Raw genomic sequence first — 70288 nt, 5'->3', positions numbered from 1 at the left:
GTACCCGAAGTACAGTAATGGCTTCAGTACAAAGCTCAAATACCAGATTAAGCTCAAGGCCAGTGTTTTAATAACAAACCTCCCAGGCAAAACATCACTAATCACTGCAGAGCACAGCAAACTGCAAAAACACACCAATCTCTAACATGTACAGCAGAAAAAAGAGCAGGATGCAGATCAGATAAACTAATATCGAGAACAGATGAATAAATATTGTGACCCGCAACTGTTAACAGATACAAATTCCTTAATGTGCTCTGGTTAATGTGTTATTATCTCAAACCCTTCGGGCCCCATGTTGGGTGCCAAAAAGGACTGTTGTGGTTTAACCTCAGGCGGCAACTGAGCACCACACAGCCCCTCGCTCACTCCCCCTCCCCCCGGTGGGATGGGGGAGAGAATTGGAAGAGTGGAAGTGAGAAAAACTGGGGGGTTTTTCAGGGGTTGAGATGAGAACAGTTTAATACTTGGGAAAAAAAAAAAAAAGAATATACAAAGCAAATGATGCACAATGCAATTGCTCACCACCCACCGACCAATGCCCAGCCAGTCCCCAAGCAGCGGTCACCCCGGCCAGCTTTCCCCCAGTTTCTATAGTGAGCATGACATCACATGGTATGGAATGTCCCTTTGGCCAGTTTGGGTCAGCTGTCCTGGCTGTGCCCCCTCCCAGCTTCTTGTGCACCTCCAGCCTGCTCAGTCGGTAGAGCACGGGAAGCTGAAAAGTCCTTGACTAGTGTAAGCACTGCTCAGCAACAGTGTGTTATGAACATTATTCTCATCCTAAATCCAAAACACAGCACTGTACCAGCTACTGGGAAGAAAATTAACTCTATCCTAGCCGAAACCAGGACAGCATGATTTTTTTAATAGGTGTTGTATTCCTTAACCAATACTTTTTATAACATCTGTAGCTCCAGCCTAACCCTTTTCCTGACCTCCTCTCCTTTCCTTCCACTTCTTTCTTTTATGTCTAATGCTGAAATCTTTTCTGCTATATTCAGTTCTCTTTAAGCTTGCCTCAAATTCAGCTTTCACCAGATATGGGCTTTGATAAATCATTGACTGTGCTCATTATACACTTAACCTGTAGATTCATGCCCCGTTACCTGCCCCAAGGTGTACTCAAATCGTGGTTTGTGTATTAATGCTGCCAGAACTTTATTGAGCCAAACTGTATTGCAAAACACTTGCCATCGGGACCAGACCTTTTATGGGTACAGGAGAAAACTCTGAAGAGGTGGTAGAGGAAAGAAAGGTAAGTTCACCTTATTTTGCCTATCATAAGAGAAAATGAAGGAAAAGCCATCACCAAATCAATTTATTGGGTAAAAAGAAGACAGGTACAATGCAGAAATTTAAGATGATGATTTAAGAAAAGGAAAATTGAGGGTGTTTCTTTAAAAATCTTTGCGAGCAATGAAAGATTGGAATCAGGAATGGAAAGCAAGAAATGGAATTTTACATCAATCTTAGAAAATTTACTATCTTTTCCAGGCCTTTTTTTCCAGATTGGAATGTTGACGCCCCACTACAAAGAGTTAAGAATACTATTCCATGGAATCCCTCTTGCAGATGGCACCAGGTCACTTTTATACCATGATCCTCTAATCGTTTCTTGTACAGCAGTCCATCATCTCTAAGGACATCAAATTCACAGGTCAAAATGAAAGCCTCAGGAAGTTGAGCAATAACACTGTCTTCAGCTAGCAGTGGTGAAAAAACAGGGTCAAACACAAGCTTGAACAGTGTATAGAGCTCTTCTGAGAATGGATTTATTGCAATTGGTTTGTAGCCTCTTGTTTTAAACTCATGAGGGATGTAGTCAGGACTCACCCATTTCTGATATTTCAGTTGCAAATCTTCTGGAATATGAGAACCTTTAAATATTGCTTCCATGACTGACAAGTCTTTATTAAGATACTTCAAACCAAGAGCAAGGGTTCGTTTCTTTAACAAAATGGGGACTCCCTCATTCTGCTGATAAGAAGGCAAATTAAAGTCCACACACTGGAGAAAAGGATATATGAGGATCTGTGCTCTCAGCTTTTGGAGATCTCTTCTGTTCACCAGTGCTTGGGCAACAGCAGCAGTGAGTGTACCTCCACTACTGTCTCCACAGATGATAATGCGAGAAGGGTCTACTCCATAATCTTGTGCAGTCCTCATAAAGTGTATGGTGGCAGTGAGACAATCCTCAAACTGGGTTGGAAATGGATGCTCAGGAGCTAAGCGATACCTAAATAGGAGTGGAAGTGTTTTAACATAGCCATATCTAGTGAATGATCCCGTTGTCATCTTTTCATTCATGTATTCCATTCTGAAGATAGGAAAATACTCTGAGTTTATAATTACAGCAATAGAATTGATCGTAATTATTGCTTTTGATGTATTATTTGCTACTATTGTTAATGTTTGGGGGAGTCAGTACACTATTCTACCTTTGTGAAATACTTCTTTACCTGTCTTTTAGGTGACTGAAGGCACGTGCTGAGTTATTGTAGAATTAGGTGGCAAGGCAGGTATGTACGAATCAGTTATCAGCAATTCTAGTTAGAAATTGAAGTGAACATTTCCCAACAAATTGTTAGAGAATATGAGTATAGAAAATTGATAGTGAAAATATGAAAAGTTTTCAGTGGTTTTCTATAAGCTGAATTCTTTATAAACGGAATCAATACAAGTTAGTGGTTCTTCAAGTATTTTAGGATGTAAATAGTAATGAGTGCAATTTTAATCAATTTCCAAGATGTCAACTCTTTTCCTGAACTTTTAAAAATCGATTCTTTTAAAAATGCATTACAGCTCATCAGAAAAATATTTTAAATGTTCATCTCAAGTTGATTGCAATTTAAATGTGGATATCCCCCCAATTTTTCAGAACTACTGCTAAAATGAGTATTTAGTAGTCTGGGCAGCTGTGCTTTTAACAGAAACAGTTACACTTCAAACACAGTGTTGGCTTTCAACTTAAGGTGGTTTGGATATGGCTTTAGGGAAAAAAAACATCCTCACCTCTTAGTGGTGACTACAAATTATAAATTATTATAATGGATTTTACTTGGAAATAAACAAGTGGGAATTAGTTGACTAATTCTTCCTAAGAGTGATTAGTGCTGGTGAAACGCATGTGATCATTAAATATAAGTACTGTATGCACTTTACAAGGAACTTGGCTTGCAGTGACTATGCATTAAAGACTTACAAACCTAGAAGGAGGCACAAATGGCTATCATATCTTGTGTCTGGATTGACTCCACTTACCCAACAGACACAATCACTGAATTGCTTTTTTTAGCCAAATAGCGGCATGTTCTTTCATAGGCCCCTGTAAAACAAAATATTTCAATGGAATTGTAACTTGCTTTAAAAATAAGTTGAATGAAAATATTCTGAAATTTCTATCTCTATTCTGTGATTAATGCTGCACTGTAATTCTCTTATTGTGGCATGGTCTAATCTTTTATTATTACATTGCTCACAATTTCATTACGTCTGTGGGAATCTTCTTGCCAGTGAGAAATCTAGCACAAGATTTTTTTCTTGTGCATGAGCCACCATCTAATCTCTTATGCCCTTCCATTTCAAATGCCAAAACGTATTTTTTCCTTGTTTTGCCACTGTAAAGACACACAGCAGTATACACACACACAAGCTTGCACACACATGTGAACACAAATTGGGTTCTTTAAAATAAGAAATAAAATTCTAATGAGATTTTCAACTTTTCTCATAAGCATGAAGGAAGAAAACAGGTATTATAAATGATCAAATAATAAAAGTCCTAGATACTCGACCTGTATAAACACAATTTAACATGATGCACGTAAACAAAATTATTCTGCTGTCCTGAAATTAATTTTGTTATTCATAATGCTTAACCTACTAACTCTTCTTGTCATTTAAGAAATACCATGTCAGATCAGAAACTACATAGTATTTGTAGTTATAGCTCATATTATATATATTACTTACGAATGCTTCCAAACTGTCCAACTCCTCCATGAAAATAAAGGATTCCTCTTCTTTGGCCAGTGGTTGATATTTTTGGCTGGTAAAGTCTTACTTTAACCTTTTCAAACCTTAAGTCCTTGATAAAAAGATGTTGATCTTTTAATGGTGGTATTCCATCCATTAAAGTCCTGAGGAAATGGACCTCTGAGGTGATACCTACTTTTTCCAAAAATTTTGCCTGTTAATAAAGGGAAAGAAACTACAAATTAGTGCAAATTTCCATCTTACCTGGAGATTGATCGTGAAAAATTTAAAATTCCATGGTCAATTTGTCTCCTGATGACACAATGAAGTGGCCGGTTATGATGATGATGGTTTGGACACATCTTCATTGTAATGTCATACCTACCAAAATTTGAAATTCAAAGAGCAGCAGATTTGGCAGGAATGGATGGACTTATCTTCTGTAGCTGCCTTGTGTCCATGCTTCTCCAAAAGCAAGGCCTTTGAGCCTGTGGGAAAGCCAGCCTGAGAGTTGCTTTCACAGAAGTGCAGTAACTTGGCTCATTAATACCACCTTACATCTCTGGCAAAAATGTTACTGGTACTATCTAGCAGAACATAGGGTTAGCTTTGGTGGTAATTTCTACATTATATCAGAAATGTTAGATGAGATCATGGTGTTTTTCAAATTATTTCATTCTTCAGTGGTGAAATCCTGGCTTAGTTTTTATCAGTAGGAAAAAAATCAAACTGTTAATAGTAGATAAAAGAAGGTGTCAAATACTTCAACTTGTCAGGTGTTTAAGTAGCCATGTGTCTGAACAAAATAAGGAGAGAGTAGTTACAGCATTTTAGACTTCAGCTTTGGATGAAGAAATGTGGCTAATACTTTAGTTTCCCAAACTCACGCTACTTTTTAACTTGCAGAAAAAAAAATCTGTGCCATCTACCACAGCTGGCCTCCTGCACAAGAATAGCTTTGAACCTTAGCTTGATCTTCTCACAGCTCAGTGATTCTTACTTAAACACTCAGGCTGAAGATTCTTATGTCACTCTCAGCTAGTCTACTTCATTGCATCTGGATGGCTTTAAGCTGTTTCAGTTGTCTGCTCTAGGCTATTCCTGCTCAAGATGAAAAATATGAGGCAGTATCACTATATTTTCACTATATTGGATTAAATTTTGTGCTTTTCTTCTTCAGCAGTACACTTCTGTAATGAGTAATTTAATTTGCTGTGTTGCCGTTATTCATGCATATACAAAGGTATACGCTGCATGTATCTTAAAAACCCACAATAAGTCTTGTGGCTGTCACCTCACATTTCACAGACCTCCTGTAGCTCAATAATATGGTCCTGTTAAATTTGATGTAGGTATCCCATTTTAGGCCATTTGAGGAGCTGATCCCGTATGCAAGAAGGGTCATCTTGTGGCCAAGTTTTAGTCTCATACTGATTCTTTCTACAGAACTCCTGTATGATGTCCATGGGAAAATAATTTTGTTTCTTTAATCCTCCAATTCCCTCTGGTATTTTCTTTCCTCACACTAATACTTTTGTAACAGTAAAGGTTAAACCTGTTATTAGCTATGTTGTTTATATATAATATACAGATCATCTTTGTCTTGGAAATACTGACAAAAAATAGGAGTCCTTATCAACCGCTGTGTTTAGTGTTGGCAGGCTGACATCTCATTTTTGTTAATCCTGCAGTAGCTTCACGGGTCAACTTTCATAGAGATTGGCATTTATTTTTATTGTTCTTAGTCGCTTCACTGTTAGATGTGAGTATCTTCTGTGGATTACTGCAAAAATGTACAGTTATGGCAGACATCCGTAACTGGTATCATCACGCATAATCTTCATAGTTCTTTCTGTTAATATGCAAATGAAATTTTAAGCTTGTGGTGTTGTTTTAAATTGTATTGTTTTAAATTGTACAGTTCCTGTGAATAGAAGTTCTACAAGAACCAGCAGAATTTGCATTTTTGCTTTGTTTTCTGATTCAAGTCCATTTTTTAGTATATATGCTCCCTCAAAGTGAGGTATTGGTTTTTGGCCTACAGTTTCTGGAAAAAAGTGATCACTTGCATGACAGCTGCAAGACTGGGCTATGTGTACGTAGAGTATAGCTAGACTATGTATCACTGGTTTCTTTATTACCAGAAATCCCACTTTCAGGATCTTCATGTTCATAAAGCTTGCTCTTTTGCTGGTGATTAACCAAGTCAGTCAAACATGACCGACATTTTGACATTTGTAAATAAGTGTGACTTCTTATTAGTATAATTTGTAAACCAGTAATTGGAGAGTTTGGTTATATGTTCATTAAGGATCTTCTAACACTATAGCTGACGTGACAGCTTGAAAATTAATAAAGACTTGCAGGTAGCATAAGACAGTTGGAGTATGGGACTAGAGAACTGCGACCTCATTTGAAGCGTTGTCTAGCTCAACCTCTGCAGTCACACTAAGGGCAACAGTGTCTGGCATTCACAGTGAAATACTGAAAAACTGATCCCACTGGCATGGAGATTTCCATGCACCAGGAGAAAAGCTGTGTAAGAGCTGTGTTAGCTTAGAAGTGGGAGTCCAGATACATGTTCCGGCAAAGGACTAGGGCCTGCAGCAACATGCACATAGTCATAATGTCTGTGGGAGGGATGCGACAGAGCTGTGCTATCCGTGGTGTTAGGGTCCTTTGTCCTCTTTACACAGGTACAAAGGCCTACCACGTACGCCCCAGAACTCATGTGAATTGCACTTTGTGCTAGCCCTTCTACCTAAATCATTACTAGAATAAATGGGGTACAAGATGCTTACAAACTATTGACACAGTAAGTAGCATAATTTAATCAGCCCCTCCGTTTCCCAGACAGGATCAGTTGTAAGTCCCCTGGCTATTGTTTAGCTTTACTGATATGTCAATTTTTCTTCTTATAGACTGAATATTAGATGAAAAAAGAAAGGATGAGTTAATAGATTTTTCAGTGAAGAAGTTTTATTAACATTAAGATGTAGCTGGTTTTATTTAAGTATATCCTCATAGGTGAATGCAGACATTTCTTCATAAAATCTATTAGATTGGGCACAACTACTTCAAACTGGTTTGTCTCCAGTGACTTCACATGCATCTTTTGTCCCAGCTGCAGACTGGATAGGCTAGTAAACTTTGATTTTCCCTGCAGTTTTGACATCATGGGCTGTCATCCCTTGAAAGGATTTGGCTACTTTGGCGTAAGTAATTGGCCTAACAGCAATACCAAGAGTTGCTACGTGACCCGGACTTTACTTGCATTTAAACTTTTGTATAACCATATGTTAATATTCTTATCTTTCTGCTCCTTTGAGGTGATGTGATACAGTGCTTTTGCTTGGCCTCTCACTGGCCAGCAGAAAGTATACAAAATGATAAGATCAGAAGTTAAAAACTGCATTAATCACCAGTAAGTTTCTAAATTCTGCAGTTTAGCTTTTCCCATATGAGTTACACAAAGATAAAACTTTGTCTGATGGATAAAGAGTATTCGTATAGTGTTTTGAAAATGTGGAAGACCACACATTGTATAGTAGATGTAAGAAAATTTAATTTTGCTTCTATTACTATCCTATTTCATTGCATTGCTTTACTATTGTAGCAGTGTTCAGGCCTGGGTGGGGCACTTCTCAAGAGTTATGATGAGTCATATTCTTAGGAGCTTACTGGCTGACTTCAAACAAAACTTAATAAGCAATGTAGCAGGGAAAGGGAGGAAGAAATAGTACCATTAGAACATGGAATTGAAGTGAAATGTAATGCACAAGCCAAATAACCTGAAGGTTTTTTTCACAATTTAAACAACTAAAAGAAAAGAAGCTTGATGTAGGTATCACAGAAGAAGTGTTTTTAAAATGACAGAGGCAACAATTAATTCAGGAAAGGATAACTGATGAAACAGAAAGACAAGTGAAAGTCCCATTTTAGTTTTGAAGAGAAGCAAGGATGAAAACCAAAGGAGGATCAAAAATGTGCCAAAAACAATGACACAGAAAGACAGCTTTAATGTTATGTATACTATCTCAAAAAAGAAAGTCATATAGACATATTGAAAAGCAAAAGATGATGAATGTGGCAGCTGTCTTTCAGATGGCTTGGAAGCAGAGTGATACAGTTGTAGAAGAGAACTGAGATCACGGACATCATTTAGTTGCTCATTCTCTAAATAAGCACTGTGTTATACAGAGCAGAAGTTCCACATACACAGTGCAGTAAGCTGCTTACATCTTCCAGCACTGCATTGAGGCAACAGAATTAAAAAGCTAAAACATAGCCCATCAGAAAAAAATGGAAATTACAGTCTGCAGAATTTTATTTTTCCCATGTTGTTACCTTTGGTGCTGCATAGCAAGCAGTAGTATCTATTACACCCAGCTGAGCTGAAAGTATCTGCAGTGGTGCTCACATCACCAAATTAATCCAGTTGCATATTTGCAATATATTTAAACATTGACTCTAAAAACCTCACCAATCCATTACCCCTCTGTCAGAAAGTAAATTAAAAACTCCAGCTTTAATCAAGTTGCACTTACCAGACCAAACCCAAAGTTCAGGATGTAATGAAAAATGTAAAGCTTTTGGCGCTGCCTAAATCCATGAGGGATTTCTGCCTTGGGGTGTTCATAATAGAATGCCATTGCCACAAAGACAGTCAAAACAGCAAGAAAAATTGCTAGGAGGAGTTCCATCTCACTATACTGTTAGGAGCCAAGTGGAAGAACCAACTGTGGCTTCCTTCCCCCTCTGACTGTTGAAGTATTTCTCAAGATAAAGGCGCAGGATTAGCAATTCTCTTCATATCCCATCATCCAGCTTTTAAAAATGCCAATAGGAAGATGAAAACATGTGACAATCAAACCATACAATTAAACAGACAGTAACAATTAGTCATGGGAGAGGCTTGCGTAAGCAGTTTTTCATTATTGCAGCTAACATGTTTTGAGTCTGTGCCCATCACCATAGAACCAGTGCTTGATATATCATTTGTAGCATCAGTGTTACGAGAAGACAAAAACTTGTTATGTCTCTCCCTATTTCTTGAATACAGTCAAGTCTGTATTATTTCTGAGTTCCTGTGAGTTCCTGTGGAACAGGATTTCTTAGTAATCATCTTCAGAGCTGCTCAGTTTCTTGATTTATTGTGCCTTCACACCTTACTTCTTCAGACTTTTAGTGAAATCAAAGTTTCAGTATCGCAAACGTATTTCATCACGTTTGATGACTGATTTTGTACACTGCTATGCCATTGCATCTTTGAGTCTAATGGAACCAGAAGCAGCTGCAGCCCGAAGTGTCAGTGCTTTGCATCTTGCTTGATCCTCCTTGACATCTTTTCTACAGCAGGTGAAAACCTGTACCAACTGTTACGTTTGTTTGTTTTGTGTTTGGTTTTTAACGGCCTCTTGGTTGAGCCTTACAGTACTGCAGTCTCTGTCTTCTCATGAATATATTACTTACAGGTGTCATTCCAGGTAGAAATACAATTCCAGCTGATGAAAACTAGACTTGGACTTCATGGTTTCAGTGCTAGTAGCAATGACTAGACATCAGCAGCCCATTCTTTTCTGTATACTCTGCGGTGAGCTTTAGGATCTGTGCCTTCCTCTGGAACTAACATATTTTTCAGTACACAAATTATTAGTGGACAGATTTAACCTGAAACAGAAAAATCTGTAAAGCAAAGCTTTTTCAGCTCATATGATGTCACCTTTGAGAACAGTGTCTTTTTACCAGTCTGCTCAAACTGTGAAGGCAACAGATTCTCACTCTGAAAAATAGCAGTATGGGTAAAATGAGTGTGTAAATTTTTTCCTTAAATAATAATAAAAAAAAAGAGTACAAGGGATGAGCTGACTTTGAGATGTATATTAAAATGAAACTAAATGCAGAGAACCCCAGAGCTTTAGAATGCATAATCCATAACCTGCATAGGAAAGAAGACCTCAGACTTGATTCCTGACTTATTTTCTCCTGTTTATTAACTGTTTAGAATAAACAGGAAGGAACTTCATTTTTGAGGCTGGTGATACGCTCTCTGAGAAGAAGCTGATTCCGTGTTCTGCTCCCCTGCCCAAACTGTTTCTTCATTTTATCCAACAACTCTTTGCAGACTTTCATTTCCCAATGTCCCCGTTTCCCCTCCCTCCCTTGCCAGAAGGTTGTTTACGTGCTAAGTATAATCAGGTTCCTTTTTGTTTATTCTTCCATGTGGCACTTGATACAGTTGCCCAGCTCGACAGGGGATGTTGGTGAAAGGCACATTGTCAGGTGGTTGGGACACTCTCTTGGGAAATGGAAGTGGTGAATTCAAACCCATCAGGACAGAGGTGCATATAGGGTTCAGCTTTCTTATAGCTGGGTAGATCATTAGGAAATACTGTTACACAAAACATGGTTGCAGCTCCCTTCTTTAGCATTTAATAGTGAAAATAATTAGTCATCTTTGTGCCTAACTCTGCTGTCCCAATGAGTTAGGTGTGGTCTAAATATACTTATCAGATTTGGCCCCTCTGGGGATCTAAGTAGTCTTCTGACACTTGTGACTGATCCTTTGTATTAAGGTTCTTACCAGCTGTTGTTCATTTGTTTTCTAAATCTTTTTGGTGCTAGTCCTTATGGTAGCCAGTTTGCCAACAGCTGGTAGGTCTTGGACTCTTCTGGGCATGTTAACTAGGTCCAGACATCACAGCACCCCCACGAACCCCAGAGGCTCCACACAAAGACTGGATGTGCTGGAATCTGGTATCGGCTCTAGAAGAAACAAGCTAGTTGGTTCCTGAACTAATGCATTGCAGGTACACAGAGTAATAATGTTTTATAAGCATAGACTCAGCAATTTACAAGCTTGCTTGAGTCCCAGGATGGAGAACCATTGCCTAAATAATCTTTCAAATGTATGCTCTCTCTGGCTTCTGATTTTTAACCTTATCTCTTGCTCATGTAGGATAGACCAGAGGAATTGGTCTCTGAGGGCAAAATCCCATTTTCTCCTACACCAGGAACTCCTTTTCTTACTGATTTCCAGTGCAGAGCTAAATGTCAGTGCCTGAACTCTTGTCAATACTGGGCTGGCATCCTTAAGCTTTTTCTCTGTTGTGTAGCTGCACATGCTAGGGGAGGCAGAGACTGAGCCAGTTGCAAGGTAGTCTTCAGGCGGTCCCAAGAACTCTCTGCCTGTCGCTGAATCATGGTGCTGATTAGGTGGCAACTGGGTACTCACCTGCTTAGACTCGGACACACCGAGTGTGAATGGATGCCTGTACTGGGAAACGTTCCCGAGAGGAGGTGGCTGCTTGACCCAAGCAGCTCCTTTTGAGTTTTGCAGAGCGTGAGAGCCATCTGGTGCTTGAAGTCTGAACTTGAAAACTAAGCTAGCCTAGTCAAGTCCTCACCAACATACTCTGACTGCCATTAGCTGTAAGCTTGTATGCAAAGCACTGACAAGATCTGTTAACGGCTTGTTTTGTGTGATAACTTCTCTGTGTGTGCAGAATTTTCTGTCTATAATTTTTTCTCTGTATGCATAATTCGTTGTGGAAAGACGTTGGTGTGCGTAATTCTGTAGGTGCACTGCAAGTTTGTGCTTGATTGTGTTTTAAGTACTTGACTGTAGCTCAATGAACGTGCAGACAGTGGGATGAACATGCTGTCAGGAAGTGTCTGTGTAAAGAGGCTAGTAAAAATTATTTTGTATCTTTCCCTAGAAGAAAGAAAAATCTTTAAATGAGTGATAATTTTGAAAACTAATTCCACACTTTGGAAACTATGAAGTGTCTTCAAGTGAACAAACATTCTATCTTAGCAATGCAAGATACGTAGCAGATGTGTAATTAATTAAAATAAATTAGAGGACAGGAATTTCTGTGGAGGCAATTAGATCTAAATTTTAGAAAATACAGGACTCGCTACTAAAAAAGGAATATATTGTTTCAGCACTTGCTGTTCTCTACTTATCCATCTGCACTACCATGGTTATAACCCTCAATACGGATTAAAATGCATGTGTTCAAGAGAGCTAATATTTTGGATTAAATATTATAAAGATAAATTTATTAATATTTGTAGTAAATTAAGACCTACAGATAAAGGACCATGGAATAATCTCAGGAGTAGATCAGTGTAGAGTTTGGACATTGGCCCATAAATGAGTCATAAGTCCAGAGACTGAATAATGAAAAGAAAACAAGTATTGGATTGCTGAACTGACAAGGAGTGTGATACATGCTGCACTGACTGAGATGTGTGTAAAATAGTATGTGATCATACGTGATCATCTCATAACTTAAAACATACAAAGTGGAATTGTATGGACACCCTTAGTTCTGGCATTTCCAACCATCTCTGTACCTACAAATAATCATCAAAAGAAAAGCCTGGTATAGAAGATGCAAAGAGCGGTACATGAATAAAAATGATCCTAAATAAAGATAAGCCTAATGACTCTCACAGGTTTGACTGAAGTTCATGAAGTCATACCCAAACTGACTTTAAGCCAGCTTGCTCATGTACAGCTAACAGTACGGCCGTGGCAGAACAGACATGGATTAACTGCTCAAATGTTAACCAGCTTTTTGCATAGCTTTTACAGCAGATACCGACTCTGCTGGCCTAGCCTCAACTACCAACATGTAAGCTGGTAAGCCAACCTTCATCTTGAGGTCAGAAACCAAAATGAATCCCCAATTTCACATCAGGTTGCGTAACCAAGGCAAATCCTGTAATCCTCAAACAGTGGAACATTTGGAACTTCATCATGTTATTTACTTCTGGAAGAATTTCTTTTCTTGAAGAGTAAATTGCCAATAAGCTGCAATAGGAAAAATGAAACACAGTATCTGTTGTGTCACAGAGCCTGAAGAAACATAATTTCATTTTGCTGAGAGGGACTGGAGAACAAGAATTCACAAGTAACAACTTGTGGCTCCAGAGATTTGTAACTGCTAACTTGTCACTATGTTTAATTAATGTGGTGACAACGAAAGAATTTAACCCACCATTTTCTTTCTACTCACAGTTTGGCTGACAGAGAATGAAGATACGTGCTAACCTCTTTCCACACTTGTGTGTGCATAGGTATTACAAGTGCAAGGTGGTTGCATAACGATGAAATATTTCACAATTCCTAGGCATTGCGTGGCTAGCTATTTTGACATGCAATGGCAATTAGCTTGGCATCTGTGTTTAGCAGAGGTGGATCTGTCCTAATAAGCAATGTAACAATTGAGCTGAGATTTTTTTTTTCCTTTGTGTTTCAGATATTCACAGAAATTATTTTTCCAGCTTCCATGCTGTTTACATACTTTCTCCCCAAATTCCAAGTAAACAAGCTGATTTTTTTATCTGAACACAAGAAGGCAAAAAACACTATGTGTCTGTCCTCCCTGAATACAACCAAATGCTTCTCAGAAAGGAACTTTATAGAATATAGTTTAGAGGATATTCAGTTATGTTTGTGCAGTTCTCCCTCACTGCATCTGTGTTGCCAGTCTCTGATCCTTACAGGTAGCCATCTCGTACAGCTCGTATTTCTGTACCTCCCTGCTGTGTCAGCCATTTCCCTTTAAAATCAGATTTGTAAGTACACCCAATTCCCTCCTTTAGATTTTACAACCAAGTCCAAAGCTACTAGTTGCCTATACACACAGTCTGATGATGATTACTACTCATCTCAGAAGTATCTTCAGTCTCCTGAGGCATTGGGAGGGCATTTTATCTGTGCTGTCATGCTGATTTTGTGTGTATTATGTGGATATGCATATGCACATTGCTGATTACTCATATATTGCATGCTTTAAAATGTTTCTTGCTATGGTGAGTTTTTATTCTTTGACCTAAGAAGAGAACAAAAATTCTTACAGCATAAGAAGAGAACAGCAAAACAAGCATACCAATTATCGGGTTTAAAAAAGAAAAAAGAAGATGAAAAATACATCATGTTCCCAAGTAATAGCAATTGAAAATCAGAATTCAGCAGACCATGCTAATCTTAACTTCCTATTTGTTGCATAGATTCTAATGTACAAATAGCTAGTAAATAGTTAATTGAAATACACTCTGTCTGCATACCAGGTCACTGTATTCAAGAAAACATTTTAATAGCCTTTTATGAAGTTTACAGTGTGGTTCACCATTTTATTTGATGATGGAAAAGAGAAAATACCATAACCAAAAAATCCCAGTGCACAGTGGAAGCCTTCTTCCATGTGGTGCCAGGTCACTTTTACGTTGTTGTCCTCTAACCGTTTCTTGTACAACAGTCCATCATCTCTGAGCACATCATGCTCACAGGTAATTATACAAGCATCAGGTAGGTGGCAAACAACAGCATCTTCTGCTAACAGCGGGGAAAGTCTTGTCTCAAACAGTTCTTTTGTTTCTTCATGGACTTGAGGTAAAAGTGAGGTGGGTAACGGTGGTTTATAGCCCAGTTTAAATATCTCTGGGATAAGATCGGGATATATCCATTTCTTATATTTCAGATTCATACTCTCGGGAACATGAGAACCTGCCAAAATAGCTTCCTTCATAGAGCAATCCTTTTTCAAGTACTTCAGAATAAAATGGACTGTACGTTCCCGGGACAAGAAGGCAATGAAAGCATTTTTCTGGTGAGACGGCAGATTAAAGTTCAATGCTTGGAGAAATGGATAGATCAGTACCTGGGCACGTATCTTTGGGATATCTTTTCTATTTACCAGTTCTTGGCAAACACTAGCAGTAAAAGTGCCCCCCGCACTATCCCCACAAACAATAATCCGATGAGGATCCACCCCGTAGTTTTCTGCAGTCTTTAAAAAGTGTACAGTAGCAGTGAGACAGTCCAAAGTTTGGGCTGGATACTTACGCTCAGGAGATAAATGGTACCTGAAATGTACAAAAGACAGCAATTACTACAAATACATATATTTGTAAATTGCTTGAATGTGTCATCTTAAATGCATCCGTGGATTATATATTTGCAAAAACTCACCAAAACCAGTATTATTTATTTAGTTGAAAGTTTTGCATACTGAAGCAAACCAGAAGCTTCCCCTCCCATTTCTGTCAAAATACAGAGACCATTAATCATTGAGGTTTAGTCTAGCATAATTTAAGAGCATGAGGGCTTGAGTAGTGCGGTCCGGTCACCCACATTATACAAAGCCACACATTTACTCAATTCCTGATCTGAGTGTACCTGCCTGGGAATCAAAGTTCATGCCAGCAGGGAAGTCTGCAATTCTCTCATTTGGACTGACCTTGCATGTATGTATAGCTATGAGTCAATCCTGCTTACCCACAAGGTCCAACCAAGTTCTGGCTCCTGAGCTTTTTATACGGGGGACACTGATTATTGTATTATTATATATTAGTACAGTATTGTACATTATTATTACATTTTAATATAAAAAGAATAATTTAATAATATATTATATTCTAAACCACCATACATTTAACGTACTGTGGTGACAGAATAGCTTCCTGTAGACAGTTCTTTATTTTATTAATTGGAACAAGTGCATTACAGGGGAGTGATGTTAAAGTAACAATACCTTTGTTTATTTTTAACTAACAACTTACTTTCATGTGATGAAAAGCAAGGCAGGCATAACAGTCAGATACCTAGTCAAATTAAAGTGTTGTAATTTGATTCCAATGACATATAAGACTACTTTGAGACTACATTTTTAACAGCCATGGTTCTTCATTCCCTGTATTCATGGTCTTAGGGTTTTCTGGAGAAGATAAGTTTAATAAGGAAAGGATAAATACTCCAAAGGTTAACAGTGCAGGCATTCTCTCTTAACCCTTCACTGTTTGCTGAGGCACACTGCTTCTGCTTTTCTGTTTTTTCACTATTCTGTGAAATTAATTCGATGGATTCATAACGTAAACATCCTAATAATCAGGGAATAAAAGGATATCAATATCTTATTTCAGAGTCACTTTTAAACGCATAGTGACTTACTCGGACGCGATATGGAATATGCAATTCATTCTCAAAACCAATTCCTCCCAACTTACTAAAATTCTTTAGCAAAGAATTTTTTCATGGGAGAATTTGTTGGAAACTAAAGCTTCTTCATACCATCAGCTATTTTCCATAAGCAAAACATCTTTAAAAGGAAGCAGTGGTCCATGCAGTTTAAAAAAAAAATACATTTTAGACTTATTGTTTACTCTTTAAAATCATCCCCAAAGCCCCCTAAATACTAAAACCTGAAATTGGGAAAACAGCTTATAATCCCTCATTATCGAACAAAGGCAATGATTTTTGTGGTGATAACAATGTAAAACGAACAGATCTCTTTGTTCTTCTGAAAATAGCTGGCATACCTGTTACTTTTGTAACTATAAACCTGTATCAGGTATTTCTCGTTGTCATTTCACGGCACATGCTTGCTTACACATATCAACAACATAGGGGTAGACAACACTAGAGCTCAGTTTCTTTTCTTACATTCAAAGAAATGCAAGTACAGAATAGGCGTTGTTCAGGGGGGTGGGGGAAGTAGGGGGGAAAGCAGCGGAACTGTCTAATTCTGGGAGTAACGTTGGGTGGAGCTCACTTACCCGACAGACACAACCACTGAATCAGATTTTCTGGCTATGTACCGGCATATTCTTTCATAACTTCCTGAAGAACAAATGTGGTTAATGTAATTAATATCTTAGAATACTTGAAGCAATATTGTCCCTTATTTTTTTATGACATATTGCCATGATGGAGTGTGGGCCCCTTGCCTATTTAGTGAGCTACCCAAATTTTCTCTAGGATAAAAATAATCTAGAGTTTTGATCATCAGGACACACTGTAAAGTTCATACATTTAGGGAGATTGTTGATCTGTAAGGAAAATAAGGAATTATGATTATTACTACTAGACAAGGGGCAGTGGTTTTAAACTGAGAGAGGGTAGAATTAGATTGGCTAGAAGGAAGACATTTTTTATGATGAGGGGGTGAGACAATAGAAACAGGTTGCCCAAAACAGGATGCCCCATCATTGGAAGTGTTCAAAGTCAGGTTGGACGGGGCTTTGAGCAACCCGATCCAGTGAAAGATGTCCCTGTCTATGGCAGGGGGGATGGACTAGATGATCTTTAAGATCCCTTCCAACCCAAACCATTCTATGATTATTAGGCACAATTGCTTAGAGTGGTTGTAAGGGATAGAATAGCTTGAGATCTTTGTAAAAGCTTACTACATTGTTTTAAGTAACTGTGAGTCTGAGAATGACTTAGGTATGTCGTATCATTTTGCTGTGGAAATGCTAATTGTAGTATTATAGCTAGGTCTAAATGAATTTTGTATTTGAAGCAGAGATTTGACTATTTTCTGAAGAATGAAGGGTGCAGATGGTATACCCCCTGTGAAATCAGTATATTTCTGTGTGGCTAATTCAGGCAGAAATGTAAGGCATCCAAACTGTGTTATAGTAAATTGCCTAATTGTATAATTATTCCATGGTAAGGTTGTGCGCAGAAATATGCCTCTTTTAATGTATTTAAAGGTACATTGAGTTTTCCTTCAACCTTAATTCTGAATTTGCTGCATTTAGAAGATTTGGTTTACACGTATTTGCTCAATGATGAGTTCTTTCAATTACAGAATTCTAACACCATTTATATGTGTGCGTGTCTACTGCCTATAGAAACAGTATCTTTTAGAACTTTTTGAATTACATGTTTGCAATTATCTGCTTTTTCTAGTAAATTAAACTGGAAAAAAAAGACAACATAACTAAAGTACATGCATCATGGACACACGTTTTAAAACGGCTGCTATAGGCCACTTGAATTGCCATGAACACTGTTTATAGAAGTCCCAGTAAACATGCTGCAGTTAGAGTTCAGAGGGAGGAATGCAGGTGTTAATGACTTCTGTCAGGTTTTCAGACAAAAAATAATTTATTTCTTTAGCAGCACCACTTACTGTAAGGAATATATATGCCATAAAGAGTGCTATATCCTATAAAAAATAATTTAGATACTAAATAAGGGCAGATTAGTTTAAAATGTAAAAATAAACATTAAGTGCTTTCTATCTTTCAATCTTCCAGACTAAACTTCAGTCACTTCTTAGGTTCAGGAGAGTTTTTAAAAATATATAGTTAACAATCCTAAATAATCATATTTTCTCTTTCAGTTCCTTACTGATGCTTCCGAACATCCCGCATCCTCCATGGAAGAAGATGACTCCTCTCCGTTTGCTTGCAGATGGTACTCTTGGGAGGTAAATCCTCACTGGCACCTCATCAAAATGCAGATCCTTTATGAAGAGCTTTGAATCCCTCCATGCTGGCAGTCCATCAACGACCAATCTCATAAGTATGTGCTCCTCAAAGATACCCAAACTTTCTAAGTTCTTTGCCTAGATAGATATAACAGGAAAAATGAGAAATTAGTATAGGGAATTCAAGTCTTCCCACTCTATAAACGCCACAAACTACCTTCCTCTATACTATATTTAGGATAATTGTATTGGTTATTTGCTACTTTATAGGATTACCACAAATAACTCTAGTGGCTTTGCGATTTCAGTGATTCCAGCTTGTGAAATACACGTCTTCATGATTTGAGGTACCATTATTTCTGGAAGAATGTTGTAATACTTGTTCCATGAAATGTATTGTATGAGTACCTTCTAATTTCTGTGATCTGGATTTACCACAAGTAACATGAGGCATTTGCTTAGGCATGGAAGTTAGGAGTCATGAGGCCAGAGGCTCCTTTTCTAATCAGTGAAGAGAAAGAGGCATTTCTTGAGGACGGTTCCAATTTCAGGTGTGTTAAATCATGCTCTGGAGATGGCTGTTCATCTCCATTGATTATAAAGGGAGGCTGTGTACTTCAGATGCCTCAGTTAAAGTATTTAAGGTTAGGTGAGATGAAAATGTCCCTAGCATGACAGCATTTAGTATACTGGGAGAAAAAGACTCATGCCAATTTGTGTGTAAGATTCGGTAACTTACTGGTCTTGGGTCATCTCCATGCCACAGGGTCAGTGAGAACAAGCTTTAAGAAAACCATTAGTGCCTATAATCAATAAGGAAGGTCTGCTGGCCTAAATGAAGAACTGATGAAATGGTTCTGAATCTTATCTCCTCCTCCATCAGTGAAACTGTTGCCTTTCTCAGGATCTCACAGGTATTCATGAAATGGCTCTGCAGTCAGTTTCTTACATCTAATCAGGGAAAACTAATATTCTGAAGACAGGGGAGGTTTGTTAAATGTGTCAGAACATTTTCTTATCCAAGGCCAGTCAACTGCTGATAATTAAGATAGCCTGAAGATCACACTGGAATCCTCCTTTATTTTGCACACATGTTGTAATGGATGCATTTCCTGCTAGGGACAACATTTCCCTTCCCATTAAATGGTGACTTAATTGCCCTTATGGACTATTATAATTCATTCTTCTGGAATGATGATAATCATCACAAGCAATTTACAAATTGTATTGCTCTCTTCTGAGCAACAGAAGTCTCCCTGTACACTGCTGTATCAATGCCTTATAAACTAATGGCCAGCTATGCTTTTGTAAATTGTTCTTTCCAACCTTGTGTATCTGGCCTTTAATTTAGATCTGCTCTGTGTCTCAGAGACAATTCAAATATTGGCCTTAAATAGTAATTTTTCTGTGAAAGAATGCCAGGGTAAGACAAAGAGGCAGAACTTTCTTAGGCGCATGATCCCAGCTATCATGTACATATGAAGCCAAATCTCACGTAGTTCGTGTGTTGCAACACCCAGTTCCTCACCAAGGCCTTTCTCAAACAACACAGATTCTTTCTTCCTAATAATCTAGACCAGGCTGCCATAAACAAGTTGGGTGAGGAGTAATAAAAGAAACCACCATGAGCCATGGAAGAGAGAGAAAATCATTTAGAAACTAAGACGGGAACCCAGAGATGATCTGGAGTTTTTTCATAACACTCTGTGCCACAACTGCCAGCAGTGCTTGGGGTATTTTAAGTCCCAGTTCCTAGAGACAAATGGATAGATATAGTTCTTGCCTTACATTTGAAAACGCACATCTTTAGGTGTCATGGCAAAGGGGAAGATGAATATAAGAGCCAAAGCAATTGTGGCAGAAACCACAGGGTCAATATAACCTTCCCCAAACAGCAATTTTCAAAAACTCTCATGACTCTTAAGTCAGTCTTTTTGTCAGAGTTATGATTTTGGAATGGTTGAAGTTGGCAGAATTGCCATACCCTGTTTATTTAATCTCATCTGTACTTTCTAATGTCCCCGAGTTCTTACAGAGCTTTCAGATGACAGATGGTAATATATCTAATAAACTTGGTATCAGAGCATTCATTCTAAATATCCTCTTTCCTTTCCTTATCTTAGGAGCTCCTGACGTCACAGAGGCATCTTCAAATTCAGGGAGAACACCGTCATGAAGGAGAATGGGGAATTTGGTATGTATTCTGTTGAAAAACTTCTTGATCAATAATTACAAAATACTTCAGAACCAGTAATAATACACTCAAAAAATAAAAGCTATGACTATTCCTAAACAGATGTGATCAGTCTTAGTAGGTGAAACATATTATATAAGCTAGGTTCTAAAATGTGTATATGTGTAAAAAAAAGAGGACCCAGATCAGCATGTCAGCCTACCTTTTCTTGTGAAACAGGGTCTTTGAAAAACTATTTGCTGGAACACCTAAATTCTGGCACAAACTGGCTTTTTATGTGGAAGATCATATGAGGACCAGGTTTTTACTTTTAAAATAATTATGAAATCACATACCAACTAACAAAAAACACTCGATTTGAGCTTCATGGACTTTAAGACTACATTAGACAGTCTTTCTGTCAGTCACTTTGAAGTGTTATGCTTTGCCAGCCGAAATAATTATCATCAAAGCTTTATATCACAGTGCCATATGCACAGTTAGTCTAAATGCAGATCTGTATGAATAGATTAAAACAAAAGCTAGGATGTGAGCTAAGAGGCTTTCTCTTATCTCTTCCATTTGGGATTGTCATTGATTTCTTTATGACAGAGTATGTGAATAGACGCAGCAGGAGCATCGTATGTATGACACCTATGCTGTAGAAGATCCACATATAATTGTTGATGCAGCTTTTCTAAGACATATCGAAAATAAGGTGGAAGAAAAGAGGAAAAGACTGTCCTGTATTGCAGAAAAAAGAGATCTTTACTGCAACATACAGTACAAACAGACACATCACTGGCACAAGAGCAGCATTCATCAGTGAGCAGGATATGTTTATTGCACATGTGCAATGCGCAAAGCATCATGCACTTTATAAGAAACCTGTGAAGTCCTCACTATGAGGGCTACTCCTGTGAGTATAAACATAAACCTAGAAATTCACCAAAAGTACCAGCAGATGTCTAAAGGTTTTTGAAAGAAAATGAGGTATAGAATAGATTCAAGGCATAGGAAATGGTGAAATGCATCTTTAAAACTATCCAGAAAAAGGAAGCTGAAATTTCTGGAATGTATTATCAATTAAGATAGAATAGGTACTATTGCATAACAGCCACTTAGAAGCTGTAAAAGCAGGTAAAAAGAATCATCTGAAAGAATGTTTTCATCCAACCAAGTATAGAAACATAGAGAACTTAATAACATACAGTCATATTATTCTATTATGGTCATATTATTATATTAAGTTTATATATAGCTTAACATGAAAAGCAGTGTGAGATACATAAGGACAGCAGACTCTTCTTTCATGCCAGACAATGCAGAAAGGTACATGGGGCCTAGGACATTGGAGAATGAGGGACAATGACTGGATTTGGTGAATGCTGCTATGTAAGTTCAAGCAACCCACATAAGTCTTTAATAGATTATAGTGCCCCAAATCACCTTTCAGGATGTGGGCCTTAGTTACTACGTTCATTGTGTATAACTAGGGGATTAGAGAATACCTTTACTTGAGATGAGCTCCGTACAAACATTAATGAAACCACTCTGTGATTTTCCTGCAGGCTTTCTTTTGACATGTTATGTGCCAGACTTGACAGGGCTTAGGCTGCTCTTATGTACTCCTGTTGCCTTCTTTGAAAGCTTTTTGAGTAAAAACTGTTTCTTTCTCTGATGGCAAAGCACACAGCACAGTGAGTCTGGCTTACAAGTACTTAAATAGTAAGTGATAACAGGTCTAGCTGAACCTGCTTTGGCCAGGAGGTTAGATTAGATGACCTCTGGCGGTGCTTTCCAACATACATGATTCTATGATATTTAACTAAGACACAGTAATTCGGTCACTGCGGAAATAAGAACAGAATCACGGGTAAGAAAATTACTGCAGATAGTTCAAAATTTGGGAAATTACCTTAAATATATCAAAGTGCATTGAGATACAGAATGGTTATTATTATTCAGTTAAATGATATCCACAACCCTCCTGTCATCCACAGGACCAATCATTTCATTATAGAAGGCAACCAAATTACAATTGCGGCATAAGAATGCATATCTCAGTATTTAAAAGAACTCGCCTCATACTGGCTGCTTTTATATACAGTAATAGAATACCAAATCAAACTTTGGCCTTTATCTTTAAATCTGTGTTACTGTGTGGTTCCCATTACACATAGTTGCAATATTTAGATGCATATCTTCATAGTTCTATTCAAGTTTTTCCTTTCCCAAAAATCACAATATCATAGATAAACTCACCAGAATTTCCATCAGAGTATATACGCAATGATATAAGCGGAGCTTTGATGGCTGGTCAACATCAGGAGGAATCTCTGCCTTGAAGGAATTATGATAAGTTGCAATTAAAACCAGTAATACAAAAGCAACCAGAATTCCTGTTACTAAAGCCAGAGCATAAAAGGATTCCATTTTTCTTTGGTGGGAATAATTTATTAGAGAACTGTTTGATATGTTTCTGTCAATATTTATATCCTCCAGACTAACTCCACAGAGAAGTAATTTGCATACCAAAATTCCTCCGCCCTCCTCCTACAGATAAGGCTGCCAGATGCTAGAAGCATACAAACATCCGGCTATTACAACTTATTTATCATGGTCAAGGCTAATACATAGAAGACTCACATCCAGGAAATGTCATTATTTTGTATATTCCAAAATTGCAAATGAACTTTATTTTTTATCTGGTTTAATTGTATTCTGCTTTATGGGCCTGAAAAGCTATGTGTGATTTTTTGCAAGTGTACTAGTTAGTGTAATGGAAGATACTACCTCTGCTTAAGAACCCATGGAAGACTGTGCAATGCTGAACTCCAGTCTCCGTGTTGAGGAACTGTAATGGTTCTGCTCTTGGAATAGGTCTGAGTTATGATTCTAAGGCTTTTTGCTTAGTGCTGATTTTTTTCCCCTGCTGTATTGCTGAGGCAGACAGCTGGCCAAAACAGTTAGAACAGACATTCTGAAGTACATCTAAAGAAATTTTGCTTTTAGAGATAAATATAGAGCTATCGGTTATTTGGAAGCTCCTTACCTGAGGGTGCAGCAAGGGTCTCTGGGCTCACCGATGGTCCAGTGATATCAGAGGGAAACTTCCCCTTGTCTTGGAGAACTTTGGCCCTAACCCTCTATCCTGATTCACTCCAAAGAAAGGATTTTGATGTTTTTACAATTCATAGTTTGCTATTTTTTGCCAAGACAACTCTACGTTATCCTTTGTTGTAATTTAGGCTGTGATTAGACCATATGACTAGCCAAATGCTTGTACCAATAGAGGTGATGATAGTGAAGGATGAGTAGCCAGGTGCAACTCCATGCATTTCTGTCCACCATGTGACTGGACAAAACTTGTTTGGGTAAAAGTGAAAAGCAAACAAACATCAGCTCAGCTTGACATAATCAGTACAACCTATGCTTATCCCCTGAACACTCTGAAATATTTCTTTATCCCCACTAATCTCTCAGATATTCCATTTTAAAACCCTTATAAAAGCTTGTAATCGTGGTCATAGAAGAGAAATACTCCTTTTTATGAGCCATAAGATTCTGCATTTGGCTAACAAGCCTGTAGTGGTATTCCCTCAGAAAGTGGGATCTTGACTAAAAAAGGTGAGTCCTTTCTAGCTTTCCTTATACCCTTAAAAGAAGCAGATGAAATGTATCTTTTATGCAAAATATGCATTACAGGAAAGAGCGAGAAACTTTAATGTGAATTAGTCAATAGGGTAAACAAGCATCTAGCTGTGTGGAATGAGAGTAAACAACAGGAGTCATAAGAGTGACCAGACTGGATTCTTAAGAGAATAGGTCTCATTGTTAACTTCAGTGGAAGTCAGCAAGTACAACTGATTGAATTATGTGGTTTAAAATTTAAATAAATAAATAAATAAATAAATAAAAAGTTGTTAGGGTAAGAAAATCATGAAATCCATGTAAGTTATAACATGGAACTCTCGGCTTAACTCAGCAGGCCTGGAACTTGTGATCATAGTATGCATCTTTCCAATACTGACTCAAATTATTTGACTAAGCTGAGGGATAATTGCTCTTCCATCACTGTAAGCTGCAGGATGCTTAACTGAGCCCCTCCCAACTTCTTACTCCATCCAGACCTGTGGGGGTACACTAACTGGAATGTTTTTTTTTAAAAAAAAACAACATAAATTAAAGCAAAAATTAAGGCTACTCTTATATTCTGAGAAGGAATATCTAAGCTGGGGTTTAATGAGTTTTACTAATCCATCCTAAAATTAATAGGTTTTAAGTTCTGAATGTCTCCATATAAACATACTTTTAAATATGACAAGTGGAAGTTCAAAGACACTTCTTCTTTATTAATTTTTAATTCTCTTTGTGGTGGATTTAAACACCCCACTGATATTATCATCTGAGTAGATCATGGAATATCCAGATTTCCCCTCATAAAAGCTGACTGTCAAAATATCAATTACCTTCTGCCAAATCACTTAGGAGCTCCCAATATACGTGGTTTTCTTCCCATGATATCAAGACTTTCAGACCAGCAACCAACCACCTAAGGAGAGACTGGAGAGGAGGTAGGAGTCCTGTGAAGAGGGGTTCTTGGACTTTGGGGTCAGTTGGTTGGTTGGTTTAGTGGAATTTTTTTTTTATCAAATCGTGTTGGACAAAGTTGAATCGGAGGGCAGGGATGAGAGTTCTGAAAAAGCATCTTTGTTAATTATTTTACAGGTCAGCTTCTAGGAAACATCTGGATTTATGCATGCTGCTGTTATAACGGATCTTTCTTCCTCCAAAGAATCAGCTGATCCTCACTGCCCTGTGCCATTGTGCATATCAGGAAAGATAAAATAACTTTTAAAAAGGCAGCAGTCCCCATAAATGAGTTAAAGGATCAGCTGGTCTTTGGAAGCCCTGTGTTGTTTACCCCATGTATCACTTGCTCCAATGTCCTCCTCCTCCGGAACTGCTCTTCCCTTAAAAAGATTAGTGATACCAATTTGTAGGGGTAATGGCAGTGATTCAGCAAGAATGAGCAAATTGGCTTTCTGGTAACAGAGAGTAAAGTTCTAGAAATACCCACATAAATTATTAAAAATCCAAACCTTATCCTTGCTCACACCATCATCAAAAATGCTGTGGGTTCTGTTTGGATGAAGAACCCAGCATCCCTCTGTACCTTCTCTTAGCTCAGCTGAATCTCTCCAGAGATCTTATTTTCCCATCATCAATTTATAATGTGATCTTATTCCCTCACATCGATTCATAAACCTGAGGCTGATCCATCCTAGCCTTCCAACCAAAAACGTTTGCCTTTGACAATAGCATTCTCTTCCTAACATTCCTCCTCTTTTTGGCTTTCTTTCTAGAATTGTCAAGTTTGAAGAAGCTTATGACAGCTAGGGACTTGAATTATTTCACCTCTGTACGTACTAGTGAACCACTAGCTCTGAAAAGAAATTACAGCTCCATGTAATGAATTCTTTTAAAAAACATTGTTAGAAAGGATTCAGGGAACATTTTATCTAGAGATTTTTTCCTAAGTTAGTTTACAAGCTTTCAGTGCAAGTGTATTACAGGCATTAGCCTACTGTTCAGTTTTTGTCAAAATCCATATCACGTTGGTTTAGTAGGATTTCAGTTCAGACTCTTGAAACAATCAGCTTCTCTAATGTTGAGGGCCTTATGGACTTAATTCTTCTGCCTCCCTAGTTCCTTGTGTGTCTTAGAAGTTTTGTCAGGACTGAGGAATTAGTCAGAAGGAATGGTAAATAATGACTGGCGTAAAAGTGAGGTAAATGTACTAAAGAGAACATAAGATGAGTCAATCAGTTTAACAAAATGTAGTCACTCCATTCCTGTTTACATGTGGTATTTTTTCACTGTTCTCTCTTCCAATATGAAAAAGCAGGCTAACAGATTGAGACAAGATTTGGCTTCTAATTAAAGATTGGTGAGAAAAAAGAAGGGCAATGAGTACAAATGACAAAATCTAATGTACTAAAATGACTAAGCAATTGAAAGAAATACCACGTTCTTGATGTTGCATCCCTTTGTCTGAATTCCAGGTAGCACCTACCTGCACTTTGAAAACACTGTACTTCTGCTTACAAAGACAATTATTTTTACACATATTGAATCTAGAAAGGGATGTCATCTAGAATTTAGAATTACTCAGTAAGACATTTGTTATATCTTTATTCATGATACTGATTTGTTGTGAGACCCTGGGAAAGCAGTAAGACATCCAAATGTAGCTTTTCGCACAAGGCTGGACACAGACTGTTTTCTATCAAGGCTGGAAGTTAAACAGAAACCTGGTCCCTTTGAGCTTAGTCCATGGCAAAACTCCACTTACAAGGCAACAGTATCAGCCTCTAAATACTTAATAGCATATAGAAGGACAGTGTGAAATCGCAGAACCACTGGGACACATTTCAAATGGAAAATGTGAACTCAAGGGAAGAATGAAATCAAGAAGCACAAAAATTTAGCTCTTGATTTATCCAAATCTGACAGCAGTACTTCATGTAACAAGAAACAGATCAGCTTGGCAAAAAGTTTTCCTTTTTTAAAGGAGGTTTAGTTTTAATCTGTGATTGTGATAAATTGTCCATGGTCAAGAACCTTGCACTGATGTAAAAAAATGGTATTACTTGACACCCTAGTAACACAGACTTTCCATTGTGTAACAGTGCTGTTCTATGTTCCCAGTTTTTTCACATCTGCTTACCAATGTACTCTATATAATTTAGATGGGGTTTTTTAAGTTGAAAACACAGAGTTGTTAGCCCAAATGGCTTTCAGACATGCCTTGAGCATACTTTTAATGTCCAGCTCCTTTTCATTTCGAAAGTTCTTGCAGTTTAGCAACTTCATTCGCACGAACAGACTTCCAAGTTTGCTAGGAACTTGGCTGCAAAGGCTCTATGAACAAATTTAGAGTTCTGCCAATATATATAGGTGCAACATCAAGACCTAAGCATTCAGACACTCTACCTGAGCCTCTTCATAGATCCGTGTAACACTGTTCTGCAAAAATGGACCTGTCTTATGCAGGTGATGCGTATAGAGAGTGCATCAACTTGTTTTGGAGGTAAAAGTTGCTTTTTCACTACTGTTTATTTCTTCAAGACAGGGCAAGTAAGAAAAAGTAGGTTTCTATGACTCTCATTGAAAGTATGAGTAAATCTACACTAACTACAATCCAAAGGCTGGGTTTTGGTTACTATAGGCCTTCCTAACCTACCTTTACTTTAGCTAGCCTAAATATGAACAACAGGTTTAGTTTTAAGCTGGCCTATTACAGTTAGGCACTATTGTGGTTAAATATTCAGAAAACGCATCTTTTGAGCTGTGGTCCTAGGAACAGGTCATTCAGGGATGATCTAAATTTAAACCTATTAATTCAGAATAGATTCGTAAAACTGTATTAAAGCCGTCTTCCTTTACACTTCTGTTAAGAAGTACAAACCCAGAAATTTAAACAGGCAAGCGGAAGCCGAAACTGAATGAGTTACCACTGAGATGTACCACATGACTACCTTCTTGCTCTTGTTGCAAACTGGAATAAAACGTAGTTCAAAGTGCCATGAAAATGGCTTCACCCAAGTTTTTGGGTTTTTTTGCAATTTATACTTTGTTGTGAGTGTCTGTATAGGAAACAAATAGTTCAGTACTGTGCAACTATTCAAAATGCAGAATTAATTCTGCAACTAAGTGATAGCATTAGCAACTAATGCAATTTTACAAAATTAACAGGCCTGCTTATTGAATGGTCCAGTGCACTGGGTAAGGACTTCTGAGTAGAAACATGGAAGGGATTCACTTTGGGACAACTTTCAACTTACAATTTGGAACAACTGCTGTGATGTGACAGATCCTCGTTACCATCAACAGAGGTATGTAATGTGTCTGTTTGCGCCTGTAGACATTTGCTGAAAGCAGTCTGGATAATCAAACCTACGTGAAGGTGTAGTTTAGGAGGTTTCACTACGAGAGATGAACTTTTTGAACAAAAGCACATGTTGGTTTTTGTAAAGGCGAACGTTTGGAAAAACCTCTTGCCAAAAAAAAGCGCAATGGTTACTATACAACAATCGGATGAAATCCCAGAATACTGATTTTTTGCCACTTTTCAGAGTGGAACTGCAATTAAAAGGGACAAACCTCAGCTCTTCTCAGTGTTCTATATAGTAAGTATAGAATTTACAGCTGTTTGACTTTTTGGTTGAATTAGGTGAATTTTAAAATAACTTGCATATATTTTTCACCATATTTATTACAGGCAAGATGCAGTAACTTCAGTGTTACTACAAGTCTGCTTTTGCTTCTTGCTTTTGTACATTTGCACAATGTAGTAACTACTGGTTTTCACTGCTTCAAGGTAAATCTAAAGTAACATAGTAAAGAAGTAAAATAGTTCATACTTTCATGAAATGTGAAGAGCAGGTTAGAAAAATTTTAAATATCTAGAACTGTCTTTTTACTCCCACTCCAAATCTGGTAGCAACTTTGCATGTAAATCAATGAATCGAAATTACGACGAATGAAAAAAAAACACTTCCAATACATTTTAGAATATTATTCAAGCTGGAAATGGATACATGAAATCAATAATCACAAGATTATTCCATTCCTACTGGCCTCAAAGGACCTGCAAGTGTTTTAAATTAATAATTAATTTTGTTTTTAATCTGAACAGGTTAGCTGTGTAATATTGCTGACTTTCCTATTTTAAATGTCTGTGGTGATTTATGCATAAAGAGACTGAACTCATGAATCAAAACATCAAATTTACTTTGATGAACTTCATATCCTTTCATTTTTAACACTGCTTCTTGTTTCCATACCAGAAAGTTGTTATATTTGTTACCAGTCCAGACACTGAGTCATTCTTGTTTAAACCAGACACTAGGCGCTCTGTGTAATTTCTCTCTCCCCTTCAGAGTTTTTGGACTGAGAGGAATATTGTAATGCCAGGTGCCTCCCCTAGCTCCATTTCTAAAGGTATTACTGTAAAAACACACAGAGGTGCTAAATGCTGCCAAGCGGCAATGGAAATTCTCTGAGCTCTGGTTATTTCAGATGCAGCTAAGTTAGGGAATACCACCTGATTCTGACAATATGTGCAGACTTACGGTTTCTGGTTAGAATGCTTCATCTTCTTCTCTCCAAAAACCTCTCTCCTGACTCTTTATGATGATGCAGAGATAGTCATATGGCCTATTTCATATGAGCTAACCTGGCACTTAAAGGTAAGGTTTAAAGCTCAAGTTTATCTCTAAATTTTATTTTCTTTTTTTCTGAAAACTTTTGTGGAACTTTGAACAGAGCTGAAATTCAAGGATTTAGATATTGTTCATATTTTGTGTTAAAAAAACCTGTGTGTGATACAGGTTTTAAATGTGGGTGGCACCAGAAACTCGATTGCTCTTCGTTTTGCAAATAAATAACCCCTGAACACACTCTTATCATATGGCCACTTTGAACAATGCCTGTTTCAAAAACATCTGTTTGATTCCAAAGCAGAAAGTTGAATTTATTTTCAAAGGGAATCAGCTTCCTAACTCACTTCTATTGGTTGTGTAATATAACTTGGCTACCTCTGTATAGATGCTTAGACTCACACGCTTCCATTGCAGTGGTGCTTTAGAAACTATAGATGTAAAGAAGTTTGGGAATCTTCCAAATTTGTCATTTTTCAGTAATTCTAGTTTTTACCACTAGATGGCTTCCCAGGATAGTGGATATAGATCCAGACCTCCTGAATTAATATGTGGGCTTGGATTCATTTTGGCACATTCTTAATGATATATACAGTCATAAAAACGACATTCTTTCCAGCTCAACTGTGAAGACAGCAATGGGAGGTTTGACATCCCTGAACATCTTTTGACATCCTCAAAGCTTTGCGTATTAGGTTATTTCTGATTGCTGCCACAGCTCCTAACTGTGCATGAACAGCTCTCAGTTCAAATGTGCAGTTAGATCCTCCTCAGAAATGCTTAATCAGTGCAACTGAAAACATAACTTACCTGCCTAATGCTTAACAGTGCAAACAACCAAGTTGGGGGACCCAGTTACAATACACTTTGCCCTTTCTCCTGTTACAACATAGTTTAAAGTGCTATGGAGACCTTCTTGTGTTGCAACTATGCCCTCGTAACTGGACAAAAAAGTCTTGGAAAAGGAGAGAAAAAAACCCCACCCTTTGTTGTGGGAAAGTGAGTCTCCCTCCTTCATTCAGAGCCTGCCTTTTTTATTGCCCTGCTACTAAATCACCAGTTTTCAGCAATGCAAGCATCTTCCAGCTTGGAAAATCCATGAGTTGTCACGTTGTCCATAAAAACATTGGCCCAATGGTAATAGATTTTGATGATTATCAGCCTCGGGTGGATTCAGCCTGGCAATCTAGGGCTGAAAGAAGTTTTCCCGTCCGCACCAGCTTATCTTGGGCGAGCAGTTCTCTGCCAGAGCTCTGTGAGGCAGAGATGGCTCCCTTGAACTCAGCCTTAACCCTGACTGTTCCTGGAACTGCTTTTTCCTGGGCTCAAGTCAGACCACAGCACCTTCTTTCTGGTGTGGGTACGTTAGGGAGGAGGCAGGGGTTGCCTGGCTCGGTTGCAGTGTACTTCAGTTACAGCTGGGAGCCCAACGTGGCATGCAGCAAGCCCCGACTTGCACGCTGCGGCTCAGAAGCGAGCGTCCGCCTCAGCCTGCCTGCATGTGTGAGTTTATGTGCGGTGGCTCCAAGATAGCTCTGGGGGAGGGGAGAGCAAAGCCAGCCACTCACAGAAACAGTAGTGAAATCTCCCCGACACTTTAACTGTCAATCAGGCTTAATGGGGTATAAAAACTCCCCAGCGCCACGGCCGTGATAGGCAGAGAGAGCAATAGGGAGAAATGAGTGAGAGCCAGAGCTGAAATAGGGTACGGCATAATTCCTGCTCTGTGATCACAGATACTCCAAGTGAAAAAAACAGGAGAGGGGGCAGAGAGAGGCGGTTATCAGCTCAACCTTTGCAACCGGCTCAGGACAGAACGTCTATAGATATTTATAGATATTAAAACAAAACCAACAACCTTTCCCTGAATAGAGCCTTTCTTAAAAAGAAGGTCCTGGCAATTCTGTCTTATTTAAGCAATTTCCTGAGTCTAAGAATAGAAATGAGCTGCCTGGAAGGCACTGCAGGCTGAAATTTGGAGACATAGGCTGCTTTCTTCTATTTTTCCAAGTATAAAAACCTTCCATTTGGATACTGGATTTTTATGTCGGTCTTTGAAGCGGAGGGATGTATGGTTACTTTTAATTTTACTTTTTTCTCTCTTTTAATTTAAAAAAACTGTCTTCCAGTTAAAAAGCAAGGAAACCGTTTTACCTGCATGTGACAATCCCAGAGGACACCGATCAAGAAACAGGGGAGTGACTTGGTCTTCTGCACTACTTTACTCCTACCCCAATTTTTTTAGGGGGAGAGAAGGATTTTTCCAGTCCAAGAATCTCTTGCCCCCAAGTTTTGGAAGGGGGTTGAAGACTTGTCACCCATCTGGGGGTGCATGAAGGGTATTGGTTTTCTTTCTCCGTTAGCTTGGTTTTGTGAAGGGTTGGAAGAGAATTTTGCCTTCCTGACTTGCCTGGAACGAGAGGATGATTTGGAAGTGGCTGGGCGCTTTGCTGCTTTTCCCCGTGCAGATGGTTTATTTGGTGGTGAAAGCTGCCGTGTGCATGGTGCTGCCGCCCAAGCTCCGAGACCTCTCCGGGGAGAATGTGCTCATCACCGGAGGGGGCAGAGGCATCGGCCGCCATCTGGCCCGGGAGTTTGCTAAACGAGGAGCCAGAAAGGTGAGCGTCGGCACGAAGGGGAGGGGGGGGGAGGACGCTCCCACCTGCAGCTCTCCTGGGGAGTCCCCCGACTCGGAGACTTAAAAGCCTTTTCCCTCACCTGTAGGTGGGATTGATGGGATCACTTCGAAAAGGGGAGAGGGGAGAAGGGGCACTCATTTTGCAAAACCCTGGTGTGCTGAGCCATTACGTTGACCTACATTTCAGAAGTTGCCCACTCCTCCTTTCCTGCATCCTGTCTCTCCCCATCTCATCCCAGAAAATGTGAAGGTGAGAAAGGGGCCCCCTCGTGAATTCTCCTCTGCTGACAAAGGAGAGGTTTTCACTCCAGCCGAGGTTTCCTGTGGCAGGGAGAGGAGAGCTATGTGATTCCCACGCGTGAAGCTAGTGCTCACTTGCACTGCTGTTTACTAGCCTGCTTCCTGGCAATCCTGGTTGCTGGGACTGTGTACGAACGGAGAGGGGGGCAGCTGGCTGCCGGCTCCAGCCTTTCAGGCTGAGCACATCTTTAGCTCTCCTTAGGCACAGCCAGACTGCTGCTGCCACGCGTGTCACCCCAGAAGAGAGGCGCTTGACTCGGAAAGGGGCAAATGGTGTGTGCAGGAGGGCTCTGGCTCTCGGTCCTAATAATGCATTCTCTCGGGAAGGTGGGGAGAAGAGTTCAGTTTCACCCCGATGGTTTTCTATTTGTGAAATTAATTTCTTGTGCTTCCTGAAGTCCCTTGTATTTTGCTTTTTGCCAGCCCAGAGCTGTTCAAAGGGAAGATGACTGAGACCCCAGCAAGGAAGAAAAGCACAACTTGAGTAGGAGCTGTGAGACTGTTTGAACGTTTCCTTTAGGAAAGAGGGAAGGGGAGAGAGGCTGAGAGAGGTCTGTCTGCACAACAGCCTAGAAATGCCAGTGGTGTGTCCATTCTCTAGCTCAGGAACTGGTGGTTTACCTTGAAACTTTGTGTTTTCATAAGTACAGGTGTCTCCATATGTGTGAATCAATCAGGAATACAAATATATACAGAATACACACACCCTGAAATGAGGCTTAAGATTTAAAGTTCCATCTCCCCCTTTGTGGGTAATGAAAGGGAGGAATTGTGAAATTAGACGGCTACATAAATACTTCTCGGTGTGAGAGAGGATGAATGAGAGTAAATAGAGAATAAAGAAGAAGAAAAATACAGAACGAGAGAATATTTAAAGAAAAATTTGTGTTTAGTTTGGAATAGTGTTTTGCCACTTCCTTACACATGCTCTGCAGTTTTCTATGTGTGGTATAGAGCTATTCCGGCATACAACTTTGAGGTGTAAAATATGTCAGCATTGAACTTTGATGTTTGTATATGCTTGTGTTTAAACATCATGTTGAGATTTACAAATTCTTGGAGACAGAGCAAACAAGTTGACTGACCTTTGGACCCAAGCAATTTGCTGAAAGTGTATTTATATTATCTGTTAGAACACCAGGCTTCATTATTTATTTATTTAGTCCGGCCGGTTGCTATGCTAAGCTCTGGTATTAAAGTACCACCATTTCTACAGCTAATTCAAGGGCTGCTTAGCTGCAGTTCAGCTAGAAGCTGAACAATGGCAGTCAGTCCTAATGAACCAGGTGACATTGGCCAAAAGGAGAGGGAGCTATTTAACATACAGAGCTGAGGATGAAATTACTGTAAAGAGATACAGACTGTAGTTAATTTGTATGTCTTATCTATAAAATCTCTATGTATCTTAGAAGGAAAGAAAAACTGAGAATAATTGTTGGGAACCTTTGTACTTGTCTCATATGATGTTGTGAAATGCTGTGTGGTTGCTAGTTATTGTTTAGAACTTTGGGGTATTTTACCTCATGGGGTTTTTTTCATGTCTGTCATCAAGGTGTTTCAGTTTTTGCTTTTACTGAATTTGAACTAGATTCTTCTTTCAGTTATATCATGGCTATCCAGTAAGTCAAATATGGCACTCAGCAAGTTTTGATCCTCTCTGGTAGTGGCACTGCCTTTCTGCCTTTGGTAGTGGCACATTTTCCATGCAACACTGAAGTAGACTTATCCTTTTCTGCCTTAACATTTTTAATGACAGTTTTACCTAGATGTGGTAGTTTCCACTCCCTTTGCTCTGAGATTTCATTTCTTTCCTGACTTCTGTGCTCAACCCTAACTTTGTGAATTTAATGCAGTTTTCATGTAGAATGCAAGACCTCTGTTTGGCACTACTCTTCGATTTTATGCTTTGCCTTAGACAGTCAAAAAGAAATGAAAAAGACTTGAAGTGGCTAGCAAGTAATCTTTCAATAAGGCTTGTGAAAATTAACTATTCTATTTTTCAGTTGTCTTCTTATGCAGTTAACTGTTTTATATGCAAAGCTTGAATTATTGATCATAATTAATAATTTATAACAGATTCTGATTATCAGATGGTGTAGTCACAGTATTCCAAGTTTAGAAAAACCTTCCACCAAAGGCGTGAAATTCTGAGGCCAAGCACAGTGTTACATAGAGGTGAACGGAAACAGTAACACAGATTCAGATTCCAATAGTGGGTGTGCAGTGTATCTTGGAAAAGTCATCACAGCGCTTGCGCACACAGACATAGTGGCGGAGTTTTGGAGGTAGGCGGCGATATATAACCATATTTTTGAGATTAGAATCTTCTGAAAGATAGGTTAGTTGAAACTGTTAGCATATGAAATTTCCTCTGATAATTAGACTGGATTGGATTTCATCTTACACTCTATCTTTATTTTCAGAGGCTGGTTTTGTTAATCACAAATGAGACGTATCTGAGCAGTTTTCACCTAAGATGACAAGTGTTGTATCTCACTAAGATTACGAATTGTCACGTCTGCAACTTTTTTACTGTAGAATTTGATCTTGCATTTAAAGCTATGAAGATGGCAAGAAATAAATCAAAAAAGGGCTTATGCAAATGGAAATAGAGTGTCTTCTGCTTAATAGATGAGTACGGAGACTGAAATTCTCAATCCAACAGAATGGAATTCTCTTTGGCATGATCATGTAAATCCATCCTGATTCCCATTCTCTACCCCCATTCTTTTAAGTCCATTGCTCTGCCATTGTGCCTCAAGTATGACTTGGACAGATAAATGTCTAGGAGACACTTCCTTCTAAGGTGATGTTTCTTTTCTCATGGTTGTTTGTTGGCCTTCTGATGAAATGGCCAATAAGGGGACAAAGCTGTGTCAGTTGTATTTCCAGTTACAGAAGTGTGTATCTTCTAGTTTTTTCAATTAAGACTACCAGCAAATTTTAGGCAAAGAGAGACTTTATAATCATTAGATCATCCCTGTTCAGGTGTGTACTAAGAGGTCAAAGGATCCATACTCCATTTTTACTTTTGGGTAGAAGTTTTCAAAAACTACTTGGTCATGGGAGGCATTGTGTATTTAAATGCTTCCTGTAGCACTTCTGGAAAAAAACAAAAGCATATAAATTTGCTGTATGCAGAGAAAGAGTGGTTTACAGATGATACGGGACATGTTAGTGTTATTATGAGGGATGAATAGCATTGAATTTTCTCCGGAAGTACTCAAGTATTGTAATTCAACTTTCATGCTGTTCCCCAGAGATGTGTCCAGATTCAGAAGTGCCGGCTGAGGGGTTACTTTGCTGCTGCTGAATTGCTGGAGAAACATACTTTGTTGCTTTTGCTTCCTTTTTGGTTGCTTGCAAAATTCAAAATTTTCACTATTGTTGGCTTTAACTCTTGAGAATTTTGACTACACCTTAGAAGTAGTTGACCAATGGAGCATCGCCTCTGCCTCAGTCTCACACATTGGTAGCTTTGTTAAGGCTCTTAGCTTTTGATATTCTGTGGTTAGCCAAAATGGCAGAGTACATCTGTGTTAATGAAAAGGGGGAAGGAGATATTTTTAGGAGTTTATGATTTAATGCCTATGAAATAAAAATCCACTTCCAAAGCCTAATGGTGTTTTGCGAAGAATATATTGTATAATCAAGTTAATATTGGGAAGACTGGCCCCTTTGAACAATATTTCTTGTGTGGAAGAACAGCCCTCTACAGATGTGAGTAGTCGGGGGGATGTAGCGGCTGAATGGGTTCATTCACTGGTGGTTAGAGTTGGAAAATGCTTCTGGTTTCCTCTAAGCCATTTGCTTTTCCTACAGCATTTTCTATTATAGTGCCCTTGCCAGAGAGTTGTCAGCCCTGACTTTGATCATCTCCAGTGATGAAGTTTTGATTCGTGTGTCTTTTGTATGTCATTTGTATGTCTTGCTCTTTGTTAGGTTTTCTTTTAGGGCATTTCCTTGATGTCTAAAAATTTTCGTTGTGATTTTAACTTACTTTGTTCACAGATTATTTAATCCGAGGTCTGACTGAACAGGAAAGAGATGCTTGGTTCTTAGGCATTCTGGATTATTAAATGTCACCAAAGCCTAACAAAAGTAACTGAAACAGATACAATTATATGATAGAAACAGATTCCCCAACTCTAGTATGTATTTTAGTATTCAAGGTTATCTGACAGTGACTTTGGAAGAGTTTCTTAGCCTTTCCTGTTGGGAGACTGGTCAAAAGCCATTGATTTTCATTAGGTTTTTTATTTACACTGAGGGCAGTATGGATCTTCAGTAGCATATCTATAAGGGATCTTATACAGCAGTGCTTTTCTATTGCTCCTTTGTGATAATTTCTGTGATCTCAGTTTCTTAAAAGTATGCCTATTTTGTCCTCCTATTTTGCTTTCCCCCACCCCCTCCAGCTGTGATAAGTTTGCCTTTTTGGTAACTGTAGCTATTGATGAATGAACAAGAGGGCTTCTAGGGAATCAGGGGTGTTTTGGCATGAAAGATGTCTCCAAAATACCAAATGGGTTAGGAGCAGCCCTGGCCTTGTGTTAGTGTGCCAGTACTGCAGAGAAGCGTTGAAGAATTCCTATTAACCTTGTTGAGAGTTCTTCACATTGATCCCTGTGCAAGCAATGACCTCATAAACACACTGAAAGATCTCTCCTTTCACTGATTTGTCCTCTGGACATTCACTTCCTGTATTGCAGGAGACTATGGGACTCGAAGGGTTTGCATGCTTGTGCAGCGGATGAGGTAAGCAGTCTGGAATATCAGGACAGACAAGAGCCCTTACTAGATGGCAAGGAGCTAGTATCACCAACAAAAACAAGAAACGGAAACTTTGCTCTTGCATGGAATGTACTGCTTGATAGCCATGACCTCGCTCTGTCAGCACTGGAGTCTAGACAATTATGTCTGCAAGTCTCAAGGTACTTTTAACAGAACAGGATGGCAACGTGATGGGCAGCTGTAGAATGCCACAAATGCAATAATACAGTGATTATTTCAGGATAGTGAACAAAGATCCTGAAGGCACTACTTGAAAACTCTTGCTTTGAAAACTGATCAGAGATTTTTTTTGTTGTTGTTTTGGTTTATATTTTGCTTATATCACGCCTGATTTTGTTCAGGCTACAATAAAAAAAACCCTGAAATCTCAGCTGTTCTTTCAGTCATCTCTTTCACAACGTTTTCAAAGTCAGACCTCAAATCTGCCTTCACTTAGGAAGATACCTTGTCATTTGAGTGTGCTATCCTCTTTCAGTTCAATTGCAATTGGGATGGTAATAAGAAGTCAATGGAGGAAGGAGCACCGAGGAAGGGATGAGGGCTGCGCCAGCCCGCACTGCTGCTGAAACCTGGAGCCAGTTTCCCTCAGTGTTCCACTGAATTCAACAGAACTGAAAACCTCAGAGGAATTGCGGGTGCTTGAGAGCCTTGTATAATTGGAGAGTTTTAGCTGAGTGAGATTTTTAGGCTATAAATGCTGTTTAGGATGAGAGTGTTGCAGAGAGATTATGTAAAAAATGGCGTCAGGTCTTAGAATTTAGCCTTGTATTCCCAGGAATGGAAAATTCGGAAAGTTTTGAAATTAGTTTCTACAATGGCATGCTCCTCCCACATTATCTACACAAACTGCATCTGTAGTTCTAGGAATACTTCACTTAGGTCTTTATGAATTGTGTTGACAAATAATTGTCCTGGTTTCTATGAATTAGTATATACCTTTTAAAAACTTCTTTATGACATATACCAATGCTATATGATAAAAGATAAACTGCATTGTGACTAGAGCTGGAAATGAAATTAATACTAATCTCCTGAAGTGAGGGCAAAATACTGAGGCTGATGGTAAAAGTCATTCAGAGCTGTGACCTTTTTTAAGGTGTAGGACAAAAGCTATTAGTATCTCACATGAATTTCACTAAGAGTTCTTAATCTAAAATGTATTTTAAAATATTGGTCATTCTCAAACATTCATCTCTGATTTCACTTTCAGAACCTGTAGAATACTCTTACTAAACTCTATTTGAGAGTTAGCTCTTGCCTAAAGAAGAGCCTGACATCAAATTCTTAATGCACAGGAATTTTAATCTGCCATGGAGTTCCATCCAGATGGGCTGTAGTGTTCCAAACCTGAAAACATTTCTTTTGTCATGTACAAAGGCGTATAATTTCTGATAATGTGCTGGGGGAGTGGGGAAGGGATGAGATAGCATACCTGAAGTAAACTCAGCAAGTCCTTCTGCTTGCTGTCTGTCAGTTTTTAAATCCACTGCGGCTGGGCCAGTCATCAAGAAGACACTTGTATTCTGCAAGTAATAACTGATTTCTGACATGTACCTTGCAATTCACTCTGAGTTCAGAACATGAATAGACCTGATCTGGTCACCCCCGAGGAGATTAGTTCAAGGAAAAGAGCTGATTTTAAATTACGTAATTTCAGAGCTGCGAGGAACTGGTTTTCTGTAGAATATAGTTAATCACCATGTACTTGTTTTTAACAGGCACCGTGATCTAACATAAAGCCTTTAAAATGATGTTTATAAAAGAAATGGACCCGGTTCTGATGTACTTTACCCAATGCAAATGCAATATGCAAATGTACTGCACAAACAGATGTTGAGTTGGCCTGGTGTATAATAATTTTTAAAAGGCTCAGTGTAAAATTTACATATATATTTTTAGATTCCGGAACTAAGACAATGTTGTCAAGAGAGCATCTGTCCACATACTGAATGCTTTTTATGCCCTGTGGAGATTCCAGAATGACATATAGTCCATGTATCTAATGGATTTCTCTGTAGTGATTTAGCGATGCAAATAAGTAACTAGCCATTTTGAAAAGGCAATCTGACATGTCTCAAAGTGAAAAAGATAATGTAATCTAAAGGAAATTTTGCATTTTCTATCTTGTGGATATTTCAGTATAATGAGAATATTTACCCATAGTGCAAATATCAGCTTCTAGGTAATTAATCTCCCTGTTGTGTGTGTGGTTGGAAAAAAACCACCATAGGAACTGAACAGTTTCAGGCATATTTTTAATGATGGTTGCTTTAATCTTATTTAAATTCAAGCACTTATTCTTACAGTGAACTATTAGAGCATGTCATAACTTACCAGTAACCAGAAGTACATGAAAAGAATTGGGGAGTGAATGTTTTTCCATGTCATGCAAAATAATACATTAATTTGGAACTTTTGGTAAACTATAAGAGAGTAGATTTTATTGAGTCACTTTATGGTCTCTAGAAAGGCTTTCTTTCTATAAAGATTATATACTGACAGCAACTTTATTTAATGGCTTCCTGTTGGCAGCTCACTTCCTTGTTGATTGAATTTAAGGATGGGCAGGAGAACCCTTGTTTCAAGTCCCAGGCTTAGATGGCATTAAGCCTGTTGTGTGTGCTAGTGCCAAGGCCAGCAGTTTGAATAACATGCTGAATAAGTGTCTCTGGTTGGCAAGCACAGCCAGAATTTATCAGATATCAGATCTGTTGATGTCTGTGAAGCAGCATTCCGGCTGGAGCTATTTTAGCTTATAATTTAGAACATACCTGTCTTTTGTTACTGAGTATGTTGTAAAGAGAATAAATAATGTTAACAAGAAGTGGAACTTGCAGAGTAACAGGCTTGTCATCTCACATCAGGGTACAGTGATATCTTGTGAAAATATTGTCCCAGTGAGACCGTGCTGTGCTGGCACACCAAAATCCAGCACTTTTTAAAATGCTTAAGGACTGGCATCAAGGCAGTTAAATGAGGCTTCCCACAAAATATAAGGACTGTGTCAATGATGTAAGAAATCTTGAGGTAAGTTATAAAGATGAGGTTATTTATTAATGTTGTTGTAGTGCCTCAGAAACCCACTCATGCACCAGAAGTAATATAACATAAAGATGCTAACTGTGCTGTATAAGGACAACAGAAAAAGATGATCCCTACCTCTGGGTTTAGAATGTAGATATAAACCAAAAGGCAACAGCTGAATACAAACACAGAAGTCTGTACTGATGGGGATTGTAAAGCAAGTGGTTTCAGCACCACGCTTTTAGCCATTTTTAAGGTTTTGGAAAGGCATCACAGGAATGGAGGTTTTAAGGTGGGATTTGAAGAGCAACAATAAAGAGTTTTGGGGAATGTTTACAGAGGTGCAGACAGTGTGGTGGAAAACACAAAGGTTGTTTGAAAAATTAATGCTGGGAGGTAAAGGCTGCAATAGGAGCTCTGATGCTAAATGAAAAGTGATCAGTAATATGGGGATAGCAGCCTTGAAAGTGAATACAGAAACTTAGATCTGGATAGCTTGAAGAGGAGGCAGTGAAATTCAAAATGAGAGCTGACCTGGTCAAAGCAGTAGACTAGCTATACGATCCTGAGCAGGGGGGTTGGAGCAGATGACCTCCAGAGGTCCCGTCCAGCCTCAACGATTCTGTGATCTTAGTCTTATTTGTACCAAAGAAAGGAAAAAGGCTGCTTTTCTGAATTTCATGGCTGACAAGATGGTTTTGGTCTATGATGTTTCACCTTATCTGAAATGATTCATCCCCATTTTATTTGTGTGGTTTCAACACCTACAGTGACTCGTAAATGTGCTGCTGTGTATTTCTGTTGCGTTTATGTCGTGAGTCTGGCACAGGCTAGGAAAAAGTTGTCTCAGATTTGTAGAACTATTTCCATCTGAAGCACTGACATATATAGGTAGTTTTTACTGCATTATGAAATTAATTAAACATGCTGTTGAGCTAATGTCTAATTAGTCTGGCACAGCAATTTGCTTTAAGAGTGACCATAAGCCCTGCATACATTTCTAAGCATTCTAACTAACAAGTTTAGAAGGAATCAAAGATTTTTTTTTAATTTTTTTTTTACCCTGCTGTGGAAACCTGTCTTGATAGGGTGATACTATGCAGTGGATAGTAAAAATGTGAAGGAGGAACGTAGAAAACTCTGAATAGACTCTGAATCGCATTCCTCAAACAGATCAGCAACATTCAAAGAGGACATACACAAAGTTAGTACATCAAGAACTAGCTGATTTTACGTCATACTACCATAGGCAAGACCAGGAACTTAGCCTTACAGTAACCTGAGAGGTATGAAAGCATTACAACAATTTTTCCAAGAAAAGAACTGGGACAAATAGATGATGATGATGAACTCCACAGAAGTAGCCAGTTAATTCTACAGGAACTACGGGCAGAAGAAAAAAAGACAACAGTTCTCTTTATTTCCTTCCCATAAAATTGGACAAGCATGTAGAAATTATGTATCTTTCCTCCCAGACAGTTTGGAAATGTCAGCTAATGATTATTGATTTTGAGTGTTTGTTTTAAAATCCATTAACAAATGTAGATTAGTTTTTAATGTTAATTTTTCAGTTTGATTTCTGGACTGAATTGAAGATACAAATCTAATACCATTGCTGCTTTAAGGTATTGTGTAGGAAAGGGAGACTGGAAAGGAAAAATCTTAAAGATAGAACAACAGCCTCAGAGCTGACCACCAGGGGAGAACAAACTCTGGAATTTTTAAACCTGTGTGCTTATCAGGAATATAAAGCAGAAATTATTAGAGAGATCTTTTTAGCTGGGCCCAGACTCTGTTCTTCAAAGCATCATGTCAACATGCTGAAGAGTTGAACAAGTCAGACCCAGGCACTGCCAGATCCATTGGCTGATAACACTGACGCCAGTAGAAAAGGGTCAAATACATGTTGTTTGACCTTTATCCCAGTGGGAATTAAATTGATTCTAATTAATAGACTTGGGAATAGATGGGTACCTTGGCAGAGTTTGTAACTGATTTAAATTGTTCATCCTATTAGCTTAGCCATAAACTATGCATGATTACAAAAAGATTTTGTGGACAGCCACCCTTATGTTGCCACCTTCTAAATTACAATTTATTGAATATGGTCCTATAGAGCTTACTTGTTTTGATTAACATAGGGATTTCTGTTGTCTAACACTGACTGAGCAAATGTGTCAGTGCTCCACTTGTGGCAATAAAATAGCGTTTGAAAGCACAAATGCAGTTCTGCTGAAATCACTTACGCTTTACGTATGTGACTATGAGATAAATCTGGCTCTCTGCGTGTAATCAGTGGCAGCTGTACCTCTGAGTACACTTAACTTAAAATTGTACATATTTTGAGGTGGTATAAAAATGATGCCTGGAAAGATTCTGGGCTGTGATTATCCTGTAGTATGACATATTTTTAGCCACAGGTTAGAAAGAGTCTATATAAAGATGGGGTGGCAGTTGGTATGACCTGCCTAATATATTTCATCCCTTATCTCAATGAAACAACTATTTAAAATAGGTGCAAATGGAATTCAAGCTTGACTTCCCAGTGTTCCTTCTCTTGGTCAGCAGAGATACCTGCTTGCACCAGTTGTATCAATAGGTAGTGTTTGTCTTCTAGATATGTCCTCTTTCCCAGTAAGTCCTGGACTGAAACTGCTAGCTAAGTTTCCATGAGTGCTGAGTTGTATCAGAAAGTGAAAACTGCAGACACTGAACAAAATCTTATTTCAGTGTTTCTTAGAAGCTTCACTGTGCAGCACGTCTCCTGTATAGCTAGGCCTACGTTAAGAAATCAGGAGTTACCACTCAAAAAAAGCATGATATTTTAAGTAATTATAATTGGTTTTTCGTTCTGTTTGCCGTTTGAATCATTGGGTACACCCAAGTTACATTTTCAAGATTTTCTTCATACTGGAGGAGTGGACAAACTCGCACCACTTAAACTGAAAGCAGAAATTGTTTGATAATCTTTTAACTCTGGGTGCTGGACCTTAAGAAAAACCTCAAATATACTAGACTTAAAATAAATTAATGGGAGCGGAGGATGCTGTTGTAAAGACACTGCTCACTTCATCTTTCTGTGCCCTTAAAAAGAATGGATCAACAATAACAGTGGATAATCAGATATTTTCTACGTTAAGATTAAATTAATGTTTGTCTTAGATCTGTCATTTTAATCTCGTAAACAGAGACACCTTTTCTGTCGGATCAGTACATTCGGTGGGTGAGATTTGGCTCTGGTAGTTTGGAGAGGGGATGGGAAATCCTGACATCCACTTTCAGCAGCTTGGTTTTATGTTGACTACAAACTCAAATTCCCTGTGCCCTACCTCCTAAAAAAAACCTTACCAGTGAGGACAAAACCCAGCTTACTGCCTTAAAGAGAAGAGGTCATCCTTCCAAGTAGAATATTAAAGACATCCAGCTGGTACAAATACTTCTTTCCCAAAGTGGTAATAGAACAGGGCTGGCTCTGACCACAGTGAGCTGTCAGAAATGATGTAAGAACATTTCCAGGACTCTTGGGAAACACGGGAGTCCTGTCTCACTGAACTGAGTTGTTTGATTTTGGGTTTTGAGATATGCTGATTGTGCAATGTTGTAGAGTGTTCTTTGTGTTGCTTGTTATTTGATTTTAATCCAGGCCCCTTAGAGACTATTGTCTATGTTGTGTTTATATTTGTGTGCTTTATGGAAGCAAGAGGTTTGCCTCTTCAAAGCAAAACCTTTAGCCGTCAAAGGGGTTTTTCAGGGTTTCATTTCCCTAGATGATGATGTGCAACTGTTGCAGATTGTTCTATGACACCTTTTATGCTGTAAGGCTGTGTGTGGGTATGCACATGTGTGTGGGTGTGTGTGGGTGTGTAGTGATCTGGCACCTTGCATCTCCCTTACAGCCCGGGGTTCATCAGTGGGTCAGCCAGCTCCTGATGACATCATTACACTTGTTTACTGCTCACGCAGAGGAAGTGCTATGCTGATGGATTTGACCACTGTCAGTGTCTTATTTTAGTCCAGCATTTTTGCAAAATCAGAAATTTAGAAAAGCTTCTTCTATAAAGTGATTTTAGTTTCTCTTCCTGACTGCGTTAAAAGGGAAAATAAAAGGTAGAAAATTCTTAACCATTGAAATGATATTGCAAGAACTGTATTTCATGTTGTCGTTGAAATTGTTAGTGCAACTAAGTAATCAGAATGCTGGCTGTAGATTGAAAAAAAAATCCATCTCAGAGGGAGTCAGTATAATTGGGATGAACTATTCTGCAATACATGAAGTCGGAAGGCTTCTTTAGCCACTACAATCAGTAAAAACAGTTAAAATACTTTTGGTTTGCTTTTGAGTCACAGATTTAGGCCAAGTCGCGTTATTTGTATCAGGATTTAGGCTTCTAAGTGCAATTTCAACAGTGACAATATATTACAGATTTCCCACTGATGCACATGGAGATAGCTGCCAGTCAGCACTCCTGCGCATCATGTCAGTTAGTTCAATTATTTTAGTCTTTTTGTGTACCTGTAAATATTTTTCAGTAGAAGTAAAGACTGTTCTACAGTGAATGTGAGTCAACCAAAAATAGGCCTGTTTTTTAGGGCTAAATTTCACACACTTCATAGAAGTAGTTTACAGATCCCCAATGCTCTGCAGTCTACCAGTAGGTAGAAAACCCTTATGGCATAGAGCTGTGCTTGTTACTGACTTTGAACACATTAAGGAATTATCATGCGTCAATATTATATTACTGCCCCCTCAGCTGAATCTTAGTTACTGACCAGGTTACTTTATATAGTTCATTTTACTGGAAAGTAAAGCTTATCTCATGTCCCGTGATAGTTTAATTGATTTTATGTTCATGTTGAAGTGAATTAAATTCATTTTGCATTGCAGTAGCCTAAAAAGCACGCATGTGATAGGCAGTCACGTCCAAAGGATGGTAACTTCCAGGGAGCTGTAACTTCTTAACATGCTAGAGCTTGATTTGTGATTGCCTGACCAGCCCTTCTAGTTTAAATAAGTATCATTGTGGCAGAATCTGATTAGAATTGCTTTGATCATTTCTGGGTAAAAGTAATGATCTTAAGTTTTGTTTCTACATTTAGCTATCATTTTATTTAACTAGAGCTGTGCCATTTTTCACATTTTTTAGAAGCAGGGTAGCTACTTCATCTCAACAGTGCACTGAAAAAATTGGTATAATCAGTGAAAGACTCTTTTTAGCTATGCTGTACCCCTTTGGGGATGCATGCTCTGGGAGCTTACAATCCTCCAATTTCCGTCCTCCTTCTTTGACTTAATAGGCTGAGAGAGTTAAATATGTCCTGAAAACTGTCATTTGTACAACAGATGAATAGATTTTAGAAATTCTGCCCTGTCGCATAGCAACAGCCACCATTTAAAAAATAACATTCTGAAATGTACATAAAAAGATAGGAAACCAGTCAAGCATTTAAATATTGAAGCTTTCTTCTAAGCAGTATCCTTTATTTCTTTGACTAAAATACTTATAAGAAAAGCTCCTTTTGACAGCTTTTAGATGATTTTAAAATGGTAGCAATTCTCTTTCTGGAGGCAAAGAAAGGAGGCTTGTAGAGAAGCTTGTCTAGAGCTGTTGTTAGCATTCAGTTTATATACGCATTTCATGTAGGCTATTTTAACTCCCAATACTTCTCCAGTAGCCTCATGAGAGAAATGACTTTTTCAGTCAAGAGCCGCATCATATTATGCACATGGATGATCTGGAGCATATTTTAGGTCTTTCTGGAGGGTAGTTTATAATGATGGCATTAGAAATGTTATTCATCCTTAGGTTTCCATGTCTGTTTGTTGCAAGCCTTCTTCCACTTTAACAAATTTAAACACTTCCCCTAGTCTTCCTTTTCTGTGATATTCCTACAAGGGTTGGGGTTGTCTGTCTGCCTATGCCTTCCTCTGGCTTGTAAACGTTCCTTGTGGCTTTCCTCATTCATCAGAGCTTCTAATACATTTACCATTTTGTCCACCTTACTTTTGGATTCTGCTGATGTGACAGTACAGCAAAATGCAAAGTCTCCTTGACTGGTAACAGGACTATAATGACATATCACAGATCTACATAACAGCGTGGAGTAAACTTGGCTCCAGTTCACATAGCAGTGATCATAGATTACTGCCAAGGTTCAGAGCCGGTCCAGCATGAGAAGGCTAATTAAGTTACCTTTTGAGTATAGCATCTGATTGATAGAATTGTATTTATTATTTTGTATAGAGCTTGTAGTGGAATTGTATATATTCCCCAAAATAAGTAAAGTGCTGATGAAATACTCATAATGATTTAGCTTAAAGCAAAACTGAAGATGTTCTGAATTAAAGCTGACAATTTTTTTCTCTAAACTGGTAATCCAGCATAATTGATAACGTTTGTAAACTATACAGGGGACTAGCCCTAGCAGTCTCTGAGGGCTGTCTTGAAGGTGGTGATGCAATGGCCAGCCTTCTCCACCAGAAGTTAAAACCGCTCAGCATTTCAAGATTAGGCACTCTGTTACAGAAATCATCTCATAAATATGAAGGCAAACTCTAAAAAATAATCCAGTCCTATTGGCACCCAATTTGTAGTTCTTTAATTCTTTTTTTCCATAAATTTGTCAGGTCTGATTTTTCCAATTTGTTAGTTAAGAAGTAGCAGACTTTTAAGTTAACTGTTAGTTGAACCAGGCAATTTTAGGAGTTACTTTCACCCAGTCAGGTGATGGAAATAACACTGTGTTGGATCCACGTTTTTAATTTCACATGTCCCTTACTTCTAACATTTCCCTGTAATCTAAACTTTTGTTTGTTTTTAGCTTTACAAAAACAAACACTCTTACTGTTCAGTGTCAACATAACTTTCTGTCATAGTAAATGTTTAACTATATTACATGAACATTTAACCTGCCACATGTTAAGAACTCTTTACCCTGAGAGGTATATGCAATAAGTAAAAATAATAGTGCAGCATTTTGGAAGGAAAACGTGCAAACAGCAAACCTTCAACTATTTTGAAATGCCCTGTTGGACCATGGCATTTTTGTCAAGCAGATCCAGTAATTTCTTTTTTTTTCCTTTGAAATGTTATTTACTGACTTTCTATCCCTTCATCCTGTCTGCTGTGCTTGCAGTACGAAAGGGCTTTTTGCACCTGTGTATTTACCCTCCCCACAATTTCCTGAGATCTCTGTGGACATTTTTATATGAATCTGGATTATAGGGATGGCATGCCAAGCAAACGGAGGTGGCAGCACACTAGTTATTTTTACAGGATGGAGAACTATATTTCTATTGGTAGATATCTTCAAAGCCTTACCTCAAATACATAACTTTAAAAAACTTACCCCTCTCCCTAACCCCCAGATATGCCACTTCTTTCTGCTTTGCAGCCAGAGAATTTTATTGCTGGATATTTCTTTGTGTGCTGTGGTTCCCTGGAGCAGAGGCCAGTTCTAACACATGGTGTGGCAGACATTCACCATTAAAAATCTGTCGTTTTTCCCCCACAAATGCTTCCATGAACCTTTGCAGGGTGACAGCTTGTGGCCACTTGGTGCTTTTGTTGGAACGTGCACTCCATTTGACCCTGTCCCAGCGTTAATAGGATTGTAAAGGCTGACTCCTGCATGACCTCTTCTTGCAAACAACCCTAACCCTTCCCCTTCCTCAACTGTTCTGTACAACAGAGCTGAAAAGTGTTGCTCCCAAGGCAGTCTGGAGTCGCAGTTCATGTTGCAGACGAAAGCAATTGGAAAAACCACTGGAAAAAAAGTCAGCATGGGGCCACCTGTCCTTAAATAGTCCTGACTGTGAGAACAGTAGGCATTTGTTCACTTCTTTAGAGGGAGCTGGTCTTAAATGCCTGTATGCAGACAGAAAATTAAAAATTTTCTTTCCAAGGAAGGCCTCTGCTGAATGGGAGACAGGTGTTTACATACTTCTCTCTGACTTTTTAGGTGCTGTTTTGTTTTCTTCAGAGGGAAAAAAAAAAAGGGTGACTGGGGTACAATTGGAATTGACGGTGATTTAGATGAATAATGTTAATCCCATTGAGTGCTAAGTCAACATGTAAAGAAATAAAAGTTCTGACTCTAGACTAAGGAATTGGAATTCACTCTTCTAGTCTCCTTCTGAAGTCTCTTTAGACCTAACTTTTAATCTCATTACTATATATTACTCCTGGCCTTAACTCAAATCAGTTTATAATAAAGTCTGTGTTTTGTGTTTACCATGGTGGCAGGATTAAATTTAAATTAAATTCTTATAGTCTAATGTCTTTACGACTTCTAAATACTAATCTAGAAAAGTTTGTATGTAAAATAGGTAAATCTCTTGATTCCGCCATGCTTACCTGTAATCTTTCTTATACTCATCCCTTGCAGCTTTGATATTCACTTTCCACTGTGGGAATTGAGAAAATTTTGCCACTGGCCTGCTTTGTTTGCTTACTTTTTATACAAGTGTCACTAAGGGGTGGGTTAAGTATTTTGACCTACTTCAGGCATCAAAAGGTTCTTTTTTCCTTTCTAAAGCAAAGATTGGCTTTTCACACTGAACGGCCACACCTTTCACTCTTCCAGTAATCTGTCTTTAGCATGCCTCTCCCATGAAGAACTCCTGAAAGAACTTGTCTGACTTTGCCCTGGGGGCAAGAGAGGGAAGGGGTGGAGGAGAAAACCCTTATGCCATTGACAAGCAAAATACATGAACACTTTTGAGGCTGTAGGATTTAGCCTCCTCTTCTCATGATATGCAAAACTCTGCCAGGATTATGGGATACACTGGAATGCATTTCTTCAGAGGACCAACTGTGAGTTAGTGCTACCAGGCTTTGTAAATATATGGGGATAAGACTGACATACTTCAGTGGATTATCTACACTTTGTACTTCCTAAAAGTATGCAGGAACTTTCAGTATTGGGTGCAGAAAGGCTTTCTCTGTTTGAACAAAGGTAGCAGTCTGTGCAATTACAGATACCAACCCAAACAGAGCAACTTTTGTTTCATGTGTTGACCTACCAACTACTTCCTATCTCTGCTGATCTGTGGCTAAGAGTTGTGGTTGATTTGCAGAGGTGGCAATAATGAGATCAGGCAGGAAGGGCGCTTTTGTGTCTCTCTGCAACACTTTAATCTTTCAGTGTCTTCCAATTGATACAGAGAGTTGCTTCATGAATTGTAAAATGCAGAAACTTTTGGAATGGAAGTTATATCTGCTAACCACAAAGCACGTTGTTGTGTTGGAAAAGAGCAAGAGTGAACAATTCTATACTAAAATACAACCCAGATAATCCAAGCGGAGTGTCAAGGAATGGCACATGTTCAGTCTCAGAAATGCTTTTGTTGTGGGACACCTTTCCAATACTGGTCTGGTTCACTGGAGGGATAAAGTCTAGCACAGCGGGTTTGTTGAAGATACAGTGCCAAATTAATTGACAGTGTAAAAGGGCAACATTCCTTTGCTGCTGTTCTTGAATTGTACTAGCAATAAAATCGGACCAAACAAGCTAAATAGCCTTGTAAATGATGTAAAATTAGCTCTAACCTCATCCGCTGCACCAATAATATACTTAAGACTCTGGAAGCATATATCATGTGTCTATATTGTCATTGATAGCAGCTTCAAGCTAGACCAGTTTATATAAATTAGTGGCTTTATCTGATTTTGTGGTGGTCAAAAGCATAACTCTTACTCAACTTGTGTTATGGTGAAAATCGGGATTTAAACCTGCAGTCAGGTTTGGGGCTTTTGGCAAGTAGCCAGCGCAGGCCCCCGTTAGAAAGTCTTGCCTTAGTACAACAGCAGCTAAAACCTTCCTTTTGACTCCCCTCCGACCTCGGGGCATGTCTCATTAGCAGATTAAGTCCAGAGTTAAACGAGTCCTCTGGGAGTGGAGGATGCAGTGTCTACTGAGCCTGCCACTCTAGCTGAAATGGTTTTCCTACGGCCAAATAAGGAGTTCTGTGACTTGCCAGAGGGGAGAAGATCTAGAGATAAGGTTTGTTTTGCAAAAATCTGCTCATGAATAAATCCTGGGAAAATCTGCACTAAGCCGTGATGTCACAGCCCTTTCCCACTTTAAAGTTAATTGAGAGGAGGGCGTGTTAAGTTCCTCTGTCATCATAAATCTATTCTTTCGTATGTCCAATGGTAGGAAGACTCCTACCCTGCTGCTGCCCGGGCTCTCATCGCCTCTCGCTAGCAGCCTGGAGCAGAAGCGATTGCTTTAACATTCCACCTGCATCCCTGACTGCCAACCACTGGGGTCACCCAGAGGTAACCACAGGGCAGGAAGCCTCCAGGAGCGGGCCTGCCACAGCGGGGATTAACCGCCTCACTGGGCTGTTGCCCTCAACAATTTTCTGGTCAGTAACTTTTTGAAAGGAGAGCGTGTCTAGTGCAGTAGGGAGGGGCAGGCTGGACAGGATGACGAGAGATGAAGGGGGAGAAGAAATAGTGGCTGGATTCTTTCCAGGACGGAAAACTGTCTGTCCAAGAACTTCTCCAAAACACAAATTAAATATTCCTCTATCCACCATTAAATTACTGTGAATGGGTGGCTGTGCAACATCCTGACAGGCTGTGTAATAAGGAACGTCGTGTCTCTTCTCTCCTTTATTCCTCTGCATTTTTCTCTGTCCCAGACAGGAACTTCTGTGTCTGTAAGAGTCATTCTTTTCAGGACTTAGCCTCCAGTTGGGACACACTTATTGCCAATTTAGAATTAAACTTAAAAAGGAAAGGGGTCACAGACCAGACTGAGACTCATGTCTACATTTTGGAAATTGTGCTTCCTAGTAAAATGGACCATATCCTAAACTGCAGATCTAGACTCCTTACAAATGCAGAGCCCTCAAATCCTAACTAGGGCAGGATAAAGCTAAATGATGCCTTTCTTGATGTTGACTGAGCAAAGAATAAAATGAGAGTTCCTTACATGCTTGCTTGCATATAAAGGGAAGTGAAGTGCCAACTGGGCAGCTTTAGGCTAACTGGAGCTCCTGGGGCATCAGTAAAATACAGGCCCAGACCCACAATCATTCATCAGCTCAACAGTGAGCAAAACTTTTTGTTCAGGAGCATGAGAATATGCATGATTATTCCTGACTCTTAAGCTGTCTAGTGGAATGGTTTAGTGAGAATCTTACAAATAACACAGCCTTGTGAGTGCCAAAAAGCAAATTGTCAAATTGCAGATTCTGCAGAAGGAGGTGAATTCAGGAGGGCAGAAGACTGATGAGTAGGTTTGTAGAAATCTCAGGAGGCAATAGTAGAGTAAGGACCTAGAAAAACATTGATGGAACTGCTGCAAGCAAGAAAAGGAGAGAGAAGTATTGCCTACACAGAAACTCTAAGCCAAAGCCCTCTGTAAAGGTAGAGTTCAGGAGCAACAGAAGCCTCAACTATGAGGCTAATGTAGCAACTGAAAGTCTTGTCTCTCTGTAAGATCTGATATCCTAGGAGGCCAGAGGGAAGCCCGTGCCAATTTAATTTGGCCAGATGTAAGAGAGAAATTTAAAGTCTCGTATGATATTGTAGGAGCAGTCAAGCTTGAATTTGGACCAAAAGCATGTTGTATTGAGTTTTGAGTTTTATCCATCTGTAAAAAGTAGCAGAAGTGACAGCAGGAAACCTCACTTCCCACTGTGTTGTTAGGGAACTTTCACCTCTCACAAAAGAATGGTCTTTTATTTACTGCTTTTCTCTTACGCAGGCTGAAGCCTTCACCTGAGTGTGAACAGTATCAAGGACACGAAAACTTCCCATGGAAAAAAATCAGTACTGAAGTTAATGCTGTCAGCAGGATAACCAGCAAATTCTGTCTTCCCCAGATGGCCCAGATTTTAATGGGGTCACCTTGCAAGACTTGCCTGTAGGATATTAAGGGTCCCAAAGTAACTGTTGGGGCATAAAAAATGTTATGTCCAAGAGTTGCATCACAGACAGATGTTCCTTTGACAGGTTGTCCTTTGCTTAACTATTCTTCCATGTATATTTCCTGACATTCAATGCATCAGTGGCAACTCTTGGGAATAGGAGGCTGTATGGATGTTTGAAACAGATTAAAGTGAAGAGTGAGTGATCTACTTTCTATTTTGCAATAGCAGTGTGAAACCCTAGAGTGCTAGGGATGTGAGGTCAGTTTCTTGCCTTACTCCCCTTGTCTGACACGTTATTTCTCTTTCTCTGCTCTTCCTCTCCTACCTTCCATCGCTCTTCAACTTGTCAGTTAATTTTTTGGTGTCTGCATTTGACTGATCCAATCCTGCTAAGAGGCTGAAGTTCCCACTGGTGCAAACTGTGGGCATCAAACTTGATGCTTACGGTTGACATTTTGTAGTGGGTTTTTTTCTCCCCTTTCCACAGAGATGTAGGTTGTGAAAGAGAGAGCAAGTAAGTGTGTATGCTTATAGTTGAACAGTATTTTGTAAATATTTCCTGAAAGCTTGCGAAATTTCTCACATGTTCTTGATTTCCCTTCAAGTTTGCAGAGTAGGCATAAGAAATATCACCCAGTCTAGCTCTGAGTTCAGAAGCGAGTAAATAGCCATCAGTTTTACAAGCTTTGTGTAGATGCCGAAGCCTGATGGCCAAGGGTGCTACGCTGAGACTTTGGAAGATAGGCCAATATGCAAGTTGCATTTTTAGCCATATGCTTTCTTACAGTTTTTAAGTCTGCTCACAGCTTTTTCCCTGAAAATTACTTCCCCTGAGATAAGATTTCCCATGAAATGGCTCTGGCATATTTATATATGCTCTGAAGTTTCTGGTTAACTAACTCGTTAGTCCTTTGGTGATTTTGAGAATAGAAGTCCATCAGTCTGTGTGTGTTTATGTTCACAGATGTGCCAATGATTTATAAATGGGATTAATAGTAAATTTAACTCATTTAGGAAATGGTTGAGGACCCAGGTATTTCTGCATTTTAGCCTTGCTTAGTTGCACTGGAAGAGCTCTTTGACCCTGCCAGAGATTAGTTTTAGTACCAGTTATGAGATAAGCTTAACTAGTCCTTAAAAATAAGCATGTTAAAGTTCTCTGCAAGAGATTTGTTGTGGGGAGGGAATACCACAGGTCCTAAATTTTTATGTTCATCTTGCTGTTACAAAGCTAATTGAGTGATATAATTTAGACTTTTTTTTCCCTCTTCTTTCAACTTTTGGAAAACTCAAAGATTATTAAATTTGTAAAGTTTAAGTGTGCTTATTTTTAACCATTAAAAAAATCAATATACCAGTCAGATTCACAGTCAATACACAATGGTATGGAAAGCAGCTGTAATCCTGGATCACAGGTGATAAGGCCACTGCTTGGAAATAGCACCGTTCTGAGAGCAACAAAGCTGTTTCCATTTTCATATCCCATTTTCCCAGTCCCCTGATCAGAGTAAACCTGCATTTGACTACGTGAATGTCCGCATTTATTCTTTAGTACTAAATAGTAATTTTGCATTATCAATGCTCAACAACTGCAATTGTGAGCAGTAGTAACCTTTTCTTTTTTCTCTTTTGGATCTTGCTGTTTGACTCTCAGAGCAGTCAGCTGATTTCAGTAACATACTCCATTCAGTAATTTATTTTGCAGAATGACAAGTGACTCACCATTCATAACATGATGAATGCTGAGAAGACTTAGCTTGAAGAGCAAAAAGGATAGATTGATTCATATATAGATGTCTTAGGTAACAGATGAAATTATATTCCTTCCAGTAGCCTTAAAAGAAATAGAAAATAAGGTTATATACTAGGAAAAAAATATTTTGGTTAAATCTGTTTAGCTGTAGATTAATGTTTCAAAGACAGCAGTGGAAGCACCACCTCATACTTGAGACTGATTTTGTTGTCTCGCTAGGAAAAATCATACTGGATAAAGCCCTACAATGAAAGTTAATGAACCTGGTAACTTTTCAAGTTATTTCTATTTCTGACCTCCATGATGGTGTAGGAATACAGATAGGGTTGCGCTGGTTATGTCTTCATTATATATCAAATCCATGCTATAAGATACTCAGAACTGTTCTTTGTACAAGAAGTATTGTATCATTTTTACTGTGTTAAATGGGAGTGGCAAGTGAAGTCTTGCATATATTAGTTGCAAAATAAATTCATGCTTGAAATTTCTCACTTTAAATGTCTGTATTAGGATGAACCTCTTGTTTGAAATACACCTAGGACACCAGCCCGAAAACAGCATTGCAAATAGTTACATATGATATGTTATGATGAAAAAATGTTTTACTGCAGAGCAGATACTATCTCCAAATGCAGAACAAGAAGTAGATAACGTACCAGATACACAGGAAGGTCTGTGATTTTAGAATAAATTTATCCTTCTTTGTGTGTGTATAGCAAAAGCAGGGATAGATTTGAAATTTCATGATACAGAAAATTTGCCAAGTGTTTCATATATTTGTCATGTTAGGCTGAAGATCTGATTTTTTTGTGTTAGCTATTGTGTTGCTTGTAAAGAACCTGTAAATAGAGTATCAGCAGTGGGATACAGCTACCACTATGATACTCAAGCCCCATCCCCATGTAATAGAAAATCATTGTTAATCTTAAATGAAACAATGCAACAGGGCTGGCAGTGAAAACACATCAAAGATGGTCATCAAATTGTTGAAGTTAGAAGCATGTTTTAATTATTTTAGATTTGAAGCAGAAGCAGTTTGGCTCTAACAAAAGTTTCTTGCTGCAGATCATCCTGTGGGGTCGAACTGAGAAATGCCTGAAGGAGACCACAGAGGAAATCAGGATGATGGGGACAGAATGCCATTATTTCATTTGTGATGTAGGAAATCGAGAGGAGGTCTATCGGCAAGCCAAAGCTGTGCGGGAAAAGGTTAGTGTCTGTGGAAACACTGTTTGTGGGCAGAATTTAGTAACAACTCATACTTGATGAGGAAAAAAAATATATTGGCAAATTGGGAAAAAAGAAGGGTGACCATCCAGATTATGTCGTACAAAGTCTAGCTACCTGTTTTAAGTGATCCAGAAGGATTACAAGGCCTATAGACAAGAATGTCAAAAGCTATGAAAATAATAATGTATTTAGGCAATAATAGATATTCAGATATAATGGTGACTGCTGATTCGTGAGGAGAGGTATTAGTTGTAACAAGTCACTTGCTTTTTTTTGCAGGTGGGCGATATCACTATCCTGGTGAACAATGCTGCTGTGGTCCACGGTAAGAGCCTGATGGACAGCGATGATGATGCACTGCTCAAATCACAACATATCAACACCCTGGGACAGTTCTGGGTAAGACAAGCTCTTGTCACATGTATTCAGAATTGGGAATGAGAGTGACAGATTACAGCCAGTAAACACTTGGCTGCTACTAGGTCTTTCTAAATGATGGTTGGTAAAATCAGTCTGACATGAAAAGGAGACAGAAAAAACAATGTGAGGGACAAAGGCCAGAGGAAAGAAGTCTAAAAAAATTTAATTCTTCCAGTAGTAACACAGTATTTGATGCTCTTGTATCCCCATTCTGTGATTTCCAGTAAAACATTTGATTTCTTTTGAGAAAGCCTGAGCTCACAGAGGGTAGCTTTCTGTACAGTGATGTGTATGGAACATCAGAGGAGCATGAGTCTACATTGCTCAGGGAAGGAAACTAGTGTGAAACTCATTCCATTTTGGATTAGGTAATAGTAATAAAAAAAGAGCTTCTTGTGATTTCATCACTTTGTTGAAGACTTTGTCCTTTACAAGAAGTTCTTAAACATACAAAGCATTCTGTTCGTGGCCTTCATCTGTGGGTACTGCTTACTTACATGCTAGGAAAGATTTTGTTTTGGTTCTACACAAATTTTGCCTGTTCAGAATCTTTCAGAAAATGACAAAGCAACAAGGTACTCTCCCATTCCTTTCCTAGCATAATGAACAACACAGTTTGGCTTGTTGTCTCTGTGTCACCTTATTTTTTTCAGTAACTATAATTCTTGTTGTATCTCTGCTGAGCAAACTTTTTTTTCCCCTCCAAGGATGCTGGAGTTGCAGAATGGACACATTGTTTGCCTGAACTCTGTCCTGGCCTTGTCAGCCATCCCTGGTGCCATTGACTACTGCACCTCCAAAGCCTCGTCCTTTGCCTTTATGGAGAGCCTGACCTTGGGGCTGCTAGACTGTCCTGGAGTGAATGCCACAACAGTCCTGCCCTTCCACACGAGCACAGAGATGTTTCAGGGCATGAGAATCAGGTCAGTCCAGGGGAACTAGAATAAAGCATCTCACTTTAAATGAATCATCAGAATACACTCCTAATTAATACTTCATTTAGTTAAGAGAATTTGATGTCTCATTTGGCTGCCTGGGAACAGAGGGTCACTCTAGGCCACCTGGGACTCATCAGACTGGTTCCCTCAGTTTGCTGGCATATTCATACAGCGTGCCTGTACTGAGTGAGACATTTGCTTCTACAAAGAAAATTGAAAGCTATTTTTCCCTAAGTGTATTTGGGCTATATGTAGCCACCAGAGAGGGAGGGGAGGCAATCTGAAATTTGAGGTCATTCAAAAGGAGCAGTCTACAAATTACTTGAGAACGAACAGTACAAATTCCTTCTTTATTTGTTGAAATACTTAATTCTTTCCCACTGAAAGGAATGACAGCCACTTACTGAAGTAAGGCTATCAGTACCTGCTTTTTACCTCTATCTAAGAGAACAAGCTAAATTCAGAGACTAATGGCTGACCAAATTAATCTTTTATAATGGACAAAGTAACCTGTTAATATAGTTTGTGCTCTCTTAGTCAAGAAGAATGTAGTGTCAAGCTATTGCTGGAGCTGGGAAAAGCCTTATGGTTGGTTTTAAAAGCAATGGGGGATAATATTTGTCTTTCACCTGTGAAGAATTTGAATCAAGCAAAGAGCAACAGAGAGGAAGAGGAAAAACACCAGTGCTGAAAAGACAGTATTTTGGTATTGGTTTGCATACAGTTTAAGAAACTCCCTGAATCAAGGTTCTGAATACACTCTGCCACTTCTCTCTAAAGGCGCCAACATGTACATTCTTAACCATTTAGCTAACCCCATAGTACCAGTTGGAACTGGGCTTTCTGCTTTCTAGCTTTCTGGCTGAAACTGGAACTTTCTGCTTCTTCCAGCCTGCTTTGGGGCATGTTTGAATGCCAGTAACCAGTGATAGCTTAGTGAGTAACAGGACTTGGACAGTGACATCTTAAAGAAGGAGTTTGGTTAACAAATAATTATTTTATTTTTTACTTTATTTATTCAGGTTCCCTAATCTTTTTCCTCCTCTCAAGCCAGAGACAGTGGCTAGGAGGACAGTAGAAGCCGTTCAGATGAATCAAGCCTTCCTGCTCCTTCCATGGACAATGCATGTTCTTGTCATCCTGAAAAGGTAAGTATTTCCTTTGCCCAGCAATAGCCTAGCCAGTTAGGCAAGGTTGGCTTACAGTCCTCTATGTCTGTCCACCAAGGCAAACCTCAGTTTGACTGTAACACGATATCCAGGAACAGATTGGTTCATCCCTTCCCATGAAAGACAGTCATAGAAGCAAAAGGGAGAAAACTTTCTGAGATTCCCCTTGTAGATGTTTTCCCTGGGTATAACCCCATTACGAAACCAGTTTCACTCCCAAAATTTGGATTCCTGAAGTCTGAACTGGTATTTGTATTTAGGAAATTTCTTAACAATTAACATATGCATGTAGTTGGTTTTGATTTAGTAAGCCATTCTTTGGACTCTGGGCTTTATATTGTAAAGGATTTCTGTACAATAAGGTATGTACATCACAGCTATATTTAGAGAGCATTGCTTGTGTTAAAGCAATGAAAGTATAAAAAAAAATTTTTGTGTATGATTAGGACAGGAATTTTAAAGTCCCTAAGGAAACAAAGTCATAACTTCATATCCTGAAACAACTAAAGAGAAAGGACATTCAAAATCTTTCCACGAGAGTTTGCACTAAAGCCTTTGGAAAACCTTTCAATTCCTGTTCATTCAGGAATTGAAACAAGGCCATGAGATTTCTGTGGAAAAGAATTACAATATTGCATTTCAAACAAGAAAAAATAATTCACAATAAATGCTTTGCTCTGAATGTAAAATTTGGGATACTCTCAAAAGGTCCCAGATACTCTACAGACTGAAAAAGGGCTGTTCTTCTCCTTTATTGTGAGAATTGATTTATTTTCCATTACGGTAGCTGTCAGGAAATTAGATCTATATCCATACCTTGTGATAAGGAGGCCACATGCCTAGCACAAATAGATGGCAAGTTAACCAGAGAACTCAGTTTAAATTTGTGTATTTCAGAATGCAAGATTCTGCACAATGTTTGGGAAGAATAAAACTTTTGGTATCTTCCAAGTTAACAGTTTTTACAGACCTTTTTGGATAAGTATTTCTGTAGAGAAAGAGTGACTTGATATAACTTTCTCCTTTTAGGCCTACTCACAGCAGGATACTGACACGTTTTGTCTGTGCACTCTCACTAGCTGATTTTTGAGAATATGTGTACTTATGTATGTGTGTACCTAAACGCATACTTACACATCCTCTTATTAGAATAGACTAAGAGGTTTGGCTGGTCTGCTTATTTTCTTTCTGCTTCTCCTGCAGCATTCTCCCTCAGGCAGCACTTGAAGAAATCCACAAGTTTTCTGGGAGCTACACCTGCATGAACACTTTTAAAGGACGAACATAGACTTGATGGTGCAAGGACTGTTCTTCAGTGAAACCAACACAAGCATGAAAATCCTGACAAGACTGTGAATCAGCAGTCTTGGCTTTTAGCCTGCTCATGTGACTTGCACTGCTCTGAGGCAACACATTTCTTGTAGGTCATATCCATAGTAACATGACCTTTGCACAGGATTGAATGAGTAGACTATGGACCCTTGGAAAGAAAAACAAAAAGTATGAAATGTTTATATGATGTTTAATTCTTTAGAGTTCAATTGTTAAATCTACTCATAGTTTTAAGATGTAATTTTTGTTTCTAAAGTGTCTGTAGGCTGTCTCAGCTGAGAGGCAGTACATCACACCCCATACTTTATCCCCTCTTTTCAGAGGAACTGCAATTACAAACTGCTTCTGGTTTCTTTTCAGCTTTTTGAATGGGGAACTTAAAAAATACTTTGAAGAACTAAAAGTTATGGACATTTAATGGAAGCTTCCTTTCCTTCCTTCACTTCACATCCGTTGATGAAGCTGTTCCCAACTCAGAGAAGGAGCTAACTGTGGAGCAATGTTTTCTTTATTAAAGGCCACCCAGGACTTCTGTCTGGAAGGACTGTGCTGGGCCCAAGAAGGCTGTCTTACTTCACCTGTGAAGGCTGGAGAGGAATGCTCAGTAGAAGAACAGACAGTTTGAATAGTGGAAGATTCTTTCTGTCACTGAACTCACATATGAAATTTAATTGTCTTTCTGAATATTTTTGTTCATTTATGATAAAAAATATATATATTTTTAGCATTAATCCCAGATTGCCACGCATGTAGGCAGCATCACACTGGGGATGAACTAAATCTAGAACTAACACTAGAGCCTGCTTGTACAAACATACATTCACTGACATAATCCATGCAGAAGAAAGTCCATTGTATCAATCTGCACAGTGAAGTAAGTGGAATAATGCTCTAAAAATAGAAGAGACAGTACTGTAGTGCTCATGAAATGTGAAGTTTGGAAGCACAGTTAGCAAAGACCTGATTAAATGCACATTGAATTCAACTGGGAATACACCCATTGTTTTTTAGGGGCATTGAATCAGGCACTGATCAGCCAAAAGCGATAAATACTGCTTGGATTGAAATGCCAGAAGCAGCTAGACATTATTTATTTTTGTAATGATATATTCTCTTTGACAGCCTAGTAAGAGCAACACTGCATTCCTATGCCAGATGCAGCGTGCAGCACTAGGCATAGTAATGTAGCTGAAACATATTGGAACACTACTAAAAGAGGAATTAATATAATTGCAATACAGGAAAGTAGCAAGCCTAACTGGAGAACACCTGAATGACGCGCCTCAAGGAAGGCCCCGTGGTTAAAGGAAAGGAGTGAATTTAGGGCTCCTGACTTGAATTTTGAGCTTTTCCATAGATGTCCTGTGTGACCTGGGGCCAGCTGCATAATTTCAAGGTGCACCCTGACCTGCAAAGCAGGTATTTCTAGTGTTTCCCTACCTCAAAAATTGTAAGTCTGACTACCTAAATGTTTGTCAAAAGCTCAGCAAATTCAAATGGAACACGCTATAGAAAGGAAAAGCAGTATTTGTTCATAAACCAAGAGGTTCTATACAAAAATTTAGAAGAGGAAAAAACCCATATACTGAAATATATAATTTCCTAAAAGAGATCTGAGTTACAGCAGAAAAGCTGTGAGCTGTATTTGAGATACTCCTTTGGTTCTGCCATGTAGAATGGAGCCCAACTACTTAGGTGCAATGATGTGAGTGTTAAAATCTGAAGGTCTGAACCTTACTGCAAATCAGTAGATGTATCTCTTCTTGAGCAGTTCAGGAGGAAGATATTGCCAGAAGTGCCATTGATGCAAGCCCCTCTGCCTGCATGGGTATTTTGAGGAGCTCGCCTATCTGGGTCAGTGCTTTCCTTCTGAGTGCAGAACATATAAGCTGTAGCACTGTGCCAGCTTTGAAAAGGTTTCTTACAATGGAGTTTTGTTTTGAATTCCTAGATGTCTGAGGCTCTCTGGAGAGCATGAAAAGAAACTTTGATCTCTGTGATTTTGACGCCCACGCCAATAGGTGCTTTCAGCTTTATTTTTTGTCAATTTTTTGAGAAGAAACCCAGTTCATTGAAAACACAAGTGCAATCAGGGGAGAACTCTTCCAGGATCTTCCAGGAATACTGAAGGTACCACATTTATCAAGAGACGCTTGGGAGGGAAAGGGATGATTATACGTACCTCCCCTTATGCACTCTAATCCTTTCTAGTTTCTCATTAATCACAGTCAGGCATGTCAGGCTTGTAGATGCAAGAGCAAACAGAATTGGTGAAAGAGGGCACCCCCCACAGTGTCCCCCTTAAATTAAACCTTTATGCTGAGATTCTATTCATTGATGACATCCTAATGCAAAAGTGAGGTAAAAACCAGTACACACATTGAAATTAACTCCCCATTCATTCCCAAATCCTGTCCCTTAGATGAATCTGCTCTTTTCCTGCACCGCATGAAAGATGTTCCCTATCTTCAGAGGTTGTCTTACATACTAAGTGCTGTTGATTTCTTTCTAGTGAATATAAACAACTCGGAACGTAGCTGAGACTCTCGTCATCTCACTCCTCTCGTACACATACACACAAACTTCCCTCTCTCTTTCCTTCAGGGTCTCTGAGCGGACAACAGGTCAAATAGCAGTCACAGTGGGGGAGAGGTATGCAGCAAACAGAAAATAATGAGGAAAACATTGACTTTGCTTTTCAGATAGTAAGGAAGAGTTGGGTAAGAGCATTTCTTCTCTTGTGAGTGTTGCAAGATAGAATGCTCTCCGTCCAGTGAGCTACTTGCAAATTTGGATAGATACATTTGAAGACTTTTTTTATAGAAAGGCTCCTGGGGAATGCCTGCTGAGGTCTACTATCCCTTTTTACATAAGGTTAGTATTGGGTAATCTTGAAGTGCTGCAAATGTGGACGAGCTTTGTTGAAGCCTAAGGCCTTCTCAAAGGAATTTCCGCCCTTTGACTTATTTTAATTTCGTTTTTTCCTGCTCTCTCCACTGCCTCCTGCTTTGCACTGCACAATTATTTTTTTCCCTTCTGTTTTCCTATGTCATTACTGCACTTTTCAGTGCCACCATCTTGAAGCCAGATGTCATACAAAGAGTCTGGAGTAAATCGAAATCAGGGCATATATTTATTATCCTGCTGGAGGAATCTAGGTGAAGCTGTAGGAGCAGGTCACAGAAGTTTCATATGAAATTAGTTTTACTTGCTCCCATCTACGAAGAAGTAGAAGACCCCTTACTATCGCTTTTATACAGGAGATTGCTGGTGGTTTAAAATTTGCATGATAGAGAAATGTTAGCCATTTTGGAACATGTGTTCTCCTGCCATAAAAAGACCCTATTAAAATGGAAGGATTTTTCAGTTCCAGGTGTTTTCAGAGGCTGGTGTTTGTGCAGAGTAATTTTCAGAATTAGCGAGGCAGGGCAGGGAGAGGAGGAGTCATTTGTAAGTAAATCTGATTCCTTGTGGTCAATATTTGACTTTGTATTTTGTTTTTGATGAGGGGAAAAAAAAAATCATGTTCCCTCATGCACCCTTGGTGAATTTTAGAAAGGTCCTTCCAGCTGTATCCCTGCCGATGGCATGATTTTAGCAGGATGAAGAAAGAAGTGAGCCCTGAAAGTGGGAACTATACCCTACCTACTCATCCATTGTTCTGTTGAGGTTAAAAAGTGAGAGAGTCCATCCCTATAGTTCTTCTAGAACTTCACAGAAAGTGCCTGGGCAAGTGATTCTGATGTTTGCAAAGAGAAACTTGTTGTACTTTTATGTAATGTGTTAATTAGTGTGGGCGGATATGATCAGATCTAGTCTTGCAAGCCTTTCAGACAACTCCCTGAACACTCCCACCTTCAGATATTAACAGATAGCACCGCACTTGCCAAATCTCATAAAAACACGGTAACAGACTTAATGCAGGCAAAGCATAAGTGGGTGCATTTATTTCAAAGAGAACACATCTGTTTGTAGGAGACATTAATTTGGCCTAGTGTTTTCCTCTAGCTGAAATGCGACTGTTGAGAAAGAATACAGGGTGACCTTGGACCATCTATTTTGTTTTTATTTCTTCATGTGGCTTTAATTAATCTGTGTGACAGCCACTTTTTTTGACAACACTTGTTCATAAGTTTGGGGGTGAAGCAAGATTATGTCAAATGTAATCTTTTGCATTTTTCACCAAACAACCATCAGCCCCGAGAATCAGAATATTCTGGACTGTCTTTGTAGCTCTCACCTCCATGGTGCTAAGATCTTTCAAACTCCAGCAGGCTGAGAAGCAATACCAGGTTGGAGACTGAGTGAAACCTGTCAGTCACAAGCAGCAGTTATATTCTCTAGTGAACAGAATCCTCTTCGTTAGAGTGCTTTTCTGAAGGAGATTTTGAGATGTGAATAGTGGCAGGTGTCTCTCACAGATTTCAGCAACTAACTTAGAGAAAGACATGAAGACAACCAGGACTTCACCTTCTCCCTGCTACTCGTCCTCTTTTATCCAGTGTTCAGTCACTTTTCTGACTGATAAACTGCCCCTCTTCCCACCCTCTATTCTACTAAGATCACCTCAGTACCTTTCTTCAATACCTTCGGGGAGTTGACAGCCTCAAGAGAAACAACCCTTTCTGTATTCCTGAGCAGAGTCAGATCAGCAAGGTAACGTGTTAGAGAGAAGACCAGACTCTCTTTTGATGGGGCTGAGGTACCCCAGCCAGTAGACTGCAGGTGGAAGACACAGGACACAACCTGAATGTTGCCAGTACCATAGAAGGTAGTGAGTTCCCCCTGCCCCTGTCATCTTTTCTTGAAACATAACACCCTCTTTTGTTTCTGTAACAGATCTGCTTTAGCAGAAACACATACTGATCCAGCCTGTGTGGACTGGATCCAACTGAAAAGAATAGAAGATATCCAATTTATATCTTCACACCTTCCCAAAGAGTCCAAACTTACTCATTCCTTATGCTCACCTTTGCTATGGGCATCGTGACGTATTAATGCAGAAAAAAAAATCAAGGCAAATGAATATGCTGATTTTTCTGCATAAATCTAGAAAAGAACATTTCCTTCTTAAATGAGGGAAGAAAGCACTCTAATTTGAGCTTGAGAGTGACCGAGAAGTACGTATATGAGAAAACAAAATAGCGGATAGATGCAATCTTAAGGGGAGTGTGGTGGCCCTAAACAGACAGAGGCAAGACGCCACCTTATATTCCTGAAGTGATTTCCATCCAAATACAAAGTCTATAAAAGAAGCGTGTTGTTACTCCTGCTCATTCCTATGGGTCACCATGCCCTAGAAAGTAGTCCATTAACTTTGTAGCTTGCTGGCTCGCAACACCCCAATACGCCAGTTACTGTTTGCTGCCTCTTGTCTTTTTGAGGAAGGGAAAGCAACCCATACAAGTAAAAACAAGGAAGGGTCACTTTGACTCACCACTCACTTTTTCCTAGCCACCTGCAAAGGTCATCCATCATGCCTAGGTATTACAAGGACATGGGGTTCTCTGGCTTGTGTTAGTAATCATCCTGACCTAGTGCTACTAGGTAGATGTGGTTCAGTTTCCCATTTTTTTCTTACACAAAAGCATTTTTTTAATTGCATTTTATTTATCTGAAAGAGTTGCCTCTGTATTGTACAGGCTTTTCACAGATGGGCATCCTAAGCATGAAATTTCCCTGTCTATGTTAATCAAATGATAATGGAAAGAACACAAAAGTGAAAGGTTGCTGTTTGACATCTTCCCCAAGCATCTTCTTCCCCAAGCAATGTGGAATTAATGTAGAGGAACACTGTTGGAATATCAATGCCTTAAATCTAGACATCTCAGAAGCCTGCCGGCTTCTGCATGAAAATGACCCTTGCTTCCAAAATTGACTTCCTACATGTCTTCTGAGGCAGTTTGCCACTGAGATTGGTTACCTGAGTAAATCGCTATTACGGCACACTAGTACAGAGGAAGACCGCATGGAAAGCTGCAGTACATATAATCACTGAACAAACTGATTTAAACGTCTGGTCCCACAGGACACTTTTGAAAAAAAAAAAAAGAAAAAAAAAGAAAAAGAGATGACATGTCACAGCCAGTACAAAACCAAGTATTGCAGCGAGGTGTCTAGTTGCCTTTAGGTGCCCGAGAGTAGCCTACGTGACTCCCAGAAGTCCTGCCTTAGATTTGACCCCTGACTGGCTCCTTCCCTTGAACCACCATGTGCGAACATTGGGCATTGTGAATACATTAACTGAAACACTTCTTCATCTTCCTTTTTTAGCATCAGGCACTTTGGAGTATAGCCACCAGCTGCTGCTTCTGTTTTGGGCATTGCTATTGATCTGATGAGTGTTCCCAGATACCGTTCTGGCACATTACAGTATTAACATTAGCTGTAAGAAAAGGAAGCGATTCATTGCTGTCTTTTCCAGGAAAGTCAACTACTTGTGCCTTTATGCAGAGAGAGGACTGAAATAAATGCAGGGGTGATATGGTTTCTGGAATATTTTGGCTATATGAAAAATGCTGTCCTATGGAATAAAGGTTTATAATAATAAGGGCTCATCTCAGAAGAATGTTAACAGAAGATGGAAATGGTCATAATGGAAAACAAGTGATATCCATACATGCAGTTCCTCTTCCTGGAGCCTGCTGGGAATGCTGATTTCATGCAGACATGCCATAGTGAAGCCAATTCACTTGCGTGGTCATTATACCCCCTGCAACTTTGCCTATTACAAGTAATAGCAGAGGTGACAAGCTCATTGTCTCTGCTCTCTCAACTGTTGCATGTAGCAAAATAAGAGCTTTTTAAAAAAAAAAAATCCACTCATCGGAGAACAAAGCAATTCTTTGGTTCAGTGTCAGCCTTAGGTAATGGAGAAGACTCTCTCGGGTACCAGAAAGAGAAGACGCCGCATCTCCTAGCTGATCCCTTGAGGTCTCAGGTCACATTTCCCCTTGTTAATAATAAACAAACGAGGAAGAATATGATTGACTCAAATCGGCAATAGGATTACACAGAATCACAAATCAGTTTGTGAGCTATTGCTTGGCTTTCTTTCCACCAGCAATAAAATACCTTGTGTTCTCTTCTGGACTCCCATCAGGGCTGCAAATTCATGGAGAATACTTGCAGAGCTGGGCAGTATTTTGTTAACTATTCTTAGGGCTGGGCAAAAGACAGTAGGGAGAGAGACACTAGCAAGCAATATTGTGTGTGCTTTGGTACCTGAATAATCTGTAGCTTTCAATATTCTAATATTCTTGAATGTTCAGTATTAGTGATCTGACATGTTTATCAACTGCCTGCTATTGCAAAAAAAACTTCTTCCCCCACATCAACTATTATAATACTTTTGAACCCTAAAACACATTCAGCTTCTCTGTTGTCCTGTCGGCATAGCTGAGGTTTAACAAGGATGTTAATCAAATGAAATACAGCTTTGAATTTCTTCAGGAGGGATCTGATGCTGACACAGAAAAATAATTTAAAAAAAAAAAGTGTTGATATCCTGCAGCAAAAGTTGCTACATACGTTAAAAAAACAAGTCATGTACGAACAGCTACGTTTAATCATTCAATAGAATGCGCTGTTCCATCATTACAGGATTATGCATTGAACCTTCTGACCTCATTTTGATTGTTTTAAACATTCAGAGTCAATACATCTTCATTCATTTTAAAAATAGGTTTCCCGGATACACGTCCCCTCTGTTCAAATTACAGAGTTGTAACTTTTCTTATGTAAAAACTATAATTTATTTTTCAATTCAGACAAGTACTCCCCACAGCTCTCATTCCCTACATCAATTAAGAAAACAATCTTTATTCTTTCAAACTCTTAAGCCTAGTATTTAGGAGCACTGACACTTCCTGGCAGGAGATGTCATGTTTCCTGTGATGCAATCTGATAGGTAGCGTTGCAATCTTCAGTACTTCCCTTTAAAATCCTCTTCATATTGTCAGTCAGATTTACCAATGACTCCTAACAGCACACAACAGAGGAAGTTATATTCTGTCTTTCTTCAGCGAACTGAGTTCTTGCAAATGAAGTCTCAGAGAAGACCTTCTTTTGAATGAGCCACAGGAGCCATGCTGAGTTTGTTTTAGTTGGATTTGTATTAGGTCTGATTTTTGCTGATCCCTTCATTTTTCATCATTTTGCCTGTCTCTTCCAATTGTTCCTGTTGGGGAGGACTGTGTTTTGAGAGTTTCTGAGCCAGAATGCTCTGGGTGCAGATTATTCATCTCTGCGCCTTCCCTTCAGGCAGTCTCTCACCTGTGTGCGCCTGCGTCCACACCTTCTGATACATTAACACTGCAAACTGCCCTAAATATCTTCGGAATTAGCTTCCTTTAAAGCATTAAGTGTACCAAAAGCCCAGAGAGCTAGCATTATTTCTGCCTAACAAGTTGATAACTGCATATCCTTTTTAAGACCTGCAGGATTTGAAGTTGAGCTGGGAAGGACTGTTAGGTAGTGGCTGGCCAGAACATCGCGTTATAGTTAAAGGGGGAATCGTAAGCTAAAAGTCAAGCAAGGAAAGAAGGAAGGTTTGCTGAAATGGGCAGTATATGCATGAAAAGTCCAGAGGGTGCAAACGGTAGGATTAGGTGCAACATCCCCGCTTTCTGGGACAACGAATTAAACTGTAGATCTACTGGCATTTCTAGGTCAGTACTGAAGTAGAAAATAAACAGGCAGTAAAGCACATGAACCCTTTCCATCTGTGTGAATAATGGAAATACGGTGGAAGCCCTGAATTGCAGGGTACCCAGCAGTGCTGTTTGATTTCTTCTGATAATTTACCATTCAGGAATATTAAAATGGATTGTTCTAACGATACCTAAAAGTGTCCTTTTGCAGGATGAAGTACGTATCATGTTGGATATGCTTTAAGGCTGAATGGGCAACTCATATTCTAGTGATCTTCATTACAGCTAGCAGTTCTGTTTGACATGGGCAATTCTTGCTGTAAAATCAGCCTGTTTTCTTTCAATGTATTATTTTTAAATAGCCTTCTTTCACATTTTCATTTATCAAATACTTTATATACTTAATGGTTCTCGGCCAATGATTTGCTTGCAAGCTATTCACCATTAACTACCACTTTGAGTGCTTGCCATTCATTAATGTATAGTTTTCCTGTGGAACTGGCCATCCAAATCACATGGTGGCTTTGCTTTCCCCTGGCTGGATGCCTTCCAATCCCACAGAAAGCTTTCTAGGGGCTCCAGTATGTCTGATGATGACTGTGAGATGGCTTCTGGCAACAATATTAATGCAAATGCATACTTGAATGCATTCTCATGACATATTCCAATCTTGTGATCAAAAACGTGCTTATAGACATTTTCAAGGGAAAAAATACTAACTTGGGATACTGTCAAAAGTGCATTTGCCTTTACTTATAGCAGCAAATTTTCACAGTTTGGTTTTGTTTCTTTCACTGGATTCACCTCTTTCCTTCTCTCCGCGTTGTGGGTGTGGGGGGGGGGGGGGGGGAATCGCACTGTGCTGATCCTGGAAATAGTTAATTAGTATTAAAGTGACCTCCTGACATCAGGGCATGGCATATTTCCACACAAGGGGAATGGCATGATGATTTTTTGGGATTTGTTTTGCTGCATACTCACCCCTAGTTCATTTAAGAAAATAAAACCACAAGTGGAATAAAGTTGTACTGCCACTTAAATTTGGAAAGTGAGCAAACGTAGAAAAAGAGCAGACTGTCTGAATGCACTGAGAACACAGGTGCATTAGCAGAAAGGTTGTGCTTGCTGCTGAGCATAATTCTGTTCACCTGATGTTCATCTTCTCCCTCTTCACTCTGACTTCGGAGCATAAATTTGAAACTCCTATATCAAAACTGCAAGCATAGTACTTCGATGTACACCTTTGCAAACCTTGCCCTACCGGAGCGTTTCAGTTTCTATTATATGCACAGGGCAAGGGCGAAACATAAAACTGCACAGTCTTGCCTGGTGTCACACAATGAGACAATATATGATGGCACTGATGGTATAACCCTTCGGGTCACCCTAAAGCCTTTGCATGATAGCAGCCTAGATCATAAGTTCCTGGCCTACGGTTCAGGTGCAAGTGCTGCCACTGCTAAGACCCAGGTTTGACAAGCACAGCAAAACACGGTATTTGCCCATGAACTGTTTCATACTTAATTATGTCGCTCTGTATAGACAAACCCTAGTGGCAAATTTGTAATCGGATTTTCACGCTTGTATTGACCCTTTAGATTAGATTACAGCTTCCTCTTAACGCCGTAACTGCAGCATTTCCATGCCTGAAAACAAAACAAGGCTTGAAAACCTGGCCCTTTGGCTCCTCCCTGCTGGCTGGCCGAGGTGTGTTTTGGGGGAAGGGGAAGATATCTGCTGTGCTAAATTGGCCTAGAAATGCGAAGGCTCTGAGGATTTAATCGCAGAAATGTTTGCTTGGGGGCACTCACGATGGCTTTTTTTCTTGGAACTTTGAGCAAACTTTTAGCCTTTGTTTGCATTTTTCTGTGGTATGTGTTTACTGTTCATTTGCGCTGCACATGCTGTGAGAAATAAGCCATTATGTTGGTATTTTTTTTCCTTTTTCTTGCTTTCATTCTTTTTAACCCCCCCTTCAAAATCCTTACAATTCCTTTCATTATTTGATGTTAACAGGACAAAAGAAATAAATACTTGAAAGAAGATACAAGCTGTGTTTCTCTTTTACTTTGGAGCTGCTGTGGTAACTGAATACCAGACTGCAAGGTCAAAAAAAAAAAAAAAAAGAAAAAAGAAAAACTGCCAGAAAACCTCAGCGCTCAAACCAGAGTTGCATTGCCTATTGTAAAGCAATTTTCAGCCCACATGCCTAAAGAGCATAACAGTTGCTCTGTAAATCTCTGAGTGTTTCATATAGTTTCCTTGTCATGTGGCCATTAAGTTTTATAACCTTTATATTTCAAGTGAAACAATGAATGTGAATTCCTTCTAAATGTCTTAATAGATTCCACATGTTAGCAATTTTTAATATTTTGGTTGCTCAGTAGGTAGCAAACCCGCCTGTGGGACGGTTGGTCTTGGCCGCAGACCTCGGACGTTGCCGTGCCGGGGGACCAACTCCCGCTCCCGCCGGGCGGCCGCTGCCCGGTGCCCGTCCCTCCGTCTCCCGCCGACCCCTGAGATCACTGTCAAAACACGCCTCGGCACCG

At 39.1% G+C, this 70288-nt stretch overlaps 3 protein-coding genes across 3 annotated transcripts; 1 reads left to right on the top strand and 2 right to left on the bottom strand.

Annotated features, from left to right (window-relative positions):
- Positions 1 to 1461: 1461 nt before the first annotated feature.
- On the bottom strand, positions 1462 to 8630 carry LOC103918054 (arylacetamide deacetylase-like 4). The gene is made up of 4 exons (XM_009325293.1): positions 8526 to 8630; positions 3976 to 4192; positions 3265 to 3328; positions 1462 to 2239 (listed from the first exon to the last, which is right to left on the bottom strand). The coding sequence occupies exons 1-4, from the start codon at positions 8628 to 8630 to the stop codon at positions 1462 to 1464; spliced, it is 1164 nt and encodes a 387-aa protein (XP_009323568.1).
- A 5454-nt stretch (positions 8631 to 14084) lies between these two features.
- On the bottom strand, positions 14085 to 22815 carry LOC103918053 (arylacetamide deacetylase-like 4). Its single transcript, XM_009325292.1, has 4 exons — positions 22645 to 22815; positions 18128 to 18344; positions 16546 to 16609; positions 14085 to 14856 (listed from the first exon to the last, which is right to left on the bottom strand). The coding sequence occupies exons 1-4, from the start codon at positions 22813 to 22815 to the stop codon at positions 14085 to 14087; spliced, it is 1224 nt and encodes a 407-aa protein (XP_009323567.1).
- An 8821-nt stretch (positions 22816 to 31636) lies between these two features.
- On the top strand, positions 31637 to 59815 carry DHRS3 (dehydrogenase/reductase (SDR family) member 3). Its single transcript, XM_009325228.1, has 6 exons — positions 31637 to 32224; positions 55065 to 55208; positions 55509 to 55628; positions 56334 to 56572; positions 57610 to 57735; positions 58960 to 59815. Exons 1-6 carry the CDS (start codon positions 32030 to 32032, stop codon positions 59042 to 59044), a joined length of 909 nt encoding a protein of 302 aa, XP_009323503.1. The 5' UTR covers positions 31637 to 32029; the 3' UTR covers positions 59045 to 59815.
- The last annotated feature ends 10473 nt before the right edge of the window (positions 59816 to 70288 follow it).

Source organism: Pygoscelis adeliae, unplaced genomic scaffold (genome assembly GCF_000699105.1).
Source record: "Pygoscelis adeliae isolate BGI_AS28 unplaced genomic scaffold, ASM69910v1 Scaffold36, whole genome shotgun sequence".
NCBI lineage: Eukaryota > Metazoa > Chordata > Aves > Sphenisciformes > Spheniscidae > Pygoscelis > Pygoscelis adeliae.
Note: the sequence above shows the minus strand (reverse complement) of the source record. Positions and strands in the feature narration are given on the sequence as shown.

Coding starts and splice junctions, on each gene's coding strand:
- LOC103918054 (XM_009325293.1), bottom strand. CDS start 8,630: ATGGCATTCTATTATGAACACCCCAAGGCAGAAATCCCTCATGGATTT. Junction 3,329..3,975: donor TGGACAGTTTGGAAGCATTC/GTAAGTAATATA, acceptor TTTGTTTTACAG/GGGCCTATGAAAGAACATGC. Junction 2,240..3,264: donor TCAGTGATTGTGTCTGTTGG/GTAAGTGGAGTC, acceptor ACTCCTATTTAG/GTATCGCTTAGCTCCTGAGC.
- LOC103918053 (XM_009325292.1), bottom strand. CDS start 22,815: ATGGAATCCTTTTATGCTCTGGCTTTAGTAACAGGAATTCTGGTTGCT. Junction 18,345..22,644: donor ATACTCTGATGGAAATTCTG/GTGAGTTTATCT, acceptor ATATCTATCTAG/GCAAAGAACTTAGAAAGTTT. Junction 16,610..18,127: donor CGGGATGTTCGGAAGCATCA/GTAAGGAACTGA, acceptor TTTGTTCTTCAG/GAAGTTATGAAAGAATATGC.
- DHRS3 (XM_009325228.1), top strand. CDS start 32,030: ATGATTTGGAAGTGGCTGGGCGCTTTGCTGCTTTTCCCCGTGCAGATG. Junction 56,573..57,609: donor TTTCAGGGCATGAGAATCAG/GTCAGTCCAGGG, acceptor TTATTTATTCAG/GTTCCCTAATCTTTTTCCTC. Junction 57,736..58,959: donor GTTCTTGTCATCCTGAAAAG/GTAAGTATTTCC, acceptor CTTCTCCTGCAG/CATTCTCCCTCAGGCAGCAC.